Source organism: Gymnodraco acuticeps, unplaced genomic scaffold (assembly GCF_902827175.1).
Source record: "Gymnodraco acuticeps unplaced genomic scaffold, fGymAcu1.1, whole genome shotgun sequence".
NCBI classification, from domain to species: domain Eukaryota; kingdom Metazoa; phylum Chordata; class Actinopteri; order Perciformes; family Bathydraconidae; genus Gymnodraco; species Gymnodraco acuticeps.
Genome location: NW_022992191.1, coordinates 722181 through 791105, shown reverse-complemented (window position 1 = coordinate 791105; position 68925 = coordinate 722181). Strand labels below are relative to the sequence as shown.

At 40.3% G+C, this 68925-nt stretch overlaps 7 protein-coding genes across 14 annotated transcripts in view; 2 read left to right on the top strand and 5 right to left on the bottom strand.

Annotated features, from left to right (window-relative positions):
- Nucleotides 1-26242, bottom strand: part of chd3 (chromodomain helicase DNA binding protein 3) — a 45079-nt gene extending 18837 nt beyond the window's left edge. For 2 of the 6 annotated variants that reach the window (XR_004567967.1, XM_034205205.1), the window contains exons 1-35: nucleotides 25840-26241; nucleotides 22883-23010; nucleotides 22609-22797; nucleotides 22412-22536; nucleotides 20669-20913; nucleotides 17659-17792; nucleotides 17424-17553; nucleotides 16912-17114; nucleotides 15662-15931; nucleotides 15176-15379; nucleotides 14329-14543; nucleotides 13969-14100; nucleotides 13615-13711; nucleotides 13016-13207; nucleotides 12727-12927; nucleotides 12160-12297; nucleotides 11852-11973; nucleotides 11579-11752; nucleotides 10948-11089; nucleotides 10236-10367; nucleotides 9991-10108; nucleotides 8062-8186; nucleotides 7321-7552; nucleotides 6874-7061; nucleotides 6066-6243; nucleotides 5753-5839; nucleotides 5328-5413; nucleotides 4809-4942; nucleotides 4090-4234; nucleotides 3091-3253; nucleotides 2857-3008; nucleotides 2131-2317; nucleotides 1950-2054; nucleotides 1734-1865; nucleotides 351-459 (exon numbers count right to left, since the gene is read on the bottom strand). Coding sequence is in view for 5 of the 6 variants with exons in the window: in XM_034205205.1 (XP_034061096.1) it covers nucleotides 351-459; nucleotides 1734-1865; nucleotides 1950-2054; nucleotides 2131-2317; nucleotides 2857-3008; nucleotides 3091-3253; nucleotides 4090-4234; nucleotides 4809-4942; nucleotides 5328-5413; nucleotides 5753-5839; nucleotides 6066-6243; nucleotides 6874-7061; nucleotides 7321-7552; nucleotides 8062-8186; nucleotides 9991-10108; nucleotides 10236-10367; nucleotides 10948-11089; nucleotides 11579-11752; nucleotides 11852-11973; nucleotides 12160-12297; nucleotides 12727-12927; nucleotides 13016-13207; nucleotides 13615-13711; nucleotides 13969-14100; nucleotides 14329-14543; nucleotides 15176-15379; nucleotides 15662-15931; nucleotides 16912-17114; nucleotides 17424-17553; nucleotides 17659-17792; nucleotides 20669-20913; nucleotides 22412-22536; nucleotides 22609-22797; nucleotides 22883-23010; nucleotides 25840-25996 (5471 nt within the window). In the remaining variant the exon portion in view is untranslated. Of the gene's footprint in view, nucleotides 1-350; nucleotides 460-1733; nucleotides 1866-1949; nucleotides 2055-2130; nucleotides 2318-2856; nucleotides 3009-3090; nucleotides 3254-4089; nucleotides 4235-4808; nucleotides 4943-5327; nucleotides 5414-5752; nucleotides 5840-6065; nucleotides 6244-6873; nucleotides 7062-7320; nucleotides 7553-8061; nucleotides 8187-9990; nucleotides 10109-10235; nucleotides 10368-10947; nucleotides 11090-11578; nucleotides 11753-11851; nucleotides 11974-12159; nucleotides 12298-12726; nucleotides 12928-13015; nucleotides 13208-13614; nucleotides 13712-13968; nucleotides 14101-14328; nucleotides 14544-15175; nucleotides 15380-15661; nucleotides 15932-16911; nucleotides 17115-17423; nucleotides 17554-17658; nucleotides 17793-20668; nucleotides 20914-22411; nucleotides 22537-22608; nucleotides 22798-22882; nucleotides 23011-25839 lie in introns of all 6 variants that reach the window. The other 4 variants (XM_034205201.1, XM_034205202.1, XM_034205203.1 and 1 more) reach the window with 2 other exon arrangements.
- A 4214-nt stretch (nucleotides 26243-30456) lies between these two features.
- Nucleotides 30457-32231, top strand: naa38 (N-alpha-acetyltransferase 38, NatC auxiliary subunit). 3 transcript variants are annotated; one of them, XM_034205240.1, is made up of 3 exons: nucleotides 30457-30594; nucleotides 31038-31212; nucleotides 31676-32231. In XM_034205240.1, exons 1-3 carry the CDS (start codon nucleotides 30556-30558, stop codon nucleotides 31798-31800), a joined length of 339 nt encoding a protein of 112 aa, XP_034061131.1. In that variant the 5' UTR covers nucleotides 30457-30555; the 3' UTR covers nucleotides 31801-32231. The 3 variants fall into 3 exon arrangements, with proteins under 3 accessions (XP_034061131.1, XP_034061132.1, XP_034061133.1); XM_034205241.1 differs by having other exon boundaries at nucleotides 30495-30594; nucleotides 31041-31212; XM_034205242.1 differs by having other exon boundaries at nucleotides 30498-30594; nucleotides 31044-31212.
- A 294-nt stretch (nucleotides 32232-32525) lies between these two features.
- On the bottom strand, nucleotides 32526-41323 carry dnajc3b (DnaJ (Hsp40) homolog, subfamily C, member 3b). The gene is made up of 12 exons (XM_034205239.1): nucleotides 40893-41323; nucleotides 39666-39776; nucleotides 39368-39492; nucleotides 39174-39248; nucleotides 38913-39056; nucleotides 38167-38348; nucleotides 37942-38061; nucleotides 36774-36879; nucleotides 36521-36641; nucleotides 34763-34901; nucleotides 34504-34652; nucleotides 32526-33895 (listed from the first exon to the last, which is right to left on the bottom strand). The coding sequence occupies exons 1-12, from the start codon at nucleotides 40960-40962 to the stop codon at nucleotides 33750-33752; spliced, it is 1488 nt and encodes a 495-aa protein (XP_034061130.1). The 5' UTR covers nucleotides 40963-41323; the 3' UTR covers nucleotides 32526-33749.
- A 1104-nt stretch (nucleotides 41324-42427) lies between these two features.
- On the bottom strand, nucleotides 42428-44762 carry cldn15a (claudin 15a). The gene is made up of 5 exons (XM_034205282.1): nucleotides 44546-44762; nucleotides 44059-44223; nucleotides 43721-43802; nucleotides 43532-43639; nucleotides 42428-42637 (listed from the first exon to the last, which is right to left on the bottom strand). Exons 1-5 carry the CDS (start codon nucleotides 44760-44762, stop codon nucleotides 42541-42543), a joined length of 669 nt encoding a protein of 222 aa, XP_034061173.1. The 3' UTR covers nucleotides 42428-42540.
- A 4497-nt stretch (nucleotides 44763-49259) lies between these two features.
- fis1 (fission, mitochondrial 1) lies at nucleotides 49260-52388 on the bottom strand. The gene is made up of 5 exons (XM_034205197.1): nucleotides 52254-52388; nucleotides 51112-51244; nucleotides 50381-50457; nucleotides 50091-50196; nucleotides 49260-49991 (listed from the first exon to the last, which is right to left on the bottom strand). The coding sequence occupies exons 1-5, from the start codon at nucleotides 52296-52298 to the stop codon at nucleotides 49891-49893; spliced, it is 462 nt and encodes a 153-aa protein (XP_034061088.1). The 5' UTR covers nucleotides 52299-52388; the 3' UTR covers nucleotides 49260-49890.
- A 1642-nt stretch (nucleotides 52389-54030) lies between these two features.
- zgc:103586 lies at nucleotides 54031-56612 on the bottom strand. Its single transcript, XM_034205271.1, has 5 exons — nucleotides 56412-56612; nucleotides 56178-56294; nucleotides 55129-55240; nucleotides 54987-55044; nucleotides 54031-54271 (listed from the first exon to the last, which is right to left on the bottom strand). The coding sequence occupies exons 1-5, from the start codon at nucleotides 56416-56418 to the stop codon at nucleotides 54158-54160; spliced, it is 408 nt and encodes a 135-aa protein (XP_034061162.1). The 5' UTR covers nucleotides 56419-56612; the 3' UTR covers nucleotides 54031-54157.
- A 1947-nt stretch (nucleotides 56613-58559) lies between these two features.
- On the top strand, nucleotides 58560-68064 carry tm4sf5 (transmembrane 4 L six family member 5). Its single transcript, XM_034205270.1, has 5 exons — nucleotides 58560-59023; nucleotides 60367-60447; nucleotides 61113-61255; nucleotides 62717-62909; nucleotides 67667-68064. Exons 1-5 carry the CDS (start codon nucleotides 58850-58852, stop codon nucleotides 67682-67684), a joined length of 609 nt encoding a protein of 202 aa, XP_034061161.1. The 5' UTR covers nucleotides 58560-58849; the 3' UTR covers nucleotides 67685-68064.
- Nucleotides 68065-68925: the final 861 nt, after the last annotated feature.

The window sequence follows — 68925 nt, the reverse complement described above, 5'->3', positions numbered from 1 at the left end:
AACATGTTGTGCCCAAAATAATACAAATGTGCAGTTGTTTTAGCACAAAAAAGGTTTCACGCAGCTTCTGATACACACATTTCCTCTCCCCTGTTACTTCAGACTAAATGGACCTCATGATTATCTTGCAGAATGGTGCAAACACCGTTTACATTAATGCTGCATGGCCTTAATTACCATAATAGAGGGAGCAACATGAACTAAATGACCGACTGCAGTGGCTTCCAGCACACAGCTTGCTGTTTACCCAGCTCTGGCCTGCTTGTTGACTTATTACGCTGGGCTTCGGCAGGCTTATAGGAAAATAAACATAGCGGGGTCATCGCTCGGGCAACCGCCGTCAAGGATACATCACGATTCCCGCCAGCAGCCAGAAGTCGTGTCGGCGGTGCCAGATCTCGTTCATCTTCCCCGAGGAGATGGCGGCGCGCTCCTCGTTCTGCCAGAGAGTGTGCAGCTCTGCGGAGAGAAGCTAAACATGACTCAAAGTGCTAAGCCGGCTGAAACCTGGCTGCAGGTGTTTCCACGGGACACGGAGCTTTTCTGGGTTTGTGATCAAGGCCGGGAGATGGTTCTGGCTTTCGTACAGAAGCGGGAGAAAGCAACGGGAATGTTTTCTTTGCTTTAGTCGAGGCTTTATGTTGTTTAGACTGCCTAGACGCTTGTTTGGACATGTTATTAAGTTATTGTTACCTTTTCACCTTTCTGTCCTCGGCTTCAGGCGCTCTGTAGTGTGTTTACTTGAGAAAAACAAATCTTATTAATTTAACTGTATACATTACATGGGTGATTGGCACGATACATACAGGTACTTCTATGTCTATTAAACAGGGATACAGAAATTGCTTAAAATAGTGAAGTGAAAGTACAATTGCACTAGTAAGATCTTTGAAATGTGCCAATATTGTTGTGATCCGAGGTCTTCATACTTGTATTCTACAAAAACATTTTGTTTGACTCATTATGAAGTATAGCAGTGCTTTTACTGAATTGTTCTAGCCTTCACTTACAGAAAAATACAGATAGAAAAAGCCTGTCCTGAAAAACACAACTCCCTACCCCGGTGTCATCATTGCTACATTAGCAAGAAGCTATTATTGAATTCTTGTCATATCCGAGTTACATTACATTACATTGCATTTAGCTGACGCTTTTATCCAAAGCGACTTACAATAAGTGCGTTCGACCAACAAAATACAAACTTGAAGAAAACAGAATCATATAAGTACATCAGGTTTCATAGAGCAAAAACATTTCAAGTGCTACTCAACTGGCTTTAGATAAGCCAGCCCTTTATTAGTATATAAGTGCTTTGTTAATAGTTCTATCGCTCAAAGTGGAGTTGAAAGAGATGAGTTTTCAGTCTGCGCCGGAAGGTGTGTAAGCTATCTGTGTAAATTGCCGTTATCATAACTTAATAACTTGTAAACAGAGTTTTTGTCAACATCCAAGTCAAAACTGTGACTGGGAATTACATCCAACTTGGCAGTTAATTAAATAGCAGTGCCTGGGAAAATCTTTACATTTTTTGTACCTAATTTTCATTAGATTAGCCATTTCTTAAAGATTGCTTAGAAAGAGAATTGTCTTTTATGATAATATTGATAGGTAAAATACCCGGGGTAAATGTTGAAGAGGTAAACGTAGAGTGTTGAAGTTGTGGAAAGAGATGAAAGTAGTCCAGTTAAAGTAGTATTTGTGTATGTGCACACGGCAGCAGAATCAGTACTGACCAGTGAAGCCGCCGTCTGCGATGTTGAACATGAAGCGAGGTCGCTCCATGAGAAGCCTCCCGTTTCCCTGGGGTAAATCCTCCCTCGCTGCTCTCACTTCTTTCCCAGCATCCCTTTCACCTTTGACTTCCTCTGTTATCGAGAAACACAGCAAAGGTGTCATTGGGTAAAAAAACTCTTCCATGTTAGATTTCTTTCACTGACATCGGAGCGTACCTTTCTTGACGTCAGACACCTCGGGCTTCTCCTTGTTGTCCGTCGTTTCGCTCGCGGCTGGTGTTTCTTCACGCTTTTCTTTCTCCTCCTCCAGCGCCTTTTCTCCTTTTTTGATTAAAACCGTACGTGAGCAAGGACTAAAACCAACCTGGCTTATCAAGTTCTGTGTTTTCGTATTTACCTGATGTCTCCTCTTTGACCTCGTCTTGTTGCGTCTCCTCTTTACTCTCCTCTTGGTCTTTCTTCTCCTCCGGTGTGGCGTCAGTCGTCTCTTTCTTCTCCTCCTCCTTCGGCTCACTCTCCTCTTTGTCTTCGCTCTTTTCACTCGGGGACACTGTTTGTGATGCGTCTTTTGTCGAAGAAGAACACTGTGAAAAAGCAACACAACATCTTCAAATGTCAGCTTTAAATAGATTTGAACAGATCAGTGAAGCCTTTCTGCTATTGATTCCATTAACGTTCTGAAAGATCATTTTCCAGAGCATGCTGTAGTGATTTTTTTGTTCTACCTTACAGGCAGTTTCTTTGATTTTAATATGATATGAGTACCCCGCTATAATTCCATTGAAAGCAGGAGTTATTTAAAAACGTTGCCAAGCATTAACAATGTATGTTTTTCTTCAAGCTGAATGAAAGGGAACAGAAAGCACTGACAGAAAGGAATAACGGAATGCTTTGGACAATAGTTGAAAAATAATGTAAAAGGAATTGTAGTGAAATGCATGAAATAAACAGGCATCAACGGAGTAAGACTTTAAGGTAGGAATAAAGGTATTTTTACAAAACATTTCACGTCTTAAAAAAGACGCAGAATGGGAAAAATGCAAAGAAATGTCTTTCGATAAGAACATACTGCAACTCTGCTGTGAAAACCAATAGTTAATATCATTTTCTCAGAGTGTCCCACCTCTTCAGGGTCTGCAGTGCTGTTGCTCTCCACCTCTTTCCCATCATCCCCCTCTTTCTCCTTCGCTCTTTCTTTATCGGACGACGCCCCCCCTTCCTCTTTGTCCCCTTCTTTCCCGTTCTTTTCCATCTTATCTGATGGAGCAGGGGTGGCTGCACAAAGACACACTGCATGTTAGATTATCTGCTGTCCTTTACTTGGAGCGCCCCCTGCTGGATGTAGTAGAAGTGTTACCTGGCTTGGAGGTGCAAGGTGTGTTGTTGTAAGAGGCCTCGGGGGTGGTGCTGGTGGTCTTCATGGCCGGAGAGGACGCCCTGGAGGAGGATTTGTCCAAAACGACCTCCGGCCTGAGCTCTGGGAGGCTCCAGCGGCCGTTGATGTGCTCAAACTCCTGGATCTGGACATGAAATAAAAAAAAGAAAGAAGCTTGTTCAAACTCACCCCCCACATGCCCCGCTCGCCTGGCGGTAAATCACTCGCTGGCGGAGATAGCAGATCGGGATGTCGGCCCGTTTCAACAGGTTGGACGTAAAACTGGATCGCAGATGTTTGGCGAGCTGACAGTAATAGAATAATCAGAACATCTCTCAGGATGTCACGGTTGATTTCATCACTAGAAAAATACTTCTGACATTTTATTTATGACCTGAAGATTATATTGTCTTTGGAATTTGGTAAATATAATATATCTTTTGATTTGACAAGGGCCTGTAGACAAACTGCTGATATGGAGGATTTATTCTTTGAGGTTTTTACCAAGCAAACCCTGTTTTTGGTAATATGTTGGGTCTGCTTTTACAGAAATAACCATTTAATGCTTTTACATTTATTGCTATTAATTGTTAGTAATGGAGTACGACATTTCCGGAGAAGGTTTTAAATACCTGCCTATATATTTACAGAAGGGAGAAATGCTTGTCGGGTGTAAATGTTTTAATAGATGTCGATTTCCACTCTTCTTACATCATATTATAAGTTATTGTTAATTCAAACTGGGGTGGCTTTGGGAAGGAATTTAAGGACACTGAGTTTAGCACTTACAGCAATCATTAATAAAAAGCATTTTTTGCACCCTGCACAAGGAGTTTGTTGTGGAATGAAATCTGTCAAGTAGCCATAAGGGTTGTAAAATCAACCAGGACTGAAATATTAAGGATGAGACGTTTAAGTGTCCTAGTTTTCATTATTCCCCACACTTGTCCTGACTTAGGAGGTGATCAGCATTGGTCTAACCTTCTTCTTGACGAGGGACATGACGCCGATGCGGGTGAGGACCGGCTGGCGACACAAGCCCTCTCTCGGCACGCCGTCTGCGAACGTCTCGGCGCCGTCAGCCACCGGCTCGCACAGGTGACGCATGAAGAGAGACACGTACGCTCTGGTGGAGAAGAAGAGGAATATTTGGTTTAAGGTCCCCTATTATACTGTTTTTCATCAATATATTATAGGTCTCAGATATATAGAAAACATGTCTCTGAAGTGTTTGGCTCCAAACACCAAACAGATCATTGCAGCATCCCATAATCCCCTCTGTTTCAGCCCTGTTTCAAAAGTGCTGATTCTCTGTCTGTTACTTTAGATGAAAATAAGGAGCCCCTCCCCACGCCCCTCTGAGAGACATTTGGTTAAAAAGAACACAATGGAGCTCTAGGAGGAGATTCAGGTGATAAGGTGGGGGGGGGGTTACCTTGGTTGGTGATTGGCTAATGGTTACACAAGCCAACACATCGTTATGACATCATAAAGTGGCCACAATCTGATCAGCTCATTTTCAGACAGGTTTTTATAGAAATGGAGAGAATCTTTTCCCCTGAAACTTTCAGAGTCTCTTTCCACAGAGGGGACACATGTTGATGTAGAGAAGACATGAAAAAGTGGACTTTGCATAATAGGTGACCTTTGAATGTTGGGTAGAAATAGAGATTACATTGAAGTCCAGAGTGTTTCCTTACTTGAACTCTTTCTCCGTCTTGCCCCTGAGGTCTCTGACCAGCCACTGGGAGGAGAAAGCGTCCTGAGAGGGCATCCCCCAGCGCATCACTGCGTTCAGGAAAGCCTTTCTCTGGCGTGTGTTAAAGCCCAACACCTGTGGAAAATCAACGCATATTTTACAGTTTATTTTGCCTCAGGGAAGCTGGCACTGCCTGGGTATAATGTCAGTCTGTTTAAACGTATTGCTATTCATCTGGAAGAGTGTCAGGATGAGGAAATGTGTCTTCCTCACACGTCCCAAGGCCTTTATAGAACTGCTCTGACTGCACTAAAATAAACATCTTTGAATCCACTTTTGAACAATGCAAGGCGTTATATAAGCCCCCAATTACAGGGTCATGAATGAGCAGATGTTATAGCCTCGCTGCCATCTCCGATTTATGGTTGTTAGAGAAATATCTGCGTTCGATTCAAAACAAGCTTGTCAGATTCCAGTCATATCACGATAAGACAAAGTGAAGGCAGAGAGTCGGACAGACCTCGAGGTTTCCTCCCACTCTGGCCAGGAGAGGAGGCAGAGGCTTATCCTTCTCGTTCCTCAGCTGGCGGCGCGACTGCCTTCGACCTGCGGGTAAAAACACCGTTTGGTGAAGAGAGGAAAACAAGATGTAAGGGGAGGGAAGCTTTTGCACACTTTTCCCCAAAATGTACAGAGAGTATTTCGACGATACATTAAAAAAAAACGTCTGAAATGCTGCGAGCGTTTCCCTCTGAAGTTCAGGAGGAAGGAGGTCTGCATTTTTTGGCTAAAAACGCGTTGGCCTCTGCCAGGTCACGGTTAGAGCTAACTCAATTTGTAATAACTCAACCCAGACCTGCTCGGTGTGTGTGCGTGTGTGTGTGTGTTCCTACAGGCATCTGTCACTGGTTTTGATGTCTCTCTCATGCTTTGATGTCTCCTTACCTTCTGGCCGATCGTCAAAGTCTTCGTCCTCCTCCTCGGAACCCACTGAGTACTCGGACTGGTTATCTGAAATGTCAGCATGCCACTCTGAAACAGCACATGGTGGTCTGTCAATAGGCCAGGCCCATTCACTTCCCAACACACATCACCCTAAATCCCACAGTTTATTGTAAGAAATAGAAGAAATCTTAACAATAAATACATGTGGAAGCAATCGTAAGGATCCTGGGGTTTATTTTAACATCCAAAAACCACCTTTTTCAGCTTACTTGAGATCGGACTCTCAGCTCCGGGTTCGGGCCCCGGTCCCTACCTTGGTCTTCCTGCGCTGCGTCGTTGTAGTTGACGGGTTTGCGGTTCCTCTTTCCCTTTCCCAGTTTACTGGCCAGGTCCTCCTGCTGCTGCTCGTAGTGATGCCGCAGCAGTTTCTCCCAATAGTCAGGATCCACGTTCTCCTCCTGCTTGATGATCTCACGCTCCACCTCCTCGATCTGCAGAGTTGGAAGTGAGGATTTTTCATACAAAGGTGTAATGTCTCTAATTAAAATAAACATAAATCATGTTGTTAGAAGTCACATTACTATAACATACATGGATTTTCAATGCAACTACTTCACACATTTGCTTACAGAGCTGACAAAAGGCTTAGGGTCTCGATATCATGAAACGAGCTATATTATTTTAAATAAATGTGCTATTCAAATGTATATTTCCCCCATGCCCTATAACAAAATATCTAACTTTTTATCATTTATGTCTAATTAACAAAAATCTGAAAATACTATAAAAACTTGACATCATAATTCCCTAACACGAAATATTCGGTGCAGTTTCACAGACGACAAATAGAAATGCAACAAATTAAGATATATTAAAAGCTGACAATGTTTTATGCCACCAACATATATATTTAAAAAAAAAACGAATTCTTTAAGTTTTGGTCATTTGAACGGACAAGTAATCACATCAAGCCTATTCATTGATCTATGATATCTGTGTGAAGATGCTGCCTCAGTGTTGATGAGAGTTCTATGTTTATTTCTTAATTTAGTGAGTAACAATAATAAAATAATGGAAAGTTTAGATATCACTTGTAAATGTCTAAAAAAGCTCCCTCTCACCTTGTCCTCCTCCCGCACCATGTACCGGGCCACCTTGAAGGAGCTGAGGTACTCGTTCATGTTCTGCACGTCCGAGTCGTCCGAGTCGTTCTGGCTGCGGTCCAGCAGCCGCTCGATGGCGCTGCTGTCGTAGTGGATCACGCTGCCCTCGTCCTCCCCCTTATCCCCCCCCGTATTATTCCTCATTCCTGCCGCAGAGGGAGTTCAAAAAGAGGAAACATTTTGTCCTGATCTTACAGACAAATAACCCTTTTCCTGTTATACCAATTATTTTTTAAGAAATACCAGAATAAGCCAAATGTGTCAAGATGAAATCAGATAGAAGGGAGTGAAAGCAAATAATCTTATCCAGGAAAATAAGCGTGCCAATTCTTCCTTATTTGAGCTCAAAAACCCATCACCATTATATTTAACTGTACGGTCTATTTTCCTTGGAAACATGCTCACGTTCTAGTTCGTCCTTGAAGAGCTCTTCTGTCCCGAACTTGAGGATGTCGTCCAGCTCCTGTTTGGACATGGATCCGGCTTTGGACCCCAGGCCGGGCCGGACCACCAGGTGGGTCAGCATCATCTTCCTCTTGGCCACCTCTGTGATGCGCTCCTCCACGCTGGCCCGCGTCACGAAGCGGTAGATCATCACCTTGTTGGCCTGCCCGATGCGGTGGGCTCGACTGAACGCCTGCGCAGAGATTCACCATTATTCAATAAGCAAATGAAAATGAAAAAACGTACAGGGAGAGTTTGTCTGCTGTCTGTATTGTATGTATAAACTGTCTCCTAAATCATGTACAATAATTCATAGTTCACACAAATGTGACATTTGTTTATTCATGTTCTAAGAAAACTACTCAAATGGAAAACAACTCTACTTTTGTTGAAAGTGTACAAATACACAGGGGTATATTCCACATGTTACTGGGAATAGATTCGTACAGAAATACTTGCCATTTTGAACAATGATTTACAAATAGACGCATTGTATTATACTATAGGAGCAATCCTTGATGGAGCTGTGGAAAAGAGAAAGGCTTACTTGCTGCATATTGTTTCATTAGTGGCAAAAAAGACAATGAAAGTGTACTCAGTAGAAACAGCAACACCCCATGCAAAGACAGACATCGGATTCTATTATTCCTTATTTAGGTTTACCAACGTGATATGGTGCAGCTATGTGTTGTTTCACTGCACCTGTATGTCGTTGTGAGGGTTCCAGTCGGAGTCGAAGATGACCACGGTGTCGGCGGTGGCCAGGTTGATGCCCAGACCCCCGGCTCTGGTGGAGAGCAGGAAGCAGAACTGAGGAGCACCGGGAGCTGCAGACAGGAGGAGGAACACAGACAGTAATATTCATCAGTTCAGATCACAGAATCCTATTGATTATATTTTTGCAATGGCTATAACCTCTGTGCAATTATTAAGATGATTTCAGAAGAGATCAAGAGATATTGAAAGTGTTGCTGTACAGTTATCCCTTTACAGCAAGGGTGTCAAACTCAAGGCCCGCAAGAGCTCGCAAAGAATATAATATTATTATACGGTTACATGCCGCATTACAGAAGCACGTTGCCCATAAACTACATGTCCCACAATGCATCTCATTTTGTGACACGGGAGATTATTTGCCTAGACTTCTGCTTTCAGACGTAGTTAATTATGAAGCTATTACCCTATCCGATAATAATCCAATGCAGAGGCAATAATGTAATATAATACATTATATATGTATTATGTATTTATATATATAGTCTTAAAGTTACAGCCGGCCCTTTGAGTGCAACCATAATACTGATGTGGCCCGCGATGAAATTGAGTTTGAAACCCCTGCTTTACAGTATATAACTCTCTATCTTGTCGTATTGGTAATTTGCCTGATATTAAAACTTTTATAGTCCAGTAAAGTTTTACAAGATTTTCCACTGTTAAAGGTTTTTCCTTTCCGAAGTGTCATATTTTGTGAGGCACATTTGTGATATTGGGCTATATAAATAGAATAGATTGGGAGGGATGAAACCCTCTTTAATGGTCACACATGCAGAGCACACAGCACACACAGTGAAATGTCTTCTCTGCTTTTAACCCATCCTAGCACCAGGAGTCTAGTACTAGGAGCAGTGGGCAGCTATTGCACAGCGCCCGGGGAGCCATTGGAGTGGGGGGGGGGAAGGGGGGTGTCCGGTGCCTTGCTCAAGGGCACCACGGCAGGGCAGGAGGTGAACTGGGAGCTTTCCAAGTAGCAGTCCACACTCCATATTTAGGTCTGTTCGGGGACTTGAACCGACGACCCTACGGCTCACAGTCCAAGCCCCGACTGACTGAGCCACTGCCGGACAAATGGACTTGACTTGTTCCCCCTGTGTGGATCTTCCCCAGTTTTCCTTCAGCACTCATCCAAAGGCAACTATCCCTGCTGTGTGATTTAATGCCAGGTGTTGCCAACTCCTGCTGCTTAGTGATAAAGCCAAGTTCCACATGAAACAAAGTCAGCATCAACCCAGTGCTTATCAGCCTTTGTAACTGAAGTCAGGTTGGCTTTAGTTCTAGAAACTGACTCCATCTCCCTCTACTCACAACTCCATCTGCTCGTGAAATATACTATGTGATTATCACAGAGAAATCCAGCTTTGCGGTCTAAAAATAGCACACAAAGCAAACAGCAACGCAGTATTGTTCCAGCATTTGCATTATGAAACCTCTTCGGTACATCACTTACACTCAAATAACCCTTTTACATGCAGGTATACAGTATAGTGCTATCATTTATTAATGTAATGTATTATTCATTGCACTGTTGTGTTAACTAACATGTGAAAAATAAAGTGAATTAAGGCAGAAACAGAACACAGGAAGTTCTGCTGTTTCTCAAATATGTCGTTTTTCTACTACTTGTATATTTTACATCATATTAAACTGAACATCTTCGAATGTTGGGCTGAAACAAGTCATTTAAACTGTCACCCTTGAACTATGAGAAGCACGATGGACCAGATTAACCAATTACGAAAACAATTGTTAGTTGCAGCCCTGAAGTCAAATGTCTTGTTTCTTTCCATTTCAGGGAACTAAGCCAATAGCCTTGATAATGATTTCAATCCTGATGTATATCATCCAGTCTCTCACCATTGAAGCGGTCGATGGCCTCTTGTCTCATTGCTCCCGTCACGCTTCCATCAATTCTCTCATACTTGTACCCGTCATGGTCCAAGAAATCTTCCAGTAAGTCCAGCATCTTGGTCATCTACAAAGGAAGGAGAGAAAAACAGTCATATGTGTTTTCAGCTATTCTCGGTTCTCAGTTGGAATACCAGTTCTGGAGGAGTCGTGGCACGGATTGAACGTCTGTGAAGGGAGACGCTGGTGTGTACCTGAGAGAAGATTAGTACTCTGTGCCCCTGATCTTTCAGCTTCCTCAGCATCTTCTCCAACAGCGTCAGTTTCCCAGAGGCCTTAGAGAGGGCCGACCCCTCGTAAGCTCCATTAGGGGTTCTTTGGGCTTCCTACAAACACACACACAAACCAGTCCTCAAGTAAAAAAACAACTGAGGACATATCATGCTTATTTTCAGATTCATATTTGTATTTAGTTCCTTTACTGTGACTGTTTAGATGCTTTCATGTTCAAAAAGCTCTTTATTTTCATCATACTTGTGCTGCAGCACCTCTTTTCACCCTCTGTCTGAAACCAGAGCACAGTCTGCTGTGATTGGTTAGCTGGCTGGCTTTTTTGTGGGAGATCGCTTAGAGATGTCCCGCCTCTTAGCCTATCACGTACAATGTGTTGGAGACCATTTACATGCACTAAAACCAATATAACACACTACAGGAAAGGGAAAAAACCCAAAAACCTCTTTATAAGAATAAATATAGAACAAAAGCAGCGCTGAATATCAACACAAGATGTCACTGTTCAGCTATTCAGGACAAATGTAAAGCAAATGGTTGGAACACAAGTGAATAATACTAGTGAATTATGTAAATATCTATATCTATACTAAAAGCGTTTTGCTAAGGACAAGAGTGTGTGTGTGTGTGTGTGTGTGTGTGTGTGTGTGTGTGTGTGTGTGTGTGTGTGCTCACGATGGAGGCGACAGGGAAGAGGTAGGGGTGGTTGCAGCACTTCTTGAGGTCCATCATGATGTTGAGCAGGGAGACCTGGTTCCCTCCGCCTTTAGAGTTCAGAGCCTCGAAGTTCTTGGTCAGAATCAGCTTGTAGTATTTTCTGTATTTAACAACATAGAAGCAAATTAGGAAATAATAACCACGGTGGACTACATATTGAAAGAAATTCTGAAGTTATAATCATATATAAAACAAAGAGAGACATCCTATATCTCTCTCGTCTCCATTGTTTAATTTGAATACAAATATTCTGAAGTTACTGCGTCTCCTTTTCTATTTCCCTATTGCATATTACATTTAAATTAGAATAAAGATAGTTTTGAATCCATTTAAACCACATTTATCAATGGCAAATAATGACATTTCAAAAATATAATTAACTCAATAACCTCTTATTGGTAACATGTCAGGATTTTAGCTAGACCAAATGAATGGAAAGTCACTATTTTATCATGAATCAGCGCTCTATAATTAATCAGATAACGATTGCCAATTGAAAAGGTTTAGGCTAAATGGTCAAAGATGTAGCTAGAGAGGAATGTATCCGCCTGTATCCTCGTTTCCTCTTTAACCCCTCAGCGTGTCGTACTTCTGCATGGGGCTCAGCTCCACCCTGACGATCAGCTCGGTCTTGGCCGGCATGTTCTTGAAGACGTCGGCCTTCAGCCTGCGCAGCATGTGAGGCCCCAGCAGGTCGTGGAGCTTCTTGATCTGGTCCTCCTTGGAGATGTCTGCAAACTCCTCCAGGAAGCCCTCCAGGTTACTGTGCAGAGAGATGGACAGGGTGAAGGACTGGATATACCGGCAATAGTGAATATATATGTGTGTGTGTGTGTGTGTGTGTGTGTGAGAGACGTCCTACTTGAAGCGGTTGGGTGTGAGGAAATTGAGCAGGTGAAACAGCTCCTCCAGGTTGTTCTGTAGAGGAGTTCCTGTCAGCAGCAGCTTGTGGTCGATCGTGTAGTCGTTCAGACGCCTGAAAAACTGCACAAACAATAAAAATCCTTATTATACGTTTGTCCTCCAGAGGGCGCTGACACTTTCTTTTGGCAACTGGAAACCTTAAAGTCATTAGATACCAATATAAGGGCTTTTTATCAAAGATGTTGGTATTCATTTTATAGTAGGATGTATATATTTTCTTTGACACACACTCTATAGCTACCGTACCTTGGACTGGTTGTTCTTCAGGCGATGGGCCTCGTCCACCACCAGACAGGCCCAGTCCATGGACTTCAGCGCCGTCTGGTCGATGGTCACCAGCTCGTAGGAGGTCAGGAGAACGTGGAACTTGATAGTAGCGTCTCTCTGCAGGGAGTAAGAGGAAACTGAATGGCTTGGCACAAGTTCCTTTACTCTTAAACTTTTAAATGAATGCTGAGTTAAGTTACGTTTTTAGGATATTTGGTTATTGTTAGGTGTCTTATAGCTTTTAACGTTTCTGTATATTAAATGAAACCTCTCGAATTTTAGATTTGTAATTAATATATATTCTAAATACCTTTTTGATTATTGTTTAGGCCCGTATTCTAAAGACCTAGGACAGTTTATCAGGGTGTCCCATTTCACATATTTCCGAGAAGCATCACATGTGTAAAACCAACTGATTCTGTAACATTTTAACATTAAGAACGAATAAATAAGAAAATAAAACTACTAAAAACACAATCTTATAATCCCCACAGTTTCAACTGAAACATGTTTTGTTTCCCCTCGGTGTCAGGTCCATTTCCTCACCCTGAGCTTGAAGGCCCTCTTCCCTCCTTTGACAGCCGACTCGTCGAAGGAGAACTCGTTCTCTCTGATGATGGCGCGGCTGTCCTTGTCTCCCGAGTACGTCACCACGTAGAAGTCCGGCGCCCACATCTCAAACTCCCTCTCCCAGTTGATGATGGTGGAGAGCGGGGCGCTGACCAGGAACGGACCCTTAGTGTGGCCCTGAGGGACGAAGAGGATGAGGAAGAGGAAGTCAGACATGTATCTTCCGGTGAAGTGAGACACTGATCGCACCATGAGGCTCCGGTACCTCTTTGAACAGCGAGTAGAGGAAGACGATGGTCTGGATGGTTTTGCCGAGGCCCATCTCGTCGGCCAGGATGGTGTCGGTGCCCTGAGCCCAGGAGAAGCGCAGCCAGTTCAGACCCTCCAGCTGGTACAGGTGCAGCGTGCCCCCCGTCTGCGTCACGAAGTCGGGCTGCTCCTCGTACTTTATCGTCGGCTGGACGGAGAAAAGGGGAGAACATGAGTAATGATTATAAAAACCTGATTGTGACACAGCTATTAGTTTTTTAGTCCAATTAAGTCTGTTCCATCTCTGCAGAAATTCATGCCGTTTATGGTAGCGATATATGTAATAAAGCTTATAATCTAAAACTAATAAATATCGGCTCATTTTTATTCTATTTTTGAAGATTATGTTCATTTTACTGACTACTTTACAGAAACACAGAAAGAGAATATTGTCTCACATTAAATGGAACGGTTCACTAAGTAATATTCGTTATGAGTACGTACATTTTATACATTAAAAATTAAAACGTTGCCTTCGATTTCAATCGGAGTAAAACACAGAAAGGAAGCAGCTGTAAATACGACCTGATGAAACTGAAACTGCAGTAAACTCACATCAGTGACCGGCGAGGCAGAAGAGTCCTCTTCACACTCCTGGTTCCTGCTCCTCATCCTCCGGGATTTGTCTGGGTCCTCCTTCATTATCGCATCTCTGTCAGAAGAAAAAAAAAGAGAAAAAACGTGTAAATACCAGGAATAAATGTGTATGAGCTCTATGCATTGACTTGCAGCAGGTTTCCATACTTTGGGATGCTCTACGGTCCCATTATCCAATGAAAACAGCTCAAACGGCAACCTTACTACATTAAAAACTGTTTTATTCTACTGGCTTGCTGTAATAAATAACATCTCGATTGTTAGATACAAAAATTGTCCCACAATAAAGTCAGTGTGGTTGTGTTACTCTACCTGTGACTCCAGTAGTTGCTCTTGTGAATTGCGAAGTCGGGGATGTCCAGGTCGTCTCTCTCCCAGGTGCATTGATCGTAGGTCAGGTCTCTCCATTTGACCAGATAGTGGTACGTCCCCTTCTTATCCACACTGCCAGGGACACACAGTTGTAAAGCACCATTATGCACTTAAACAGACATAAAAAACCTTTACACGCCGACTAATAAGACTGTGATGACCCTGGATTGCTTTTTTAAAACCATAACAGTACATTCTAGGCATTCATTCAAGTCATTAACACTACTTTTATAGGACTCAATAAAGTAATGACAGGTTGTAACATAAAAGATCAGATACATGCCCACACACAAGCCTCACCTGTGGTTGATGATGCGTTGGATCATCATCCACTCCGGCTTGATGCCATATTTGTAGTATTTGTCATCCATTATGGCGTACTGAGGGTCTTTGGCCCTCCTCTTCTCGCTCTTCCCCACCCCGTTCTCATCCTCCTCGTAGTCCAGGCTGGGAGGCTCGTCCATGTCCGTCTTCCTCTGGTAGTTCCTGTGCATCACCGAGTGGAAGATCTCAAGCTGGAGGGAAGAGGGAGAGGGAGGTGAGCATGTGTTGGGCAGCAGTGTGAACCTGGAAATGTATGGTAGTGTACCCCAAAGTTTTATCAAATGTATAGCACGGTTAGGCGATGTTGGGCGATTTGCACAATTAGTTGAATTAATGAACATATGCAGACGACATTAGAAACAAAATGGCTCGGCCGGTTTGGTCATTTTGGAGTGCTTTTGGAGGTTATTGACTATGTTGAATCCATTTCTAAAATGTTTAGGATCAAAAATTGCACTTTTGTGTCCCCTAAAACTTTAAAATCGACACAAAATTCACCACCATCAGCCCACCCAGGAGTACAAATAAGGCCACTTTCTCGTTAAAACTGACATTTTTGATCCTGGAATTGTCCGAAATGTATTCAACATCTTCAATAACATCGAAAACCACTCCAAAACTGTCCAAATCAGCCTAGCAATTTTGTAACTATTGTCTAGCTTTCCCAACTGTATGCTAATGAATGCAACTAATTGTGCATATTGCCCAACATATGCAAGTTAGCATCCGGCTATATGCTGGGGACCCTTACTTTCTATTCTAACATAACATAAAAAACAGACTATAATTGGACCGTCACTTTTCCATCCCTCTCCTCTCGTACCTGCAGCTCGGTGATCCAGGTGCAGTGCCAGTAGGATTGAGCCGTCAACTTCACAAAGAACTCCCTCTCGGGTCTGCCATTCATGGGTGGAGGCGGGGGGGCGTCAGGTGGGGCGTCCGGAGCAGGGGGGACAGGGATGGGAGGAGGAGGTTCGCCCCATCGCCAGTGGAGGATCTTCTGGACGCGCCCTGTGATTAGCTGACACTGGAGGGGGAATAACACTCACTGGTTAATACTTGGAAGTGTGTTCTGATCATGTGGACTATTTTTCATTTCAGGTATATTTGATACCTCAGCACCTTTAAAATAATACATTGGGAGTTTCTATGTAATATTTGTATTTCTTTTTTGGGAATTACAAATCTTGTGAAATTATTCCCAATTAGGAATAGTTGGACTGACACTGATTGGTCCCTGTAAATCACATAGTACACATAATCCTAAACTAGATAAAAACAGGTTTTAATTAAATTAGGAGCTTCTCACCGTGCATCGCGGACACAGCCACTCTCCGTTGGGGATCTCGGGCAGCGGGGGGTTCAGGCAGTGGATGTGGTACGAGGAGGTGCAGGTGTCGCAGCACAGCAGCTCTCCTCCGTCTTTACACACCCGACAGAACTCCATGTGGTCGTCATCCTCCTCCTCGGCGCCGACGGGGATCCCCACCCTGCCCTCAGATACCACTCGTTCCTCGCTGTCCTCCTCGAAATCCTCAAAGTCCTCGTCCTTCGCCTCCCACTGGATCCCCTCTTTTTCCTGGGGAAAGGAAATATCGATTCATTCAGATGAGTTAAACCTTAAGAATAACTGTTTTTGTCAACGGAAATTAACAGTCAAGGTCGATCCAGGTGATAGCTAATAGTAACAATTACAGAAAACATAAGAAAAAAAGCATAGCAATCCCAAGGCCTTGCAGGATTATTTGAAGGGAAAAACAGCCGGATTTACTCAACACTTTTTAGCATGTTAGCTTATATTTAGCATGTTTGATGTCTCCTTGTTCTGTGCAGCAATGCCTATTTCTGAGTGAGGTATGTTGGTAAGGAGATATAAAGACAAATCTGTAGGAAAGTAAGTTTAAGCTGAGGGATTTTCTGCAGAAAAAGATGGGTGATTGATTTAACTTCTGGTCCCTCTTTTACAAACGTAATTAGCGACATCACATACACAAAGATGGCAAATCTTGACAGCCACATGCATCAGAAATTGAGGAGAATTCTCTCATATAGAAACAGGAAGAAAGTACTGAAAATCGGCAGCTGGTAATAAGGCTACGTCTATATAACAAAAGCTTAATTTTGCGAGGATCTTAACAATGTATTTGTTTAAACAGTGTGTCTTTACCATGAAAACTATCCAGTAAAATGCAAAATATTTCTTTGTGTTCGTATTTTTCCGCACACAACAACTCAACTAAAAACCCTGCAGTCCACTTCAAACGCAGCTAACAGAACAGTGCATGTTTATTGAGCTGTGTCATGGTAACCAAAAGTATGAGCAATGGGGTTTTTGTGACAATACTGAATAGATGTACACCTACAACACCACTTCAATTACCCGTCTTCGTCTGAAAGCAGCTACAAAACCTCTATTCATCCAGTGCTCAGACAAGTACAAACAAACCACTTTTAACTGTTTTTTCTTACGTATCTTTGACAAATAGACCCTTGAAATACATTTAAATCTGCTGAGCAAGTACATAAATACCAAGTAGGAAAAGTTTTTGTTGTACTCACGCAGTGCGGGCAGCTCCACTTGCCCTCGGGGGCTTTGTCCAGCTCGGGCTCGAGGCAGACGAGGTGGTACGCTCGGGGACAGGTGTCACACAGAATGATCTCCCCCCCCTGCTGACACACCTCGCAGTAGTCCTGGTGGTCCGTCTCGTAGCCGTCGGCCCCCTCCTCCTCCCCGGGGACTGCAGGGACGAGCCCAGGCAAGTCTGAAAATGATGATGAAAGTGTATCAACTATCAGGATATTTTGGACAGAATACTGCGATATTGCTATGACTTTTTTAGGGTTAACAGTTCAAATAAGATGTTTGATAAAAAATTATGATCAGAAATGTGGATATAAAGGCTTAGTGGATAAAGATATACAATCTAAATTAGAAAATGACATGATTTGACTTTAATACAGCCAGAAAACACCAAAAACTAAGACCATATCTAGTCTCATGTACAAATGTATCGATATAATATCAATGCCCAGCTCTAATTGTGCGTATAACTGGCAGGAAGTGCTTGTACTTTTCTTCTTCTTCTTGACAGGCCGCCCTGGCTTGTTCTTCTTGACGCGGCCCGAGCTGTCGGAGCGAACCGAGGAGCTGTGAACGCTCGAGTCCTCCTGCTCCGACTCCTCCTCGTCCAGGTCCTCGCTCTGAAGGGAACACAGGCAGAGTCAAGGAAAGAAAGGAAAGAGGTGACAGGTAACCGAAACAGGAAAAAGAATAACGTGGAAGCAAGACAGGAGTTTTGTACTCACTGAGCAACTCTTCTTCCTCTTGGCACCTATGGGCGATAGTTTGATACGAATGGGTGCCATCTTTTTAGCCTTTGCGGCAGCCTTTTTCTTGTCTGCCACTCGAGGGCTTTTACTGCGCTTTTTGAAGCCAGGGCCTAGATAGAAAAGATCATAATGCAATTAATACATTACATTGCATTTAGCTGACGCTTTTATCCAAAGCGACTTACAATAAGTGCGTTCGACCAGGAAGACACAACTTGAAGAAAACAGAATCATATAAGTACATCAGGTTTGATAGAGCTAAAACATTTCAAGTGCTACTCAACTGGCTTTAGATAAGCCAGTCCTTTATTAGTATATACAGTGGGGCCAAAAAGTATTTAGTCAGCCACCAATTGTGCAAGTTCTCCCACTTAAAAAGATGAGAGAGGCCTGTAATGTTCATCCTAGGTACACTTCAACTATGAGAGACAGAATGGGGGGAAAGAATCCAGGAAATCACATTGTAGGATTTTTAATGAATGAATTGGTAAATTACTCGGAAAAATAAGTATTTGGTCACCTACAAACAAACAAGATTTCTGGCTCTCACAGACCTGTAACTTCTTCTTTAAGAGCCTCCTCTGTCCTCCACTCGTTAACTGTATTAATGGCACCTGTTTGAACTCGTTATCAGTATAAAAGACACCTGTCCACAACCTCAAACAGTCACACTCCAAACTCCACTATGGCCAAGACCAAAGAGCTGTCAAAGGACACCAGAAACAAAATTGTAGACCTGCACCAGGCTGGGAAGACTGCATCTGCAATAGGTAAGCAGCTTGGTGTGAAGAAATCAACTGTGGGAGCAATTATTAGAAAATGGAAGACATAGAAGACCACTGATAATCTCCCTCGATCTGGGGCTCCACGCAAGATCTCACCCCGTGGGGTCAAAAGGATCACAAGAACGGTGAGCAAAAATCCCAGAACCACACGGGGGGACCTAGTCAATGACCTGCAGAGAGCCGGGACCAAAGTAACAAAGGCTACCATCAGTAACACACAACGCCGGCAGGGACTCAAATCCTGCAGTGCCAGACGTGTCCCCCTGCTTAAGCCAGTACATGTCCAGGCCCGTCTGAAGTTTGCTAGAGAGCATTTAGATGATCCAGAAGAGGATTGGGAGAATGTCATATGGTCAGATGAAACCAAAATAGAACTTTTTGGTAAAAACTCAACGAGACGTGTTTGGAGGAGAAAGAATGCTGAGTTGCATCCAAAGAACACCTACTGTGAAACATGGGGGTGGAAACATCATGCTTTGGGGCTGTTTTTCTGCAAAGGGACCAGGACGACTGATCCGTGTAAAGGAAAGAATGAATGGGGCCATGTATCGTGAGATTTTGAGTGACAACCTCCTTCCATCAGCAGGGGCATTGAAGATGAAACGTGGCTGGGTCTTTCAGCATGACAATGATCCCAAACACACCGCCCGGGCAATGAAGGAGTGGCTTCGTAAGAAGCATTTCAAGGTCCTGGAGTGGCCTAGCCAGTCTCCAGATCTCAACCCCATAGAAAATCTTTGGAGGGAGTTGAAAGACCGTGTTGCCCAGCGACAGCCCCAAAACATCACTGCTCTAGAGGAGATCTGCATGGAGGAATGGGCCAAAATACCAGCAACAGTGTGTGAAAACCTTGTGAAGACTTACAGAAAACGTTTGACCTCTGTCATTGCCAACAAAGGGTATATAACAAAGTATTGAGATGAACTTTTGTTATTGACCAAATACTTATTTTCCACCATCATTTGCAAATAAATTCTTTAAAAATCAGACAATGTGATTTTCTTGATTTTTTTTTTTCTCATTTTGTCTCTCATAGTTGAGGTTCACCTAGGATGAAAATTACAGGCCTCTCTCATCTTTTTAATTGAGAGAACTTGCACAATTGGTGGCTGACTAAATACCTTTTTTGCCCCACTGTAAGTGCTTTGTTAATAGTTCTATCGATCGAAGTGGAGTCGAAAGAGATGTGTTTTCATTTTCCCCGGAAGATGTGTAAGCTTTCTGCTGTCCTGATTTGAATGGGGAGCTCATTCCACCATCTTGGAGCCAGGATAGCAAACCCACGTGTTTTTGCCGATGGGAACTTGGATCCCCCTCGCAGTGCGGGTGCAGCGAGCCGTTTGGCTGATGCAGAGCGGAGTGCACGTGCTGGGGTGTACAGTTTAACCATGTCCTGGATGTAGGAAGGGCCAGATCCATTCGCAGCATGGTACGCAAGTACCAGTGTCTTGAAGTGGATTCTAGCAGTTACTGGAAGCCAGTGAAGGGAGCGGAGGAGCGGAGTGGTGTGGGAACATTTAGGAAGGTTGAAGACCAGACGAGCCGCTGCATTCTGGATGAGCTGCAGAGGTCGGATGGCACATGCAGGTAGACCAGCCAGGAGGGAGTTGCAGTAGTCTAGGCGTGAGATGACGAGAGCCTGGACCAGAACCTGCGTCGCTTTCTGGGTCAGGTGGGGACGTATCTTCCTGATGTTGTAAAGCGTGTATCTGCAGCAACGGGTTGTAGCAGCGATGTTTGCAGTGAAGGACAGGTTGTTATCTAGGGTCACACCCAGATTCCTTGCAGTCTGAGTCGGGGAAACAACAGAGGGGCCGATGTTGATTTTCAGGTCAAGAGTGGGACAATCTTTTCCCGGAAGGAAAAGCAGTTAATTCTTGTCAAGGTTGAGCTTGAGGTGGTGAGCAGACATCCACTGAGAGATGTCCGCTAGACAAGCAGAGATGCGTGCGACGACCTGGTTTTCAGAGTGAATCAGTTTGTTTTCTTATATTAGAATGTAAACAAACATCAGCTGTTCACATGACACCAGCATGTGCTCAAGATGATTACTGGTACATGTCATGTGCCTCTGAGGTCAGTTTTAACTGGATATCAACAATTGAATACGTTATTCATATCAATAAAGACTGTGTCCACGTCCAAACTGGCACAAAATCTGAAGGGAAACAGGGAAATGAAGCCTAAAGATGACCCCTGACCTTTGCCCTCTTTCGTCTTGGCCTTCCTGATGGGTGGGGGCGGTGGCGGTGGAGGCGGTTCAGGCGAGGCGTTGGCGGCGGAGACCTGCTCGGCGACAGCGATGGCGGCCGCTGCTGCTGCCGCGGTGACGGCAGCGGCGTTGCCCTTGAAGGGGTTGTTGGTGCTGAACTCCCTCCACTTGGCCCCCAGGATAGTCATCATCTTCGACATGGGGATCTTAGGATTCGTCTTGGCTATCATCGGCCTGGGGAGAGAGGTTAGGATTCATTCAAGTGCTTTGAAAAGAGAAGAAACATAAGCAAAACATAGACATCTGGATAACATTTCACTTTCTTATAAGACCTGTCGGTTTTCTAGTATTGTTGACCCATACTTATTTAGGCCTTTTAGCCTTTTTATCTGCACTGTCCTTTTGCTGTAACGTCAACTTCTCGAGTGTGGGATGAAAAATAGGATTACTGATCCGTCTGCAGTGTTGTGCAGATTTATAACAGTTTTTTCATGCACCTATTTTTGGTTGCAAGATTCCTCATTTCGAAAGATATATGTAATATTGGCCGTTTTACCGTTACTGACCACTGACTCCTCACTCACTCAAACGTACCTAGTAAATGCAGAGCACAAAAACTGACATCCATAGAAAGTTTGGTATCATATTAAACAGCAGCATGTGCAGATTAATTCCACACCCAATATATGTGACGATCCGCTTAAGTTGGGCACAATTACCCACCATCTTGACGGTAAGGAAGCCAGGAGGCGGGACATTGGAGTGAGATTCAATTTGTTTTGTTTGGAGGGCACAGGAAGACACTTTGAGTTTAGTTTTCCACTACAGCTCAGTCTGCCAGTGGAGCAGAGACAGCCACATAACATCCCAGCATATAGAAGTGGACATAATGGACTACTTCACATTATCAGAGTGAAAGCCGGTATGAGTCAGACAGAGAGGCCGAGGCTCAGCACAGCTAGCAGGATGATAAAGACACAGCTGTCAGAGGGAGACAGAGGCGGCCCACGCCACATGTTTCTGTGTGTATCTGCTGCTGCTGGGAGCTTCACTATGGACGGTGTGTGTTGCCAGTGTAGAAGGAGGCTTGAGCTAGTCTAAAAGATGCCAGTTCTCATTTACTACACGAGTACCTGTGTATCTCGGACCTGAGAAGTACTACAAACAAGCTCACACTCTACACTAATGAAACACATGTATCTGTCATAAAGGGTGTAGGCATTCGGCTTGGACAGCTTTTTAAAAAAAATGAAAACACTTTAAAAGGGGCCTAAACCAAAGATTGCCCAGACCCTTGAAGCCTTTGTAATCACATCTAAACTGGTACTATAATTGTAAAAACATTACATTTACAAAATTCCTTCACCCACAGCTTTGTAATCGTAAACGTAATCCAACAATTAAAATTGAGCATTTTCCAAGCTTTCCAAAACGTTGTACTAACTCGGGTTATGACTCACAATCACCGACTCAAATTCCAAAAGCAGCAAAACGTTCCTTTAATTCTTATATCCCTTCAAAATAATGACAACTATGAAAACCAAATCCTGCTCATGTAAAACGAGTACTTCAACACAAACACGCTGTTGGATGGTAACATGTGAACATAGAATGGCTTTAACTCCATCACAGTGCCAACAAACATTACTTCTATAGGAGGTCAGCGTGTTGCCAACAGCTATATCCATAAGTCTACATAAGCACCATGTGAAAACAAGAGAGCATACTGCACCTCATGAACTGGCTGAAGGCTTTGTAGTTGGTGAGCTCCCCGTAGTCCTCCTCTGTGAAGGTATGATCAACATCCTCCAGACTCCACTCCTTCGCCAGCTGTGCCGACGTCTTCTGCTCTATAGGCTGATGAGGAGAAACCAACGATCAGAATCACAACATATTTGTTAAAGATGACTTTTATGATTCATTATTTACCTTCGTAGTTTCCTCCTGACTGCTGTCTCGGTCCCCGTCGACTTTTTTCTTCTTCTTGGTTTTCTTCTCCTTCCTTTCTTTATGTTTCTTCTTTTTCTTTTTCTCCCCGGATCCATAGTCGCTGGCTACGCTGTCCGAGTTCTCGACGTAATCTCTTTCTTTTTCGGAGTCTCTCTCTACATCGCTGTCCTGAAGAAAATGAAAATATTAAGAATGAATTTTAGTGTGACGTGAAAGCCATGAAAAGAAAAAAGCCAAAGCATGACAAACTTACAATCTTCTTGCGTTTTTTTGTTTTGACCGGTTTCCCTTCTTTGTCTTTCTTCTTTGTGTCCTTCTTTTTCTTGGGTCGCCCTTTCTTCTTGCACGGGACCTCTCTGTCGGATATCTCTACCTCTTCGTCTAGAGGAGCAACGGGGATAAAGGAGGGGTGACAGAGGGACAGCCATTAGAATCAGATGAGCAATAATCTTCTCAAACGCTTCCCAACACTTAGCTAATCCCTACTGAAGATAATTACACACAACAAAAGCTCCCTGATAGCCGCTGTGTCTTCAGTGACCTCTGACCCCCTCTGAATTGTGACACATGCTTAATTAGATGCAGTTTGTCAGAGGCCTGTAAGTAGAGAGGACAGCTGGTGTGGCTGGTTTCATAGCATGGGGATAATTGCCTAATTGGCAATGCGAAAGTGTGACCAGCACCTTTGTAAACAAAGCTGAACGGCAGTCCTATAAACAATACAAAGAAATCTAGTGTTTTTATATTTTGGTTATTGATGTAAGGGAATACAAATAGAAGGAATACAAATAGGTTGAACTTCCCCTGTCTTATATAATAGAAGACTCTCAGGCTGAGTGCATCTAAAATACATGACTGTATCTCGGCTGTCACTACAAATGATGAGAAAATATCAGGCCAGATATTCCCCATGGTGCCGGTGCAATATCACAGCACCAAGAAGGGCACTTTAACCTGCAACCTGACCTGGCTTGAAGTAGAAACAGAGAAATAGCAACAGCTTCAAAAGACAAAATGCAGCAAAGCGTTAAAGCATAACCAAAATACAGGCTGCGGTTTGAACTGAGCGGACTATTCTGCACAGTTTCTATTATATTCTGTTTCTATTATATTTTTATTTTATTTACTATGTTATCTGTTTTATTGTGTTGCACTGTTGGAGGAGCCTGTGACCTAAGATTTTCATTGTCATAACTGCACTGTAGCTGTGCACACATAAGCCTTGAAACTTGAAACCTTGAACAACCAGACTTTGATTAGGATACATTTTGTCTGATTTTATTGTCTGCGTGCCTTTGTTGGTGAGCTCCAACCACCACAATAGCTGCAGCATTAACAGCCCCCCACCACCACCACCTCCTCCTCCTCCTCACTCCCACCCAGACTAACCCACACCGCGTATCCGTGCATCGCGTAGCCGCCAATGACGCTCCGGGGCCGGCTGCATTACACACGCAGAACCGGTGATTCAGAGGCCGCCGACGGGACGGTGCGGTGAACCGGAGCGACTTCTTTCCCGCTCTGCTATTCCCTCATGGGGACCACCGACCACCGCCGTGACCGCTGCTCAGGGGTCGGGACGGGGTTAAGGAAAGGAAGCACGACACTCATTTATCGGTCTGACACGGCATGGCGGCGGGGCCGGAGCTAATTAAGACTAAAGACAAAGCAGTGCAGGCTGACTGTGATATGCATACAGGAAAATGCACTTGTGCCTTCCTTATCTTGAGTTAATTTACATTTCTCCCCACAACAGCTCTACTTTGCACAATTGTAATGGATATTTAATCCAATGTCAACATGTTTTTGTATATTTCTGTGGAATTGTATATTGTAGAGTACTCCCAATTATTCAGTAGCCTATGTTCTGTGTAGCCTACTGTGTTTTATTTAGATTCTCTAGCAGTGTGTGTCTTTTCCATTGTAATTGTGTATACATTTGCTGTTAATGTTAATTTTATTGTATCTTAAATATGTTTAATTAATGTGTAATGCTTGACAACAACATTTTCCAATTTGGGATGAATAAAGTATCTTTCTATCTCATGACATCTCCACATACGTTTCTGTGTCACGTCTGCATCGCTTTTGGCCACAATATTAGTAGTTATTATATGTTTTATGAATAAACTGCAACCTTAGGGCTGCTGCACTGCTATTTTTGACTTCTACTGTTGCAGTGTGGTTAACCAGCCACTACTTTCTGCACCCTTTAGTTCCACTGTCTGCAACCCTGTGCAGCTTCACTGTACACAGAAACTTCCAGAATGATATGCATTCAACATAGTAAAGCTCCTGATATAGGGGCTAAAACACCATGTTCTGTTGGCTATACACTCATCTAATAAACACGTTGTAACGCTAATTAGTAGGCTTGCATGCTAAGCTAATAGAGGGAGCTAAACAGTCACACCTCTGTCCTGGAAGTGAGCAGCAAGCAGCAGCTTTGTTGACCCGTCAGAGGGACAATAAGGGAAGGGGGGCAAGTTTGTCTGTTTGACACCATCACCAGCTTTCATGTCTGCACAGCAAAACGCTTCTGGAGATTGGTATCACAATATATATAGCCTCCGGCCAGGGGACTCCATGTTTTTGCCTCGCCGTGAGCTTTTTAACCCTTCAGGGCGACCTTATTCTTACCTTGCCTATTTACATGCTTACATGTCTGGGAGCTGTCAAAAAAGAGGATTTGGGGGACAAACAAGCAGCAACTTTTCCATGCAGAAGTGAGCTTGTGACGAAAGGCAGCGGTGACAAGTTTAGTTTAAAACTTTGTTGGGATGTGCTGGAGGTGAAGAGGAAGTGGAGTGGGAGAAAATGAGAATAAAATAAACAACATTCAGCGTTTTGTGTCAAACTGGAGTTTCTATTTTCCTTTTTAAGCCTCGTTTTCCCCCCTGCCTCTCTAGTTGTAGCAGCAAATATGGCACCCATAACAACATACGGGTGCAATAACAAGGAGTGTAAAGCGGTTTAAGGTGTCTCACTTTTATTTTTTTTAATCTGGACTATGTTTCAATTTTGTATGCGCGCCCCCGTGTCCTCCTCGCTGGTTCTCTCACTGTACCACATATTGGACCCGGAGAAGCAGATATGGGGAACCACAAACTGCGGACTTCTTCCATTGCCCTTTTCTGCCAAATGTCACTGCTTTGTAAGTGTGTTTTGTATTTGGTTTGCGCGCTCCCGAGCCAGTTTTCTTTACTGTACCTGGCGCGGCTGGTGTTGCAGTTTCCCTTGGCGCCGCCGGCGAGTTTATGTCGCTTGCGTCTGGGTCTCCTTCGTCGTCTTCTTCATCAAAATCTCCTCCCTCGGAATTAACCACCATGCCCTCGTCTTCCTCACAGGACCGGAGAGGAGAGGACATTATATCCCTGTCATTGGTTGCGTCCTCAAAAAAAGCGTTTTCTTGCCCCCGAATGTGTGATATTTATTTAATATTCAAATCGGCAAAAAAGTAGGGGGGCGTTTTGAAATATTTTACACCAGAGCAGAGCAACAAAGATGGCCGCCTCTCTTATATTTATTTTTTAACAACCCCCCCAATAAGAAAAAAATCCCCTTACATAAAAAATGGCTGACTATATTATTTCAGAACGCACCCCCCTCCTCCTTTCTCTCTCACTCTCTCTTTCTCCCTCTGCGCGCCCCCTCCCTCCTTAAAAACGTACACATTGTTACAAGAGAAATGGGTGTGTGGCTGCATGTAAGTTACATTGTTTCTTGTTTGTGTTATTGCTGTTCCCCCCCCCCCCCTTCCCTCTTTCCTATTTTTCTCCAAGTCCGGATCAGTCACGAATCCGACACACTTGCCTGGTGTCACTGTCAAGATCACAAGCACCACTATGTCTCCCTGCATTGCAGAGCCCGACACTAATCTATCAAATATGGCCACCTTATATTCACCGGAGCCCCCACCGTTGTATAACATTTATTTTGGAGCAGGGGGTGTGTAGGGGTGTGTGTGTGTGTGTGTGTGTGTGTGTGTGTGTGTGTGTGTGTGTGTGTGTGTGTGTGTGTGTGTGTGTGTGTGTGTGCTGGGGAGGGATTGAGAGGGGGGTTGGGAAAATCTGCCGCAGCCATGCCCAGACTTACATCATATTGTATTGCTTAAAAATTAACTACTTGTGGTGGGGATGGAAACAATTCACATTATGCAAACTGCAGCCCCCCCTTTATCAAGCATTATAATAACCAGCTCATGTCCATTCTCCATGTCTGATACAGTGGTTTGAAAGCAACACGAGAGATTTAGTGAACTCTTACTGTAAAATGTGGAAGGCAGCATGCAGCTGGATGGCAATGAGGCCATGGGAATCCCTCAACCCCAGCCAGCCATCAGCGGCTGCTCGGGGCACTATTGTTTTGACAAAATACATTTTGATTCGCCTTTCACATTTAAAACCTCGCAACCGAAAATCAAGGTCATGCTGGAGAAAGTGTGCCAGATAAAATAGGGAAAATGAACTGAATAGGCCTTGATTTCATTGTGTTTGACTCATTTAATGCAATTATTCTCAGAATAAACGACTGAATGTGCTTCCTTAAAGCAGAACAGGTCCTTTATTACTTATACGAGGCCTTAAATCACATGAATCACATACATATCTCAGCACTTTAGGCAATTTTTTTGTTAATTCTTAGTTAATTCTTGACCTTGGATAACAAAAAATCCTAACAAAACATCAACTTATGAGTAGCTTCAGATTCTGTAACAGCATTAAAAGCACACCAGGAGATTAGTCTGAAAAAGCTAGTAATGGGACCTTGGTTTAATAATGTTAATGTTGAATAGCCTTTTTTAACTAAGACAATTTGACATGTCACAGTAGGGAATACAATATCAAATGAATAAATGACGGGATGATTTCATTATGCTGCTTCAGTTTCAGGGTCATGATGATGTGCACACCCCTCACTGTCACACTGTCATGGGACACTTGTTCATGATATTGTTAACACCTGTGCTGTCAAGAAGCAGCAGCCAGGGATCCATTCAGTGTCTCCATAAAACAGAAAATCTTAAATTATTGATAATAATTCACACATTTAAAGTGAAACATCTACGGTCATTCAGAGGGTAATTGTCTGTCACTGCATACAAATTATGGCTGTTATATTATGTTATTAAAAATGTAGAATCCTTTGCAACTATATTAAAGTCTTTTTTAACGTATAACTTACAATACATGTGTAGGCCTACTACATAGCATGTTCATAATGTTACTCTATAAATCAATGATCAGGTCATTAGACGCAGCTGGCCGTACTTAACGAGTGACTAAACGTGCCTTAACTTAATTAAAAATGTAACTTCTGTTCTGTGTTTAAATGTTTTACATATTTATGCACTTTTAATGCTTTTGCAAGCTGGCACTACTTTAGTGTTGAATAAAACATTAATGAAACCCTTAAATGAAACCATTCAACACCCAAATAACGCGTAAAATAACTCAACTGCTAAATTTGTACCCATAATTAAAATATGCAAATGTGTTTTAATGTCAGGAGTGAGAGTGTCATTACTTTAATTTCTACTTTTAATTAAAAAAATAAAATAGGTTTTCTGCATTTTCAGCATAATACAGAAACTAAATCCACCACAATAATGTGTAAAGCGTCGTTTTTTGTTTTTAAATCCTCCGAATTCGGTTTGTATGTAACTGTCTTGGCATTTCACACCAAAAACTGGATATCATGTAAACAAGCATTTTAATGACTCTCGTTAATGCTCTGCTGAGCACACTTCACTGTCTGCAACAGGTGGCTGAACCGCTCCTACAGATGACAAGGGAGGAATTTGTTAGAGTCTGATCCAAGTGCTACATCTGCCAAGTGAGACACGGAGCAATGCAAGACATCACATTGGGTGACTGGTGATATGTGTATATTTCTGTGGGGATGTGATGTGTACTTGTAGCCCTGACTTTGCATTAAAAAAAGAGTACAAATCCCCAAGACTCTCTCATATGCTGCAGGCCCTGACACACTGCACTACTGTGCTGTGGCCACCCCGCCACCCCACCCCTCCCCATGTCCATTTGGCAGGGAGACATGCCGAGGATGAGAGGGGAAAGCGCCTCCCCTGGGAGCGGCGCTGTAGCTAACCCAGATTTTATGCAGTGTGACACACAGAGGAAGACACAGGCTCCTGAGCTCCATTCAGAGCTGAGCTGTGAACTGAGGCGACCCGGAGAGCAGATAATGCTTTGATAACGGGTTGGCAGCGGGGGCTGGGGAGGGAAGAAGATGGCTTTACATATCCCAAGGTAGAGCTTTAAGTGAAAGTATGGTCTATTCTCTTTGGGTTTAGTCTTGAATGAGCACTTAATAAATTATAATGACGATTTATTTTGCCCAATGAGATTAGTCTGAGCGAGGGTGGCAAAAGTAGTCGGGAAAGAAGCCTATAGTGAACTTCTCTCAATTAGCATATTCATCTTTGATTAATAGCCCAACATTCGGTAATGTGAGGTTACAGTGAATTTGACCTTCGGCCCCAAATTATAATCAGTTCATTTATCAAAAACGTGAGGATGTTTTAATCTGAAGAAATGACCTCCGGCATTCCTGAGATATAATGCTAAGAAGGATGGTACGGATTGGAGGTCAATGTGTCCTTGACCCTCAACATCTAATCAGTTCATCTTCGAGTCCATGGGGCCATGTGTGCTTGATTTGAAGAAAATCCCTAAAGGCGATGGGATGGACAGATGTACGAGGAGATATGTCTCAAGATAAGGGTTGTGAAAGTAATCTCAGGAAACTAAAACATTCTGCTTCACAATAATCTTGTATCACTTTGTTTGAACGGGTCATTAAAAGCAGACCTCGGACAATTGATGACAAGTAAAGATTGCTTCGTGTCAATGGGTCATGAGCTAAAGATTTGATGTTGGATGATTACTGTGTGTCATGTAGCTTTTCACACAGTGAGTCAATGGATCCCTGTTGGTCAGAGCCTGTATAGGGAAACAATGTGTCATAAATACATGGGTGAATCAGGAGTTAAGCTAACACATATTCATTGATTGATTATTTTGTCCTATTGATAATAATTTGTGTATACGATAATGACTTGTATCTGCATACAAATGTCCTCAGGAGAAACACAGGATTTATTTGGATTTGCTCTTCATCCAGAAACAGTTATATTTGAAATCATTATGTTTAGTCACACAAACAAAAATAACAGCTCCACATTTTACAGACCATAACATATTGTTTTATTTGAATGGTTTTATCATTGAAAGGTATGTCTTTCAAATCAAACCAGATGTGTGTTCTCAATGTAATTTGACTTGCTTAATTCTAGACCATTATCATTGTACTTCACACCCATTGTGTGTGTTGTAATCCAAGCTTCAAGCTTTAAAATTAGGTTTGTAGTTACTTAATTAACTAGCTGACTTGAATAAAACAAGTAATACAAAAAGGCATTTTTAAACCAGCAGTTTAAAGTTGAATAGAAACAGACACACTTTCAGTCACAGACAAATACCTACTACATGACATATATTTGGCTCAAATGTGACCAAATAGCCAACAGTCTTGCTTCAAAATACTATGATCTCCCAGTAATTACAGCAGACTTGGCGTCACTTCCAAACATTAGTTCAAAAGGAGACAAATTGGTCTAATTATAGCTAACGATCAGGTGTGGAAATGTATCAACTTTAGCAATGAATTCTTACATTTAGAGCTCCTTTTCGTTGTTTGTTGCCTCTTCTTCCAACTTTAATAAACTACGGATGTAATGGCTCACTTAATTTTACATTTGACTGCTAAACTGGAATGTTTTATAATGTTTTACTCCATCACTTGTTTGATGGTGATGTCCCCTTTAAGAAGAAAACACCGGATATTCAGCTTCCGGTTTGGCTGGTCCGTCAGAGAAATCACTCCGTAAACAAAGAAGAAGAGATTATGGCAACAATGATTGAGGAAAACGGTCCTTCGACTCATGTATGTGTTTTTTATTTCTGTTTTTCATTTAGTATTTGACATGATTGTTCACGCTGTTTGACGTGTCGAAGAGAAAACTATTTTTTTTAAACACATTGAATGATAATCAAGACTTCAGCTGCAGCTAAAGTTAGCCGGTAGCTAACGAATAAACTAGCTGTCAGCTGTTAAAACGATGTAACATTAGCCTATAGCAGATTATATTTAGATACATAACACTACATTTAGCATATAATATCTATCTAAAATGCCAAAGCCGTTATGCAGTTCCCTGAGTGCATTTACTAGTAAACGATTAACTGTAAACACCACATTAGATTTTTACAAGTTGACATAACAATAAAACATGTTTGTTTAACAGCTAACTAATACAAGAATACGCAGATTATTCCACCATTAGATCCAGTGTTAGTTAAGTCTCTAACCTTTCCACTCTCACCCAGGAGCAGTATCAGGTGTCCCCTTCGTACCAGGCCCGGCAGAAACTAGAGGGGCTCCTGAACAAGAACATGAAGATCCGGATGACGGACGGCCGGACTCTGGTCGGGCTCTTCCTCTGCACGGACCGAGACTGCAACGTGATCCTCGGATCTGCTCAGGAGTTCCTCAAATCCTCAGGTAGGTGAACACTGATCAACACATTAACAAACCCAATCCGTTCTGCAGGAAACACTGACATCGGGGTGTCATCCTCAACCTGATTCATGTTGATCAAGCAGCATGAAGTGCCCTTTAATGAGCACAATGTAATACACTTTTTTTTATGGAGCACTTATCAAAACAAAGATCTTCGCGAAGAGAAACATGAAATAAAAAATGCCAAAATGTATAATCTAAGGGACATTTTAAAATTACTTCATTATAGATGTCCAAATAAAGAAAGTTTAATGGCAATATTTGTGTGGTACTTTTTTTCCTCCCACAATCCTTTTGAAATTGAAATCTGAAATTAAGCTCGATTCACAAAACAGATCTTTAAAATACGATATTGTGGATTTTCTAACTAAAGTTTACTCGACATGTTTCGTTTTGATGCAAACTGGTTGATGTTTACTTGATTTCCTTATTTCGTTGTCTTCAGACACGTTCTCCCAAGGTGAGCCCCGGGTCCTGGGCCTGGCCATGATCCCCGGTCACCATGTGGTCTCCATCGAGGTGGAGGCAGACAGTTTGGAAGATGTACCAGGATTTGGAGCGAGCCATTGATGAAACGCTTTCCTGTTTGGATGTGACTGTCTCTCTGAGAGCCAGAAAAAGGAGAATGGACTTCTTTTGTATGAGGATTTTATCCCTTCACCTTTACTGATGCAGAACTCCTGTGTCCATACTCTGGATTTAGCCGTTTCTGCTATGTTCGCAGCAATGGCTGTAAAAATCCTGTGTGTGTGTGAGTGAGAGTAGGTGTTGGCAAACAGCAGCTACTTGGGTGTGTGTGGAAATCTTGTGTACAGTTTTTTTGTGATGTTTTAAAATACATGGCTGTATTTGAGACTTTGTGTTCAATTGTTTTCCACATAGAAAGTATGTTGGTCGCTACATTTTTTTAAAAGGGGTTGGAGTTAGAAATACATGAAGTAATAAGAATTGTGGTTATGTAAGTGCAATAATAAAATAAGAATGCTTGGAGTAAAAAAAAACTATGAATCTGGATAACTTTTTTACCCGAAGGCGTCAGTAAATATGATGTAAAAGGAAGGCATGTTTTAACACTAAATAATAATGCTGCATTGAAATATTTCAGTGGTTATTACAAAATGCAGGGAATTAGGATTTGAAATGTAATATAAACATTATGCAGCCAACTGTAGGACTTTAGGTCAAATATCTGAGGACGAACATCCATCCTACATCCCGAACAAAACACTAGTAGCAGCAGGGGGCGCTGTTCTGTAGCTGTCATTACAATACATCATGACATCAGGACAAACTTGGATTGTTTCAATATTTTAATAGCTTGAGCATGTCAGCTGATTCAGTTTGGCAAGAGTCAAATTTATGCCACTTACCGCAAAACCCCTAAAAATAAATCCCAGAAACAAAAAACTTCCCACTTAGTCGTTTTAAATGCATTCAGTTCACACAGACGAGCAGGAGACATGAGAGCCGTTACAGTCGCTGTATCTTCAAGCTGTTATTGTCAAAATAACAATAAAAGAAAGTAACCTTAGTATATGGGTTGAAGCACTCTTGATTTTATCTGTAACTTAATGGTTAAGTTTGCAAATCGTGTCGCAGTGCATGCTGTTAGACAAATTATCTAAACGTACTGGTTATGATAACATTTACAATGTGCATTTTTCTGTATTATCTTTTTGTAAATGAGGCTCTCGGACATTGTAAGGAGTCTATTAAAGGCTTCAAAGAAAAGTCCTGCAGTGACGTATCAGGAGTGGAGGAGGAGTGGTTTTCAAACAAAAAGTGCAAAAGAGGTGCTTGGAAATGAGTGATAAAGGAACGAGCAAAATACTACAACTCTTGTCCTAGTTGCTGCATTTTTATCCAGAATATTGAGTATTTCCCCATTTGAACAAGTGAATATGCGGGTTTTAGAATTCAGTATTTCCAACCAAGTACAGAATTTACACATTCTTCCAATTAGATAGCTGGTAAGAACAAATGAACTAAAAAAACAGTCACGTTCTGGCATTAAATTAATCTCCAAAGCTTCCACATGTTTCCTTTGATAGTGTTGAAGTCCCTCCTACTCACCATTAACGTAGAAGCTGAACAAAATCCTCCTGATGTACAAAAGATCTTGCTTCTCTAGAGAATATTTGACACGGTGAGAGAATACTGCGAGCAGAAATCAACTTCCTATGAGATGTCCGAGCAGCTACTGCATTAAGAAAAAGAGGCCGTCCATAAAACAATGGCACAAAGTAAGAAATGAGTAACAAGAGCAGACAACCCAAACATCTGCTAAACCATACTTCCATTCACGAGGATCTCCTTTCCTTCACCCACCGCGACATTAAGCTAGATCCTTAGTGTTGGTGGGAAGAAGTCAGTTTATTTTTTTTCACTGTACGACTCAAGAATCCGCTGCGTTAAAAATTTCAAGAAAACTTGAAGTTCTGAGGAAGACTTCTCCGTTATTCCGCCGTGGTTCCTCCCAAAATGTGGGGGACTTCGAAGTGTCCGTGAAGTCCTCCGCTCTAGTTGTGTTGGAACTTGAAGTGGAAGCTGCCTCCAGAGTCAAAGGGGTTGAAGTGATGAGGCCAGCCGTGTCCTCCTCCCCCCCCACCCTGCTGGCTCTCTGGGTCCAGGGGGTCCTCACCCGCGTCAAACTTCTGCCTCATTTCTGGAAAAGGATGCATGAAAAAATGTAAGACAGTTGAAGATAAATGATTGCTTAACATGACAGAGTTTTTGTTGCTTGATAATGGTGTTCAGACTACTGGTTTATCCTAAACCTGCTCAATGTGAAGCTATTGCCAGTTAGCTTAGCAACAAATGGTCAGTCACATAAACCCCCAAAAATCCACAACTTGCTGTTTTTACACTCCGAAACTAATAAGATACATTTTGAGTCAGCTATAAATGCTGTTAAGTAGTTTTTGTTATTTCAGACGAAGCCATGCTAGCTGTTTCCACCTTAATGCTAAGCTAATTAGCAGCATGCCGTAGTTTTCATATTTAACAAGGACAGCAAGAGAGGTATCAATCTTCTTGTCTTAATATCAGCAAAAATGAATTGCACATATCCACAAATGTGTAACTATACTTTTAAAATGTGCAACCAGTAGTGTGTAATTGTGACATTATAGTTACAGGGCTGCCATAAACTATGCTAAATATTTTTTCTGCAGTGTCATGTTTCTTTCCGAGAGCTAGCTGTTGTTTTCCAGAGATACCAGACCCCTCTCTGAACATCTGTCTGCTAATGCCAAACATGTGACAGCTCCTGACCTGGGTCAATGAGGACTTCTTTAGCTGATGCAATGTCGATAAACCTCTTCTCCGCTTCTTTCTTATCCGTCTCGGACTGGAAGTTGTCGGGGTGCCACTGCTGCGCCAGCTTCCTGTACGCCTTGATGACCTCCTGCTTGTTTGCACTCCTGGAGAGAAAGCAGCATACATAAGAGTTATTTGGAGCAATATTGGTAAAGTCAGATATAATTGAAGGATTAAGGAAGTAAAGATGTTTGTAATAAAGCTGGCTGGTTACCTTCCCACACCGAGGATCTTGTAGTAGTCCCTCTTTTTAGAGACTTTGAGAAGTTTCTGAGCTCGCTCCAGCCCTTCTTTCAGATCAATGCGTTCGCCTTCGCTGTCAAACTCTTTGGCTTCGATGTAGTCTTCCACAGCTGAAACCAAACCGTAATAAAAAGACGTTACAATAGGAAACCTTCTGTTATCAGTCCAGATTTGTTTTCTCTTTATTAACCCTTCTCTTGCGTTTCGGGTCAAAAGTGACCGAATTACTTTTATTTTGATCATAAATATTGTGTTTTCATCCAATTGCTCAATACCTTTATGTTATCCTCCACACTAAGGCCTCTGGACCATATACATGATGATCACCACTTGCATTGGCATTTGGAGTGAATTTAATTCAACAGTGAAACACCCTTTGACGTTTTCGGTCAGATTTGACTGCCATAGAAAATGAATGGGTTTTTTTACACACACACACACACACAAAACACACACACAACAACACACACACACACACCACACACACACACACACACACACACACACACACACACACACACACACACACACACACACACACACACACACACACACACACACACACACACACACACACACACACACACACACACACACACACACACACACACACACACACACACACACACACCACACAACACACACACACACACACACACACACACAACACACACACACACACACACACACACACACACACACACACACACACACACACACACACACACACACACACACACACACACACACACACACACACACACACACACACCACACACACACACGAGCCTGAGGGAGAGGAGCCTGAGCCTGAGGGAGAGGAGCCTGAGCCTGAGGGAGAGGAGCGAGGAGCCTGAGCCTGAGGGAGAGGAGCGAGGAGCCTGAGCCTGAGGGAGAGGAGCGAGGAGCCTGAGCCTGAGGGAGAGGAGCGAGGAGCCTGAGCCTGAGGGAGAGGAGCCTGAGCCTGAGGGAGAGGAGCCTGAGCCTGAGGGAGAGGAGCCTGAGGTGACATTCCACAATTTTGCATTGCCAACTATGTGCGTAAACACACACACATGTTCTGTTATGGTATATTTCTCTTTCAATAAATGTTCATTGAGGAAAACAGTATCAGTGTCTTATTTTATATTCATCACAGTGAATGCTGAACTTGATGGGCCCACCGGTGGGTCGGACCATGACATGAAACACTGGCTTACTTGTATCAAATCAATACATCCCATACATCATTGGAACGGGAAGAATCTCAGCTACAACACTAACTAAATCATTTCCATCTCCAGTAAACACAGCCTACATGGCAAGCATTTTTATAATATACAGTAATGTAAAATAAGCACTATCTTTGAACTTACTGCCAAAAATAATATGAAATTCACCCCTGGTGTCATTCTGTCTGTCATCCCTTGATTCTACTTGCTTGGACTGTTCAAATGAGATGTCAACCATCAAGTTCCAGAGATATCACTGTGCAAAACACACCGGTCAATTTTGACAGAAAATAGCATGGGAAGGGGGGTATGACCTAACGCAAGAGAAGGGTTAAGTAAAGATGGGAGTAGCAGTTTAAATAACCTTAAAATACTATTCATCCATTAATCTCCTGAATGTGTGTTTTGCCTTTACAGTATTCTTATTATCCTAAACCATGGAGAACCGGTTAGAATAGACAAACTACAGATATTTCTTTCAACTCTGTGTATAGGCAAGACCTTTCCCCCCCCATTACCTTTCTCGTACTCCTGGTTGAGGATGTACGCCTCTGCTCGGTCTCGGAGGACGTTGGCGTTGCGAGGGTCTCTCTGGTGAGCCTCTGAACAAACGTCTATGGCATCCAGAGCTGAATTGAGCTAGAATTGGCAAAACAGAGGAAAACACAGCTGGCAGTGAGCATTGGGATTGGAAAATATAATGCCACAAAAAAGAAAATCACACGAATGTCCCTTCTTCTTTTTAATACAGATAATATCTCTCTTTCTCACCTTTACGAGGCAGAAGCAGATCCTCTCTTTGGCCAGGTTTGTGTAGAGCGGGATTTTGGGCTCCGTCTTCATCGCTGTTTCGTACTTACTAATGGCTTCCTGAAACCTAATTGAGAGTAGAGAGATCATTCAGTATAAGTGTATTTAATTAGTTAGTCATGTTGCAAGTGTTATTTACCTCAGAGGTTTTTGAAACATCCTCCCTTTAAACACACATCATAACAGCTCTTAGCATTCCTTTGTATTTAAACTCAAATCTGCCATCATACCTAGTCATGGAATTCTCCCTCCTTTAAAGTTTTTTTTTGTCGGTCTGGTTTTACCAGTTTTCTGAAACCTAATCTGGTTTTGTATCGTCATGTTTCAAATTCTTGTACCCATTGTCTGCTTAAAACTGTTTTGAATAAAATGCCGTGATTGAAATCTCCTACTTTGCATGGTGCTGCCTTAAACCTCTTCATGGGTTTTTACCCGTTTAGCTGTTCATGTTGTTTTCTCCTGGGTTATTGTATATGTTGTGTTTTATTGGAAGTGTAATGACTTATTTGAAGCAGCGAGGAGACAGAGCCTTTGCAGCTCCAAAGTTAAGGAACAAATTGCCCCTCCAGGTTAGACTTTTTAGGTGAAACCCCACTTGTGCTTTTAAATTTGGGTTTTTATCTTACTAGTGTTTTGTATTGTTTTTACGTCATGTAGGAGAGTTTCTCAGTCTGTGGCTTCTGGTCTGGTTTCATTGTCTCGTGTTTTACATTTGCTTCATGTCCTGTCTGTTTTTCATGTATTTATGCTATGTTTTTTCTATAGTTGTTGATGTACAGCACTTTGTCCAACTCTGTTGTTTTGTGCTATAGGAATAAAGTGGATTGGATTGGATTATTTGAACAGCCGTTTAAAGGGGAGAAAGTTCAAAAATGTACTTTTTGGCTAACGCTGGCTCATTTACAGTGATAAATGTGAACACCGTTCCCCTAAAATAAATTAAACAATTAGTGTAAGTGCTATGTTTTGGAGGCTGCACCTGAATCGGATAACTTTTATCCTTAGAATTTCAAGTGGATGACATTATCCGTTTCAGGCCGACACTTATTTTGCAGACATCTTGTAAATGAATCTTAGAGGATCGTGTTTCCGGAGGGAAACGGCACCTCTCTGACAGTAAAGTACTGACCTGAACTGTTCGATGAGCTCTTCTGCTGAGTCCAGCTGCTTGCTGAGCTTCTTCACCTGCTTGTAGTGGGTGAAGCACTCTTTGTCATCCTGGTCCAGCCTCAGACACTCCCGGATGAGACTGCACGGAAACAGACGAGCGAAACGATCATTCAGCGAGTGAAACTGATGCTCCTGAGATGGAAATAAGCTTCAGTTTTGCATGAGTGAATTTGTTTAAGCTCACTTGAGTGACTCGTGGTGATCCCCCAGGCTGTAGTGCAGCATGCTGAGCTTCAGGTAGGCGCCGCGGTTGTCGTTGCGTAGCTTCGTGGTCGGGGTCAGGTCCTGGATGGCTTTCTGAGGATCGCCCATCCGGATGTAGCACTCTGCACGAAGCTCCCGAGAGTCCGGGTCCCAGGGAGAGATCTGAAGGAAGATGGCATATTTAGAAGATTGAATACACACATGGGAGCTACTTGAGCTCGACAGGAAAGGAACCAATGATCACACTTTGTCCAAGATCATATGTTGGGGGAATTGTTTTTTATCCATACTGTTCCTGAAAATAAAATGAGTTAGAGTTGGGTTGTATTTTATGTAAATGATAGCTAAACTAAGCTAGGCTAATTCAATCAATCAAAGTATATTTATATAGCCAAATATCCATTTTTTTTACATTTGTCTCAGCTAACTGTCTTGCCGCTGGATGTAGCTTCATATTGACAGACATCATGATTCAGTCTATCTTCTTAAGTAACACTCAGCAACAAAGCACACAAGCGTATTTCCCAAAAACATTCAAATGACTTCTTTAAATCTGAGACCTAACGCTGTTATCCAGCATCATAGTCATCTTTTTGACAGATATTTGGTAAATAATGGTACACAGCCCAATAATACACAGGAATGTCAGATAACAACAGAAGAAAAATGCATGCAAATGCCTATTTTCTACATGTGTCTACATCAGGAGGCAGAGCTGACACGCACCTCAATGACCCTCTCCAGCACGGTGATGCTGGCACTGTAGTCCCCTTGGTGGTACGTAGCGTGGGCCTCCTCCTGTAGCTCCTCCAGCTCGTTCGCTTTCATCAGCTGGTCCCGAGCTTCTTCGTGGTCTGGGGAGCGCTGTAGCTAAAAAAAAAAAAAAACAGGGTAAATTCCTCTCCTAATCACAAAAATCTGTCTGGTAAAATGTGGTTTCAGGTTCAACAGTAAAAAGTGTAGAAGCAGTTTAGGACTTGAACTCACCACTGCTTCAAAGTCCTCCCTGGCCTCCTGTGTGTTGCCCTGCTTCAACAGGATATTCCCTCTCTGTAACCTGGCCTGGGAACACAAGAAAATAAGAGATCGAGAGACAAGATGATGAGAGGAGAAAACAAAATGAATATGATCAAATACAATACAGAATCTTGTATGTGAGTGTTTTGGGGTGGAGAACTTACAGCCAGGAAGTCAGGTTTGAGCAGGATGGCCTTGGTGAGGTCCGGCAGAGCAGATTTGGATTTTCCCATCGCTAGGAACACAGCTGCTCTCTTGTAGTAGGTCAGGTAGTTCTTAGAGTCTCCCTCTGTTCAATTTAAAGAACTGTTAATTTCTCAAAGCGACAAACAAGCCTCTCTTGTGTTTACTGAAAAGGGGAAGAGGACGGGCATTTTTGGAGCAGAGACTGGAAATGTCTCTGTGTGTGTGTGTGTGTGTGTGTGTGTGTGTGTGTGTGTGTGTGTGTGTGTGTAACCTTACCCACAGCTGAGTGGTAGTGGGATAAGGCTTCGGCCAGCTGACCAGCAGCCAAAAGTTTGCGGCCCATCTCCAAGTGGTGCTCGATCTCGACATGGGTCGCCCCTAAGACACCTGTAACACAAGATGGAGCTTGAAATATATCACTGAAAAGACACGGCGACAACATTATAACAGCAGGTCACGATTCATCTTTTTTTTAAGATACACAAACAGTCAGACATATTAAACACATGTAAATTCCCCCACTGTGGGACAAATAAAGGTATTCTGAAAGAACCCATCTGATTACACTACGATTACATTCATCAGATGTGTATTCAAAGCCTATTTTGTTTCAAGTGTCCAACCTGCCAAACCGGAATCCTCTCTCTCTCGGTAAAGGCACACTGCTTTATGTCAATATTGGATTTTTATATGATTTTGGGTTCAATGTGAGTTTGTAACTAGAATTATGATGTATTTGTAACTTGCTATACTAGCCCAAACAGACGTTCCTGTCAGTTTCTTGTTTTTGTTTTCCAAAATAAATCTTATTTGACAAGAACAATCCATACATACTCGTTCAGCTTTTGTTTCATATTGACATTTTATAATGTCTGTTCCAATGACAACCTAAGTGAGTAACAGGTATACAACTATAAACATCCATACACTTTCTTAATGAAGATAATATTAAAATAATAATAACGTATGTATTTATTTACATACCACCTTTTCAAAACTAAGATGATAAATAAAAAAGACAACAAATTCATTTAAGGGATATTTAAATTAAATTAAATTGTTTAGAGAATGCCTTTATATTTTATTAGGTTTAATGAAGGGACTTTAAAAAAGGTAAAAGGAACTCAGTTCACAATTCCTATGAAAGCAATCTTGTAAAAAATGTTTAAATAATTATAAGAGGGAGTTATGAAGGTGTGTTATAGGAAAATAGGAACCCAAACAGAGCCTGTAGTTCCTGGTAACGCCTAACATACTCTTTAACACCTTGTAAACGTGTAACTTTTGGCTTTTATAACCTAAATAATGCTCATAATTCAGAAGTGACTGTTATGTGTGCATACAGTATATTGCATACTGTAACCTACAGTAGGCTAGCGAACAGTGACAGTTTTGGACACTTTAGCGGCTACATAGAAGCTTGAAACGTACAGAAACGTGTTTATACACTCGTGTTTCCGAATAATTTTAAAGACATGTTAGGTAGTATAAAGTGAGTTTTACCGTCCAGCTGGATGTCCAGGAGGACACACAGCAGAGAGAGGGAGCACAGGGTCCGCCGACACGACTCCATCCCCGGATACAATCACAGCCTCACACCGGAACCTGCGGAACTCGCACCTCTGCTTTCACGTCGAGTGAAAACACCCCTTTGCTTCATTGAAACCTGTTAGATTATGTGTTAAATCTCCATCATGTCCCCCTCTGGAACCAGCTACGACGGTGTATTTACGGTCCCGGTGTGACAGTAGTCCGGGTAGGAAGGAAGCACGCAGCTGAAAGGTTCCCCCTTAAAAATTAAGATTCCCCATAATGTCAAGGAGTAAACTGACTTTAGTGGGACTTAAAACACCTCCAGGTAACATGAGGATGCAGAACAGCTGACAGCGGCCTGTACAGTTTATACACGATAGCTTTCTGCCTCTGAATTCGTCGTCCCCTCCCTTTCTGCCCTACATTTCTCTGATTGGTCCACGCACCGAGATCCGGGTTCGTGTGGAAACGTGGGCCGCTCTGATTGGACAGACTATTTCAACGTTGCTCCTGCATGGGTCATAAAGGCGGCTTGTGCTGTAACCATGGCTGTAACCAAGTGTCTGTTTAGGATCAATAAGTGAGGAAATCGAAAGTTAACTTCGGCTACTAGAAAGTGGATCTCATGTTATTTTTGTTATTTCTATCAATACTGTTACTTAATGTGTATTTGTATTCTTATTATCCCTTTGTATATTCTCATGTGTACTACCTGTGTTTCTCTCTTTAATTCTGTTACTACATGTAAAAAGTTCAATATTTACCATTTTCTTCAATGAAGAAGACGTTTAAGGTAGCAAAAGTACATTGGAATACTTTAGATAAGTACCTGAAAGTTGTATTCAAATATGTTACAGTACTTCAATAAATATCCTCGGTCACTACAAATCTCATTACATATTATTTTAGAATGTCGTAACATGTCTCATATATTTGTGACACAACATATTTTAATTATGAAACACAACACAGCATCATATTTTGTCCTACGTTTGTAATTACTTGTAATTTAATGGAAATATAACATTTTAGACAGCTGTAAATAACCTAAATAGTATAATGTAAACTTACATTTCCAAAAATCTGATCTGATAACCATCTTTTTAAATATCTTTATTTAATTGTGTCACATCAAAATAACTTTGCTATTCTTTTTGAAAAAAGGAAAGGAAAACAGATGCAATCAAAACTTTATTGACTACAGGAACACAAAGTGAAACAGAAATGTTTGGAATAGAACATTATTATTGTGCACTATCGTAAAAAAAACAAAATAAAGATCACTTTTCCACGACCCTCTTTCACAGGTAGGCCTACTATCTATAAAACTGTACAAAACAACACACATATCTGTATTATAACAGTTTTGACCTTCCCCTTAACACATTTCTAGAAATGTGTTTGCAGATTGTCAATTGATTAAATTGCTCTGAAAACAAGTGACTATATGTAAAAGTATATGAGTTTACATCATCAGGAAAACATAAATAGAAACAATTGTTCAGTGATAGGAAGTTTAGCCTTTTTACAACTCAAATGCAATCATTTCAACGCAGTCATTTTTACAGAATACACTCTTTAAATTGTGATTATATACAGTTCAGTGTCCATATCCTGCTCAAACGTAAGCATTTCGTCCGTAAGTACTAGCAGCCACACTCCTGGTTGGTGCTGGTCCAGAGTATACCGTTCCCTTGCTTTGATAGGGCAACGGGCTGCGAAACAAGAACAAACATGACGATGAAAAAACGTCTGTGAAACCGAAGCAGCTAAATGGTATTCAGCCATCATTAATTTGACCATTAACATGTGTACTTTGTGTGACATGTCAAAATGTCATCAGGGAAAACGATATATTCCAATATAAAATTAATAGAAGACTATGTTGAAATTCGTGCCGTCCTTGTGTCGTTTCCAGCCCATTTGTCCCCCCTTCCAATTTGTGTATTGTGCCTAGTCCACTTCCGCTTTACCCAACTATTTTGTTATTGCATATTTGTATAGCCTCATTCATCTTGCACAACAAAAATATATGGTCATTAAAATAGAGCCCATATAACACTGTCCATTTGTGAGAAACAAAGATGGGCGGGCTCTAACAACACACCAGGTGATAATGTCCAATAAGAGCTCCTTCATGACTTCCATAGGAGATGTTGTTCCTAAGGTGAATTCATAAAGTGTTGCCACAGCAAGTCGCCAGAGGGCCATGAATTTAACAAATATATATTTAAGAGGTTCTTTAGGTCCTCAAAACATGCATCACACATCATTATTTTTACATACAATATAAAACATCTGTAAAATGTCAAAATAACTTTTGTGCCAAGATACTAATAAATAAAAAAGGACTGCAATTATAATTTTTTGTCTAAACTGTAATTGTACATTTATTTATAACTATATTTAAGTTTATTTTTATTTTATTGTTGTATTGTATTTGATCAAATCTAGTCATTTTAGGTAAGAATGTTTTTTTTCTTATATTATATATTTCCAAATATGATTTTGCGTACATTGTTACAAGTAATTAATTTACAGTAAATCCACCAATAAATAATAATAAGAAAAGTATGGCAATTATAATAATATGAAGTAAATGAACTCACTATTTTTCCTCTGTGCCCATTTGGCAGGAGCAAGTGAGACAGGCTCCTCCGGCGATGGCGAGCACGGCGGAGCACCATCCCATGTAGAGTCCTTCTCCTATTTCATACCTGCGACACACAACAGAGTGTCAGTCAGCTTCATATGAGACCTTTCATCATCAACCAACATCACCCCCACCTCCACCTTACTTTGTCCCGGCGTGCAGAGGGTTAAAGAACTCCTGTGTGATGTTGAAGGCATACCAGGACACTGCGATCAACGTGCACAGACCTTTTGAAAAAAAAAAGTAAATATTCTTTAATCATTGAGAAGGAACCTGGGAAGCTTCCAGATACAGAAGTTCAAAGTCAGTCAAGAAAGGAGGAACAATCTAGGACTATTGATTTTGAAAAGCAATAAAACATGATTTATTAGCATTATGGAGAAATTCCAATTTCTACAAGGTATTAGGAAGTCAAATAACATTAACTTAATTTCACCTGCCCTAAAATAAAAAATGTTTATGCATTTTGCTTATCTTTGTTACCTTGAAATATGAAAAGGACTCCAGCGGTGCCAGCAAGCCTCCCTTTGAGAACATAGTTTTCCCCCCCAGCCTTGGAGCACTGCACTCCTATCAGGGCTAGCAACAGTCCAAAGGTGCCACACACTATGGATGTGATCATCAACGCACGGGACGCTTGGATGTAACCTGAAGAGCAGAAATAAGACAACAAAAAAACCCATTAAATTCACACCATTTTAATTGTCATCTGCCTTGAAAGGGATCATTAAGTTATGGCCAGAAAAAAGGAACGTTATATCTTCAACAGAGCAAAAGTCCAAGGTGTTCAAGAACTCGTAAAACCTTGAAATTGAACTTTAACAGTTTTTTCCCCCCTGACAAATCATCATGTCATAAAACCACTGTTAACTTCTTGTTTCTTTACTTTCAATTATCTATAATGGATGTTTTGTGCGTTAAGATCCTAAATAGTGTTTTTTTTAAAAAGTTTTGTGTTGGGTCAACATACCATTCAAAGCGAGCAGCGAGGGGAACTCCCTGCAGTTGTGGACCCCGGTTGAATCGCTGGCACATGACATCCACAGGTTCTCGTAGATGGTGGAGGTGGTGATGACGTTCCCGTCCACGGTGGAGGTCCTCCAGTACCGGTTGGGCAGCGTGATCCCAACCATCACCCAACCAATGAACCCCAAAATCAACGCCACTACTTCCACAATTGGATCCATGACCCCTCTTTGGTCCAGAAGTCACACAAAAAGTATATCCAATGTGGTGATACAAAACGATTTTGGTGTGATTGAAAGTCAATGAGTGTGTGTGAGAGTGTGTCAATGGTGCCACTGGGAGATGTGTCCAGCTCCACAGATATGTATAATGATTTATCTGACTCGTTTTCTCTCCTCCCCCCTCCCTTCACACGCTCTCTCTCTCTCTCATGTATTTTACACCCCTGAAACTGAGCAGGTGTTTATCGCCTCACTCTCAGGGTCCAATGGTCATCAGTCGCACTTGATGGCGCGGCACGGTTCATGTTTATTAGCCATTTTCCACGTTTATTTTTCGTTGATGGTCAACCTCACATCATTAGCATGTTTAAAACAACATTAATAACAGGACTTTTTAAACAAAGACAATTGCACTTGTGGAAGTAGCACTACTACAGTGTAAAAGTATACTTAAAGTAGAACTCATGTATGGAAAATCTTGCTTAAATTACAAAAATATAAGCTTCAAAATGTAGTAAAATAACCAAAAGTAGAGTAAGTATAAGATTACAATTTGTTTTAATGGTATTTTAATGTTGCATCTGGTGAAGGTAGAGCTCACTTTAATTACTCTACAGTACAGCCTAATGATGGTTAGTATAACCTATAATAAAAGATAATAATTTATAAACTGATATATGTATGTTTTCAATCATCTGAATCTGCGAGAACAAACAAATACATCTGATATGTAGTAGAGTAGACTTCGTATAAAGTAGCATAACATGGAAATACCTTAAAAGTACTTTAAATGTGTGTACCGTAATTAAGTAGGTGTACTATAACATTCCACCCAGGCGATTGCAACTTCAGTTTTATTGTTTTGGTTTTAAATCTCAAGGCCATAAGACACAAGGTCACCATGACTTAGCGCCACGCCCAAGATTTTGGAAACGTATCAACATGAAAGCGGTTAAGTTTGAGGCCCGAAGCTCGGATTACATCTCAAAGTTACCCAGTTTCTGTGATTTGTGTGTCTTCATTAATTGTCCTCCTGATAACTGCTGGGTCAGCGCTGCCAAATCCAGAGTGATAATATTAAGATATATCGTAGCCTGCATTTCAGCCCTGATGTGTCTAGAGATGGTGAGATTTGTGAACAGGAAAACGATTGTGTATAAAGGTCAAGAAATAACGCTAAGTAATTCAGTTGATGAGAAATAGACCACCAGCAGGTTTCTGGAAGGAAGTGGGAGTTGAAGCCGTGGAAAAGGAACGTTTGTGAAGTTAATGTTAAATCAAAGTCTATATTTTTACATGCTGAAACCAGGCTAGTGAAAAGGAAGCTGCTAAATGTCTTATTTTGTTATTAGCAAGAGATTTTTCATAGAGCTGACTGAATAGAAATCCTATTTTTGGCTCTTTTTTATATTGACAAACCAATTTTCGTTTAGATTTTTAATTTCCATTTTATAAATTAATCTGTGCAGGAATTAATTGACTGACATCATGGACACTGTGAAGGTCTATTCAAACCTATTTATATATTTTAATTCCTACAGGATGGATATCTCACTTCAGAGTTTTCATCTGAACGAAGGTAAGTCTAAATCTAAACTCATTGGTCTTCCTCATCTACCTCACCTCCACCTGAGCTCCTCCAAAGAAACAACTGGATCCTCGCCCACCATAAACATTTCATTTAACTGCCGAGCTGTTTGCAAAGCTCGCTTTACGGCTTTGTCTGTAATAACAAATGATTTCGTTTTTTAAAGGATACCTAGACAGAAGCCTCTCCTTTTTGTTTGTGCTATCCAGGATTAACTTGTCACACAGCATCGAGGAAGAAGGCAGAGAAATATAGAAGTAATTACAAAATGTCCGTGGGGGCTGGTTTAATAAAAAAAAAAGGAATATGAACAACAATATAAGAACATTTTCAATAAAAGTCAAGAGATAGAAGCATTTGCTAATTAATATATAACCCTATAACTCTAGTAAAAGGCTTTAAATCCTGAAATGTGCACTATGGACAGTGTGTCAGCAGTTTTTAGTGGGAAAGCATTTAAGAACATTAGTATATTATTGATAAATAAATCCACATGCATATTAGGGTATTGTTACATAAAGGTCATTTTGTTGGAAATAAAAAGTAATACAAGTTAAAATGTGCTTTAAAAACACATGTTCATAAATAGACGTATTACTATTAGCATGGTGTCCAACATGAACACATTTCTTAAGCCATTTTACATTTCTGGTTGTGTCAAACGAGAGATTTCTGGTCAGAAGTGGGTGGAGTCTATTTAAAAACAATGTAATGCATTATACTCCTTTCACCAATCATAATGCAGCAAGATTTGAATGATGACGGTTGCTGGGCAATTTATAACAGCAAGTAACTGTCAATCAAGTAAGGGATAATGTGCAGCGACGCAGTCATTATGGGGGAAAGAACATCCGACAGTCCGGTCAGGAGCTCGACGCGAAGATTTTTTGTTGTTGTTGTTGCTTTTCGGCCAAACTGTATACAGTTAAATCGACCGAACTTCTTTCTGCAGATGTAAGCGTCCTTAACAACGGTCAATAAATCATTGACAGCGGTCTGTTCTGGATTAACAACGTGTCACGTGCTCAACTAAACCATGTAATAAATCTGATTAAACCACCATCTTGTTTATACTAAAATGTGGTAACATTCCTATTGTCTATCAAACATCAAGAGCACATAATATTTGTTTCAAGTTTTATACTATCCCTATACATGGTTAGTTCTGTCGTCAATGGACTGCTCTTCAAACTATCCAAGTATACGATCAGCTCAATAAAAAGAAAGAAGGAAATAATAAAAAGCCTTGAACACATTAAACTTTAACTTCACATAAAATGATGAAAATGACTGTCGGCCTGTATGTCCGTCACTGCCTGCAGTAATATAAAGCGACAGACAATAAAGCGCTGTGTTCCTGGATTATACAGTACTGTGTGTTCTGTGTGATGACATCCAAACAGTACAGGGTGCAGTTGAAAGAAGACACCGTGTTCCAGACGTATTCCCCTTCTTTATGGTGATTACACATTATACCTCTCAGCCTTGTGATGAACATTGGCCCTCATAACTCAAACTCACTGAAGCTGATGTGAATTACACTGGCTTTAAATGAATCATTGACGTTAAACTGTGTTAAAACAGCACAAGGGATGAGACCTGGGATGATTACAGCTTTGGTTCTCTCCTGATCTATTTGGATATTAGATTCATATTTGGGGACATTTACCCACCCTTTCCTCGTTTTGTTTACCCACCTCTTTCACACCAAAGAAGATTATTGTTTTCACTGATCTGTCCCTGGTGAGTTTCGGTCCTGTGGGGTGGGTTAATGAGTAACATCCCACGAGGCTGATAACACCCCACACAACTGATAACCTCCGTACGCCTTCCCGTCGTAAAACGGCGCCAGATACTCAAATCTACACGGGGGTCAAAATGTGAAGATGATCAGCAGCGAGTGAACAAGGCCGGCACGTTTTCTTGAACATGTACGTCCTATTTTAGCCGTAAAGACTCAAACACTTAGATAAGGATCGTTGTGCTTTTTCTTACAGTGTCCACCAAAACCTCATTGTGAATTGAGTAGACAATAAATAACAGTAATAAAAAAGGATTGGACTTGTGTTTCTTCATTAATACATTCTTCTGAAAATGACTAATACATCGATCCCATAAATGGAAAAAAAAAGTTTCCTAGTGTTTCGTAACAGTTAAAGGGGCCCCTTTACGCTCATACCTGTATGTAGTGTCTCTACATGTCTCCATGCTTTAATGTTCAAAAAGCTCTTTACTTTTCTCATACTGCCTGTGCTGCAGCACCTCTTTTCACCCTCTGTCTGAAACCAGAGCCCAGCTGCTCTGATTGGTTAACTGGTCAGCTCTGTTGTGATTGGTCAACCACTTAGAGATGTCCCGCTCCTTAGCCTATCATGCACAATGTGTTGGAGGGCTAGCCAATAGAAGCGTAAGTGTTACATAGTGATGTCATAGGGGGGGGGGGGGGGGGCTTGCTCATCGTATGTTTATGCAGATGATACAATGTTGTAATGTCATTGCATCTTGTATAATGTCATGTTCAGCTCCTGAAATGGTAAATAATCATATCACCGACATACAAGATAAATGATAGTAATACAAAGACTAAAAGAGTTGTAAAAAGAGAAGCATCTTATCAAGCTACCACATGTCCCTTGTACTCTTTACTGCATTACACATTCAAAAGACATTGTGACATATTTGACAGATATTTGACTTTGTATAGTATGATGCTTTGTTATTGAGCCAACGCTCCCACATTATTTTGTTCTGAAACACTTAGACATTTAAGTGGCATCTATTTTGACCAAATTGTTCATGAATTGATGCTAGACAGCAAAGTCATGTATGTCACTTTGATTGTTTCTGACGCGATTAGCATTTGTTTTTGCGCTCTGAAAGCCTCGACAATAATTTCCAGAGGACCCAAATCTCAGTTCAAAAGCATTTTATTAAACAAGATGGAAAAACAATTATTCATATGCAGACCAGGTACATGGCAAAGGGTATCCATCTTCAATGAGTGTGTTGCGTCCCTTAATTCAAAGTAGCATTCAGAACAACTGAAAATCAACCCCTCTCTCCTCGCCTCCTCAGCAGCAGCTGGGCTTATCTGCTACCAGCATTATGGCACTGTCACTGCTTGGTATAACAATCTACACCTCCCACTTCACCAAAAACACTTTCTTTACAATTCTTGGAGTCAAATACAGACAGTTACAAAGCCACAACTGCACTTTTAGGAAGATATTATTTACTTAATGTAAATGTGAACTTGGTGCAAACTAAATTAGAATTTACAGAAAATGTAGCTGCACCTTTACTATAATCATTCATCAATATATTTACACAATATTAAGAAAGTGCCATGCTATGGTGTGATTAGACAGACAAGTAATGGCATATGTATGGTGAATCTCAACCCTGTTACAATATGGTTATTCACTGGCATTATTCAAACCAAAATGTTACATCCGTCAAGCTCCAGTACTAAACTTTTTATGCAGGTAATGGTCAATTTGTCAGTCCAGCACAAAGATGAAACGTCGTCCCATGTCCATGTTAGGATTTGGCACCTTTGGCCACGGCCAAACCGATGAGGCCCGCCAGACCAGCAACACCCAGACTGATCCCCCCGACGATCGCCATGCCAACCAAGCCGTCTAGATGACAACATGTGAATGTCAGCATTGTGGCTTGAGACTCAAATAACCGGGTGAAATCAATGTTGGTAATATGATAGGAATGAGATTGGTTTGTACCTTTCTTTAAAGCTTTCTCGATGAGTTTCTCCAGATCCTGAGCCTGCTTGTTCCCCGGTTCGTTCTTTAGGAGAGTTCGGATGTACTTCAGAGCTTTCTCATATTCCTGGAAGAAAAGCGTGAACATTTTAAATGATGTGATCAAATGGGAGGGCTGCGATAAATATTGTAAGCATGCTACAATCTTAATTTTTTTTAAATAAAATGGAATGGAAAGAAATGCTATCGATAACATAAACCTCCAAATGTAATAATGTTACCATTGTTGTGACTCTAGTATTGACACTTACTTTGAGTCTGTATTTGGCCACTGCAAGGTAGAACAGGAAGTCCCGAGAATCGTCCTTTGATGCTTTCTGAACAAGTTCTAAGACAAAAACATTCAGATGAAATTAGGAAAACATGGACGCCAATATGTTACCACAAATCCTCATTATGCGAATAAACCGGTCATTTTCTCTGTATGATATGTTCTCAGTAATCAAATCAAATCAGGTTTTATTTATATAGCACATATTGCACATGCAAATAATAAATAACACATTACTACAATCGCAAACAGAAGACAATAAATTACAACAGCAAATATAAAAATCAAACGCAGGGAAATGTCAGGAGTCGTGCTCCGCTCTGACTTGAAGGCCAGGGAGAAGAGGTGAGTTTTTAGTGTTGATTTAAAAACCCCTAGGGTCTGGGCCGACCTCACGTGGAGGGGCAGAGTGTTCCAGAGCCTAGGGCCAGCTGCTGCGAAGGCTCGGTGCCCTCGGGTTTTTAGCTTGGTCTTGGGCACTACCAGCAGCAGCTGGTCAGCAAGCTCTGGCTGGGGTGTAGCGATGGAGGAGTTCTGCTATATAAGCCGGTAACACTCAGAAGTGAATAAACAATATATGTATAGTATTAATAACTTGACATAATGACCAGACATTCAAAGGATCCATGTCCAATAAATTCAGTTTATTTAAATTCACATGTCAACATCAGCATTACACATCCACTATTAGTCTCTGTATATTTTACGCACCTTCCAAGAGCACAATTCCCTTCTTGATGTCGTCTGTGTATTTGCTCCGGATCAGACACCAAGCATACTCAAACTTAGTTTCTCTGGAGACGGCTCCCTTCACCAGCTCACTGTTATACTTCTTCTCGAACTTCTATCATTAAACAAAGCAGAAATGAAGCGACGCCAGATTAGAATTTGTTGCATATTTAATCAGTAGTGGAAGAAGCACTCAGATTACTAACTCAAGTAAAAGTAGCAATACTACAATGGAAACACACTCTGTTACAAGTAAAAGTCCTGCATTCAAAATTGCTCTTAAGTAAAAGTACACAAGTATTGGCACCAAAATATACTTGAAGTACCAAAAGTAAAAGCTCGATTTAAGGCACATTTAAGCACCATATATTTTTTAATGATTGAATTATATATTTTGTAATGCAATAATCCCATCATCACTTCAATGTTACACTTGGTATAAATGGGGTTTATTTTAATTACTACTGGGTAGCTTTTGACTATAACAGTATATAATAATGTATTATTTGATTTAAATTGTGTATTTATAATCTAAAAAGGCAAAGTAGGTAGTAAATAAATATTTTTAAATGAATGTATTATAGTAAAAAGATTACTACAAAATGTAGTAATGTAAAAGTATAAAGCAGGATAATGTGAACAAACTCAAGTAAAGTACATCCAAGTATAGTACTTGAGTAAATGTACTTAGTTACATCACAACTGTATTTAATTGAATCATCTGTGCAGAAAGGCAGTGAACATAAACACATTGCTTAGCTAACATCACGTGTCATGTATTGTGTTTGTTTTGACAAAGGATGTTCTCATTATTTAATATTTCACAAGAAGAATAGCTGTGCGCTTTACGTTTAAAAATAAAGCACATGTCATTATCTTACCGTTACCAGAATGAGTCATAAAGTATATGAGCGGAAATAACGATGTCACTGTGACTTGTTTTAAATGTCAAACATAACTGTTAGCATTAGCTAGCTGGTGACGCGACAACGTATCTCTCGAAACGTGGATTTACAAGCCAAGTTTCAGCTTTAAACGAGTGACCATGTATTGTGAGGACATCATGAATTTCCTTCATGCTTTCATAATTATATGTAATGATGTTTAAAGAGTTTACAACTTACTAAAAGATCTTCGGGAGCCACCACATCGCTCACTACAGCCTCCATGTTTCCGGAAACAGTTTAGACTCCTCCCACTTTACCACGTCACACAGCTGTTAGAGCTCACTTTCTAGAGACATCTTCTTAAAGTAATAAAACCATAATAATCCAGAAGTGGGAGAAGTACTAATTTTGTTGTTAAGTAAAAGTAGAAGAACCAGAGAGTAGGAATACACTATTACAAATAAATGTCCTGCATTCGAAATGTTACTAAGTAAAAGTACAAAAGTATTAGCATCAATTTAAAGTACCAAAAGTAAAACTACTTATTATTCAGATTTGATGTAACAACATTCATAATTAAGTAAATGTAACACCCTTTTCCCCCCGGTTACACTTTTAATTTGCCCTGTACGATGGGCGCTGTAAGTGATGAAAGTGGGGGGTGTTGGCTTATCAGGCGTCCGCAGCTCATAGCCAAAGTGGGCATGGGAGCGAGCAAGAGAGATAAATGCAATTTCTGTAAACAAATATTTCCAAGGCACTCCTTTATAATTATTAGGATAGACAGGTTTGAAATCATTTCAATGTATACTACAGGACAGTAAACCAAAAATATCGTTTAAAACTTGAGAGTTAAAAAAATATGCATAAATAAATGTTAACTATAGGTAAAATAAGATATAAATGAACAACACAAATAAAATAAGTTACATTTATTTGTTTTTGGTTATGGTAGGTTATTGGTTATGTTCACATATTTGGTTATTAAAATGTAAACCGATCTTTTTCATATGGTTGTTTAGAGTTGTACCCCCTAGATCTAGTCTAGTAATGTGTGCATAAAGTGCACCAGATTGAAGCATTTTACTTTACATTTTCAAACATTTCTTCCCGGGGGGGCATACCCCCGGACCCCCTTCGAGGATGTGACATCCACGCCCCAATTAAAACATGTTCATACAATACTGAATACATTTGAAGCCTTTTTGATGTATATTACCTATGCCAATAGGTTTCTGTTTTTGTAGTGTATTGGTCTTTTGTAGAGATTTTTCATTTATTTTTTAAATATTCTATTGTGTATTCCTTGGATACTTTTATCTTTTCTACTGAACGATTTTCTGCCAGCTAAAATCTCGCCTAGGGCAGCAAATTGGTTAGAACCGGCCCTGATGGTGTAGGAAACGGGCTCCGTGTTACAAGACGGGTCGGGGGTTTGGCGGTACCGCTGCACTCTCTGCACGCACGCATGCACACACACACACACACACACACACACACACACACACACACACACACACACACACACACACACACACACACACACACACACACACACACACTCCTGATCGGAGCAGAGACACACGTTCACTAAGCGGAAAAACGATATCCTGTCACAGAGATCTGCTATTTTAAAATAAAGTCAACACATATCGACCCTAAATAAAGTCTATATTAAGAACGAGAGATGTTTTAACATATGGCTTAAGCAAATGACAAATGAACGAGGGTGATGACGTCAGAGCATCGTCCTATGTGCTGGGGCCGAGCCCCGGACAGCCCCGGCCCAATTTAACCCCTGGGTGTAACTAAAGTCTTATTTAAGTGCCGATTATATTTGACATTATTCATTCAGATCTGCAAAGTAACTTAAGTGAATTAAATACATGTAGTAGAGTAAAGTGCACGATATACCTCTGACCTTTAGTGAAGTACAAACTATACTGTACAGTACTTGAGTAAATCTACTTACTTGCACCTCTGCATATTAATAATCATCATCATCACACACATGTTTAGGAGTTAAAATGTTTTATTTGTTCCTAAATTGCAGTGTTTCCATAACATAATTCAAGAGACATAGCTGCTAAATAAGTACGGATAAGGCACTACAAATGTAGTTCTTTGCTGCCGAGGCTTCATCAGTTCTTTGCGAGGTGGGCCGGGGAAAAGGCCAGAGGCAACAGTTCAAGGAGGCTGGTTTCTTTGTAGGATCCATCTGGTTTGGTCAAGTATACAATCCAGTCCGATCCAAACTGAAAGAGAGAAAAGACGCAAAGTAGGGAAGGAGAAAGAAACAACATTAAAGGTCATAGCCCGGATTTATATAACACTGAGGCCCAACTCATATACTAGGCCACAGACACCCAAAATGTACCTACATTTCTTATTTTTTATTCATTCTGTTAACTCTCCTTAAGCTTAAAACCTGAATGCCACACACATAATTCATGTATTTTAATATATTTCATGCACAGAAAACGTTGTTGTTGAATGACTACATCCGACACCTTTAAACTACTTTAAGTTGTATGATGATTGATGGAAAAACACAGTACCCCGCCTTAACTTTATTTACTGAACATATCTGGCCTATAAGAGAAAGCTATTACTTTTGACTGTGCTGTTATTAGTATCAATGTTTAACATGCCTGTGAAATGCAGATGTGACATCCCCTTTTTATCAAGTCATCTTTATCTGTAATTCAATCCTTAAAGATGATTTGGAAATATTTTGACATTTGACAAATGCAAACAAATATTTCTCCGAATTAAGTTTTCTTGTTTATAGCACACTGATATTTAGATAGATATAGATATAGACATTTTTTCTAGAATGTATTTAAATGGGAGATATATTTTCCCAACAGATGTTTTTTAATGTATATTTTAGAGAATATCATATGTAAAATTATATTGTAAATAACTTGAAAAAGTGTAATGTTTTTAGAGTAGATATGTGTGTCTCACCTCCATAAGAACCTGTCGACAGGCCCCACACGGCCCAACAAAGCGGTCTTTGATATCACTGCATAGAAGAGAGGAATGCCATCATAACATGTGCTGTATTAAACTCTTAATGTATCATCAAGTTAATTAAAATGTCTCTCACCATGTGACAGCGATGGCAGTGAACTTTCTGTATCCTTCCACTACGGCCCGCTGGATGGCCGTCCGCTCAGCACACACTGTCAGACCGTAGGAGGCGTTCTCCACATTACAGCCTGAGAACAGATAGAAATACTCATCATGCCTTTGTGTAGTTTGGTTGAGCTGGAGCTATTTTTAACTATTTTACATTCCTTTAGGTAATCTCGTGTACGGCATGACAATACATTGTAAATCCCATCAGAATTTTGCTGTAAAAGATAAAATAAGATAAGATAAGATTAAATAAGGGAAGGAGTAAGAGAACAGATGCATAGTATCGATATGTTAATATAAGAAAACCATACATACTACTGCATAAACAATGAGGAAGAAAAACACACATTAAGTACTAAATAATGAATACACCAACATTACTTGAAACTTTAAAGAGCTTTGAGATTAATGCTGAGAAAGTTTAATTTAAAAAGAGAGTCAAAAGTATGCTTCTCAGGAAAAACACAGTTTGTGGCAACCTTATTAGTCTATTATTGTTATTGTGTTAAGTACTTTCCACCATTGTACCTCCAGTCCTCAGTTAGTTCTGATGTGTGCACTTATGTGTTATTATTATCTTTATATATACAGTCTATGGTTATCACCTTATATATACAGTCTATGGTTATCACCTTTATACACTCTATGGCACATGTGTCAAACTCAAGGCCCGGGGGTCAAATCAGGCCCTTGGTGGATTTAATTTCGGCCCGCAGGATAATTTCTAATTACTATTAGATCTGGCCCGCCGGTATATTGTATGTAATAATAAGAAATGACTCCGGAAAAGCTGCAGATAGAGCCATAAAAAATTAATGCAACTGATTATTTAATGTTTAATGTTGTTTTTATAGGCAATAATGTAAGCTTTGTTAGTTCCAGGTTTAATATGCAATAAGTTCATTTCAATACGTTTTGCAATAAACATTGAACCAGTCCGGCCCTCGACTAGTACCGAATTTTTAATTTTGGCCCACTGTGTATTTGAGTGTGACACCCCTGCTCTATGGTTATTACCTGTGATTATAGCGCCATCTGCTGTCAAAACTGCGGCAGCGACAGGGAAGCGGCTGTACGGACAGTAAGCCATGTCCCGGGCCTGCAGGCACTTTGAAATGAGCTCTTTCACTTTGTCTGCGCACAGAAATAATAATTTTAAAAATGATTAAAAAACACAAGGTTAGCTAGCATTTATCATTTAGCTGGATCAAAAGTCAAGTGTTACTGAGAAGGTTTGATAAATAAACTTACCTGACATTGCAGAAGAAGACTGTGTGCAGTTTGTAGGAGGTCAGAATTGGACTGTGTCACCTTTCACAGCTGAAAAAAGTGCTATTAATGTTTTATGAATTCATTAAATTCACTGTAACACGGTTGCCGAAAGAAGCGAGAAGAGCAGAGTTCATGAGAGCTGCACGCACACTGTTTACATTCACCTTATTGGCTGGCTGAACGAAACGTCATCAATCAGGTTGGAACCAGGTTGGAACCCAAGTTTTGTCAAGTTATCGCGAGAAAAAAGGGGTCGTTGAACTCACGGGAACAACAAACCACTCCAAAGCCCACATTACTGGACTTCAAGCTAAATCAAATAACCTTTATTTAAACTGGCTGCTTATTTATTTTGCCCCATCCAACACCTGTAGCAACAATGGTGTCACAAAAAACTGAGCAATATATACTGTATACTAGTATTTACTACTGTCATTCTGCAGCTACTTCATTACTTTCTACTTGTTTCACTTATTTAAAAAAAAAAATTATAATTCTGCTACTTACCTTTTTTATTCTCGAAAGGTGTATTTATTTGTATTCTAATGTTTTAATATATATATCACTTTACTAAATAATGTTCACTCTACTTAATACTGTTTTGATACTTTGTCTCTATCAGTACTAAATGAATTATGATTCTGAAAATAACACACTATTTAGCAAAAAAACAACATTACATAAACAAATAAGCAGTAGTGGAAAAGTACTCACATCCTTTACTTAAGTATAAAAACAATTTGTCCCATTTCAGAATAATATGAATGCTAAGTGTACTTTAAGTATCAAAATACTCATTATGCAGAATGGATGTTTTCACAGTAGGCTATTGTATTATTATGCTATATTATCCTCTTTTTATACATGTGAGAGCATTAAAGTATTGTAGTTTTTTCGATAGATGTGGACCATATTTAGATTCTTGAAATGTACTGTTAGTAGCCTACTACATTACTGCGTTGTACCATAGTATATAATGTGTTTCTATATGTACAACTATCAGTGTTTAAGAAATGTAGCGGAGTAGAAGTATAAAGTAAATAGAAATACTCAAGTATGACACACAGACTTTGTGGTGCTCCTGCGGCTAAGCTGCTAAAGCTTAATGGGTCAGAAACACATACATAGGTCACTAATGGATACATCAGCCACTTATTGTTAATGTGTGGTCTATAGATGGGGCTAATGTGCAAATGCTTTTAATATTTCAACATCCTCCACATGATGAAGCAATACTTTCAGAATAGCCACTATCTTATCTAATTGATGTCTTGTTTGTCCGATTGATCAGATGAGCAGATACCAACCAACCACCACTGTCATAAATACAGGAACAACGAAGTGTTTCAATCTATGGTCAGAAGTGAACAGGATGTCCGTGTTAGGATGTCATGTGACTCATGGCATGACGGTAAAAATAGTCCTCTATTGGGGCTTTGTACTTACTGAATTTACTGATTACCTGCAATAAAGATATTTCAGATTAACTACAAGATAATATGTGAGGAAGAAAAAGTTAAGAAGCCAAATGCGACTAAGTCAACTCTATTTTCTTGATAAGAAAAATAAAAAGCCTCATTGTATTTTATATAAGCAGTTCTTTGCTTGATTAATATCTGACATGTTTCTTTGTGGACATTACATTCTAGTTTGGTTACAAGTTCGTTTTTCTTACTTCAAGCTAAGTTGTGTTGACCTTTCCTAAGACCCAATGTTATGTATTACACCCCCTGTGTTTGGCTGCTGCATCCCTATCATAAAAAGCAAAAAAACAAAACAATCTATGACTAAAATTATTAATAACGACGTCCAACACATACTATTAATTCCTTTGAGAGCTGAAATTCCCCAAAGTTCAACACCTTAATTACATTAATTTAGCGGCAGATGGTTTCTGTGTTTCTATAAATCCACTTCATACACTTTTTTAGCACCTACCGTACCAGCTAGTTAGATGTCGTATCTTTGGTTATAAAAGGCTTTTATTAAGGCCGATCCCTCTCTTGTGTTTGCTATAGGCCAAAAATAGAACATCATCATTAGAAGGTCTCAAAGGGCATCCAAACTTCACGATTGAGCCCCCTGAACACACAGAAACCCCCTTTCTTTTTATGTGTGTTCAGGTATAATATTTGTCCTGCAATTTCACTTTGAGTACATTTTTATTTTCTCTGGCTAAGGGTTTTCTTTTTCATCTCAAAAGATATTCAGGTCTGAAATCAGATTGCAGGGAGCCACACCAATACTTGGCCTTTGTTCCCTCTCTCCTTCCTGTTAAAACTGTCACTGGCTGTGTTTGACTTTCAGTGTGTCAGAGCAGCGGCGAGGTCCTCATCCGCCTCGAACACTTCTCTCTGACTTTGAGAAGAACAGACACTTTCAGCAGCAAAGAAAGACTCAAAGAAAAAGGTAGAAGCATGTGTTGTACGGGGAAATGTGCCCGCCTGGTGGGCCTCATCCTGCTGCCCTCAGCGTTCATCTGCATGATCGCCAACCTGCTGCTATTCTTCCCCGATGGGAAGAGTCTGGACAACAATCACATCTCCCTGCAGGTCTGGCTCATGGGGGGGCTCATCGGAGGAGGCCTCTTTGTGAGTAGACCACTGTGTATTTTTACGAAGGGTGATTTGATGTTTTACTGTGTGTTTTATTGGGCTTTTCAGTCATTAACTCTGCTCTGTGTAAACCTATACAATCCATGTTAACCTTTAAAATCTCATTTATTGAGTTTCCTTACTTCTGAGGGAGATAACAGTTCCTTTAAAAGTTCGTTTTTTAAGTGTAATATACCTTAGTCAGTTAATTGTATTTTATTTATTTTGTTTTGGATTAGTTCACAATCTTTTAGGTCAGATTAGTAATTTGTTTTACTCTGTGTGGAGTATATTTAATTGATACAGCAGATCCCGCCTTAAATCTGACTAAAGGCACCTTTAAATGTACCGAACATAAGCAAGATTCTGCCTTAAGCATCCTTGAAACCGATAAAGAACAAAGCACAATAACTCGGGTACAATTTTGAGGTATTCACACGTAAGTATTTTCAATTGGTCCCACTTTATACTTCCAATTCTTCACATTTAAGAGGGAGATACCTACTTTTGACTACACTATATTAGTCAAATATAGTAACTTGAGACACAAAACAGACGATGCATTCTTACAGACGAGAATACTGAACATATAGAAATGAGCTCAACCTTGACCATGTACAAAACTCTACACTTTAAAATAACATATAAGTATATTTTACTGTGGTGTACTTGTTATATTATAAGGAAAATTACAATGAATAAAATGGTCTTATCTCCTCTACTTCCTCATTACAGATATACACACACGCACGCACGCACGCATGCACGCACGCACGCACGCACGCACCCACACACACACACACACACACACACACACACACACACACACACACACAAACACACACACACACACACACACACACACACACACACACAAACACACACACACACACACACACACACACACACACACACACACACACACACACACACAGATCTGATAATGCAAGTTTCCACCTGCATTATCTTGACGTTTTAAGGGTTGATCAGGCCAATAATTATCCATCAACATGATATCTCATAAATGGATTAGAGAGACCTTTGAGTCCTGTGGGAAGGGCACGACTTGATGATTTTACAGTTAGGAACATGGACCAGGAAGTTGGATGTCTTTCCTTTAAAAGAAAGTCCACTGAGGATTCACAAATATTTGCTTTGAGAGATAAGAGAGCATGGACAGAGACACACACATGTAAAAATGCAAATGTGCAGGCCTATGTGTGCAGGTCACAAATACACACAGCATAAAAACATATTAAAGGCTTTTGAAATTATAATTAACATAGGACATCTCTTGTATATTGTTTATTGATAAATGTGTTTTTATTTGAACTTTTTAGATTCTGTGTCCGAGCTGCTCAGCTATCAGGGCCGGGGGCAAGGGTTGCTGCGGAAATGGTTGCTGTGGTAACCGTTGCCGGGTAAGTACAGTCATTTGAAATTTACATTTACATGTCATTGTGGGGACTTCACTGATAATGAAATGACTACTATGGATCAGTGTATTATATTTCCCCATATGGACACTAAAATCATAAAAATGACAAGAGAGATTCAACATAACCATAAATTAATGAATGAAAGGACTACAAAGAGACACAAAGAGACGCAAAACAGACGCAAATTGACACGTCATAATGTCTAGAAAAAGACTCGAAATGAACACAAAGAGTCATACATCAACTACACGTGTTAATGGTGGGGCCTTATCTCATAATCGGCCAATGATTGTTATTGTTATTTAGAGTCCTTATGTTTGTTAAATATATTTTACAGAAGTAGGGTTATGAACTGTTCTCACTTCTCTTCAATTAATGGGAACTAAACCGTTAATTTGTAAGTAGTGGAGACAGTTCCAGTGAAAAAAATGCTCTGTCGTCTGCCTTTCATTTGCGTATTGTATTATGTACCTCTGTGCTATTTCATTGAATTGGTGTTTGAACATTTGTTTTTGTTGAGTGTGATCCCAATCTTGTTACAAAATCCTAACTCAGGGTCCAAGTAGGTTTTCCCCTTTTCCATTTTCATGGCCAGTCATTGAGAAATGTCTCATAGCCTAAACAATATGTTCCTATTTCTCTTCCAGATGCTGAACTCTGTGTTCTCCTCTGCGTTCGGCCTGGTTGGAGCGATCTACTGCACCAGTGTGTCCTCTGCAGGTCTGGCTATCGGACCCAAGTGTCAGGTGGCCAACGGCTTTTGGGAATACCCCTTCGAAGACCTCGGCACGTGAGTGACTCCCCCATCATCACTCATACAAATGTACTGTTCTGGGCTTGTAGGTGATGCTGTTGAATCTTTTTTAATTTGATCAGTTATATTTTACTCTCAAGAGTTTCATTTCTTGAAATGCAATATGCTTAATATCCAGTAGATAGCAGCACTTTCTTTTATGTGTTTTTGCAGCCACATTTAAAGATCGTCTGTAGTAATGAGGCTGGGAATTCAGAATACACAACCCTTTTTTGCTGGTCATTTCATAGTCTTTTTGTCAAAATAATGTCAAATCTCACTAAGGCATGCCGAGAAATACTTTTTATGTTGATTCTAGGTCTGCAGATTATGATTATTTCCTTTTTAGTTGTCTGTCAATAGAGACATAGATTTAATGGCATTGAATCTCATTGCTAGACCCAATACCATGGGAATAAAACACAGCATAGCAAAAGCAAAGACGCTTCAAGGATAGCAAGATGTTACGAGCTTCGGCAGGTAAAGCTCATGATGCTCATCAGGTGATAGGGAAAGTAGTTAATCAATAAAAAAACGAGCAAGCTGTTAATATGTAGGCTGAGGTTACAGTGAGGGGAACAAAGTTTGCATGCTGCGATATTTATTCTCAACCTTAGATTGCCCTTCCTCTAGCAAACCTCAATTTCCTCTTTTTACTTGACTGTATAGGTTCTGCGATGTTGAAGTCATGATACCTGTATTTTATTCATTAAATTAATATTATTATATTTACAAAATTATTCAAAATGATTGGCAGCCCTATGCTTGTACACATTAAGAAATAATCAATTTGTTTTATATCTAATTGTATATGTTTGTAGATCTTACTAGAATACAACAATATACTTTAATATAACATCAATATATTAATGAGCTTTAAAGGAGCTGGTAGTCAGATTTTGACTGAGCTAAGATTTCTATATTTTTGCTCCATGAAACCTGATGTACTTATATGATTCTGTTTTCTTCAAGTTTGTATTTTGTTGGTCGAACGCACTTATTGTAAGTCGCTTTGGATAAAAGCGTCAGCTAAATGCAATGTAATGTAATAAGCTAAGCTAACCGACTGCTGACAGTCAATGAGCTTACCTTACTGTCAGCTATTAATGTCATGGTCAATGAGTTATATCAATCATTTCAGCAAGAAAGTGATTATATTTCCCAAAATGTAAAACCATAGCATTACTTATCATTGAGTAACAGGTGAATTTCACTTTTCTCTAGCAAATAATCATATTTTTACTAGAACTCTTTCTATACTTTCTATTTTCCACATGTGCTTTATTTTCTCCACTTCTCGCTTGTTCCAATTACCTGCTTACTGCCACATTTTTCCTCAATTCAGTCATCATACTTTTCCTTTCTGCCCTCCAAACTTGGCCTGCTGTGCACATATTTTCAGTAATGCTGTGTGTGTCTTGGACGGTGCTTACGGTCTGCTGCTCTTCTCCCTCACAGTGGTAACACCAGCTACCTTGTAAACCAGACTATGTGGAGCATCTGCAAATACCCTAAAAACGCAGTGATGTGGCACGTGGTTCTGTTCTCCATACTGTTGGCCATGGGGGTGGTGCAGCTGGTGCTCTGCGGCATCCAGGTGGTCAACGGCTGCATCGGATGCATCTGCGGCGACTGTCGCAAAAGCAAAGATGTAAGTGAACAAATCCTGAAACTCCAAACCAAAACAAGATCAACTGAGTTAGGAGAGTGTGCATGCAAATCTTTCAAAATACACAATGAGGTAATGAAAGCTAGAGAGGGGAAGCCATAAAATATGAAACAATTTTATCAAACTAGACCAAGCCAGAGGAAAGCATCCTATTGTGTAGCAACCCAGTCTCATGGCATTTCGTGTTCACCAACACAAATTTTAATCTATTGATTCGTGTTCACCAACACGATTTCCCCCTTTTTTTCGTGTTGCACAGCACGATTTTAAAAGCAATGTATTTCTACTGGTAATGTGTTTCGTACCTGCAGCACGTCTTTTTCTCCGGTCGGGTCGTGGGAGACCGGAAGCTGTGTGGTTCATAAAAACATGTTCTTACTCAATATCAAGCCACAATTATTGCTTTTATTTTAAATCGTATAATTTCGGACTTTTGTTGCCGTCTGTGAGGAAAATAAATGGGGCTCAGAGCCTCAGAATACTGAAATCTGTATTTTTTAAATCTTTTTTTCCTTCTAATTTGTTATTCTTTTCAAAATAACACACTGTTATTTACTCACCAATAACACACAATTATCCTTGCTTTTATTTATTGGTTTAATTCCATAATCTCGGGCTTTTTTGGCGTCCGTCAGGAACTGAATTTCAAAATAAAAATAACCGGAAACAGACGTAGGCATTTCGAGCGATTACCCAAGATCCTCAACTATGGTTTAAGCTCGCTGATTGGATGTTTTAGCCGCAATGCATGCTGGGATTTGGTGTTTATATTATATGAAATCCGGAAAACATTTTAAAAGAATAAAATAATACTTAATTCCGAGCGCTCTTGCTTTTCTCTTTGAAAGTCATCACATAACGGCATTGTAATACACGGTTCGGCTGCATTACATATTACAGATCTGCCGTAGTTCTCTATTTATATTATAGAGCCCTGATGAGAAGACCTTTGGAAAAACTGAAGAAATGCCGCCGAAACGGAATACTTGACGTGGATCATAAATATATCACCAATTAAACAACATCTTCAATTTCTCTTCACACAATACGTCTCCTTGCAGTATCAACACTAATTCGGCTGACTTTTACATTCGATCTAATTCATAGATAGGTTATATTTACACCATAACGGTGCACAGCTGATATAAAAGGGACTTGTAGTTTTTAAAGATATTACTGATTTTCTTTGAATGTAAGAATGTAAATACTGAGTCTGAAATAGTATAGCAATATGCTGTAAAATTATGTGAAAGCATGAATAAAACTACACATCTTCAGATGTTGTACATACATAAGTGTCCTACACTAATAATACAAAGTTATTATGGCTGTGTGTACCTTGTGTGCACCGCCTAGTGGTTAAAGCACGTTATTGAATTATTGTTTTTATGTGTTATATTTGATTAAAAAAATATTAAGAGTACATACTTTCATAGGGGGAAAGTAGTAGGTCTGTGATAGAAATATAGAATATAAAAAATCAAGAAGATATCTCTAAACAGTTTAGTGCAGGATGTACAAAGATATTAATAGGAGGAGGTGCAAAACAGAAAAACGAATTAACCTTTATTTAAACATTAAATAACAGATTAAGGTCTTCTTTTAAATAAGAAAAAAACTTTGGGGGTATCTATCTACAGATAAACATTAAGCCTGACAAAGTACTTAACGTCTAATATATTGCTTTCCTGCAATGTTAACTATGTTGATGCACTTATTTTAACTGATATTATACATATGAATTATACTCTTATGTATGTAGATAGAATAAGAAATGTGCAGAATTTGACAGTTTAATGGTGGAGGTACATACATATTGATAGATGTCTTGTAATGCACTGTTGAGGAACCTGTGACCCAAGTTTTTCATTCATTGCATAACTACAGCGTATTGTGTTATGATATGTCAATAAACCTTTGAAAATCTTGAAATCTTGAAAGGGATGTGCAAAATAGCCATAATATACAGTATTTAATTAACTATTAGTAGAGAATAACGAGTAATGAATATACTTTATTACTCGTTTCCATTCATGTCAATTGCAGATACATGTTTAGTCTTCTCAAGCACCAACTATCAAATATCTCCTGATTGTTGGCACTTGACAATCACCATCCCTGAATTTTACTCAGGTGTAACTAAAGTCTGCTTTAAGGGTTGTTTATATTTCACATCATTAATCAGAATCTGCAAAGTAACTCAAATAAGTGTAGTGGAGTAAAAATACCAGGTTATCCTCTGAATTGTAGTGGAGTAGAATTACAAAGTAACAATGAGCTGTCATGTGGGTAGGCCTATATATTAATGCTGTGCATTATGGACACAAGCGATTTTCACCCATTTATTAATTATATGTTTTACATTTGATAACACCAATGTGTTTAATACTGGCAACTTCTAATTGTGGGAAAAACGAAAACGTTCAGTAGAGACGTCCCATAGAACATTTTGCGAAACACAACAGCCAGCATGTGTAGTTCTGGGGGGAGCGTTCGATTCCAGTTTTGGATAGTCTGGCGTGGTTTCGTTCCATTTCAAACAGCTGTTTGACGCTCGTTGTAACCTTGGCGCACTGCCACTCCAACATCCAATCCCAGAGTTTGAAGATTAATCACGGGGACTGTAGTCCTAAACGATAGCTGGGGATTATGGGTAGTGTAGTGTCTTCGGCCATCCTAAACTCAGAAATTTTGACAATCGCAATGATGCTCGAAATGTCCCTTATAGGCCTACGTCTGTTTCCAGTTATTTTTATTTTGAAATTCAGTTCCTGACGGACGCCAAAAAAGCCCGAAATTATGGAATTAAACCAATAAATAAAAGCAAGTATAATTGTGTGTTATTGGTGAGTAAATAACAGTGTGTTATTTTGAAAAGAATAACAAATTAGAAGGAAAAAAAGATTTAAAAATACAGATTTCAGTATTCTGAGGCTCTGAGCCCCATTTATTCTCCTCACAGACGGCAACAAAAGTCCGAAATTATACGATTTAAAATAAAAGCAATAATTGTGGCTTGATATTGAGTAAGAACATGTTTTTATGAACCACACAGCTTCCGGTCTTCCACGACCCGACCGGAGATTAAGACGTGCTGCAGGCACGAAACACATTACCAGTAGAAATACATTGCTTTTAAAATCGTGCTGTGCAACACGAAAAAAAGGGGAAAATCGTGTTGGTGAACACGAATCAAAAGATTAAAAATCGTGTTGGTGAACACGAAATGCCATGAGACTGGGTTGTGTGTAGTTTGGTCGTTGAAAGTCAGACAGCACCTCTTAGTAGCTTGTTGAATGATTTATAGCCGCTTAACACAGTTTTGCTTAAGTGCTTTATTAATGCCCATTGTGTATTTTTTACACTTTTGAATGGAATAAACATAGATAACAAAGATAAAATGTTAGATGGTGAGACGTAAAGGTTCTTTGGAGGGAGACATGCTGTTTACTGTATGTGTGCTAAATTAAGCTAACTCACTACTGTCTGTATCTTAAAGCTTATCATCCATAATATGTGGATGATAACAACTCTTATCATCCAAACATATGAGTTGTTACACTCTTAGTGATGGTGAGAGAGAAAAAGCCTTTAGTCGGTAAATGTTTAACAGTTCTATAAAAATATTGCATCTTTAAAGATTTGATTTAATAAAGCAAGCATACCTGTTCCCAGAGTCCATTGCTCTAAGCCGTGTCAAACTCAATTTCATCACTGGCCACATTCGCATTATGGTTGCACTCAAAGGGCAGGTTGTAACTTTAAGACTATATAAAAATACATATATAAATATTTAATATATATAAAATAATGTATTATATTACATGATTGCCTCTGCATTGGATTATTATCGGATAGGGTAATACCTTCATAATTAACTACGTCTGAAAGCAGAAGTCTACGGCAAATAATTGCAAGTCTCTTCAGTGAGAATGTCACAAAATGATTTAAAAAGAAAAAGTTAAATAAAAAAAGGTGACATTTTGAAAAAAAAGTCAATTCTGAGAAAAAGTCAAATTTGAGATGCATTGTGCTCCATGGGCAACAAGCTTATGTAAATCGCCATGTAACCGTATAACAAACATATTATATTCTTTGCAAGCTCTTGTGGGGCCACAGAAAATGAAGTTGCGGGCCGGATTTGGCCCCCGGGCCTTGAGTTTGACACCCCTGAACTGAGCTAACTCTCGGCTAGTGTAGCTTAAATCATGCTAAAATAAACTTTTATTTTTAATAACTTTTTTCAGTGCAATCAGTGACTCTAAACACACAACAAAATCCAACGCAGATGCCATGAAGATTCTTAAGTTGAAAGGTTTTACTAAAAATTAACTCGACTCAATATGGGGACTGGTTTGAACTGGTAAAAGGAGCAAAAAGTTAACTGGTAGCTGGAAAGAACAAAGTCAAAGATAAGTTACATTTTGTACATGACATGCACTTTTGAACCGAAATATATACACAGGTTGAAGATTAAGCTCAGATTTAGCACATGAATGAACAAATATTAAGGGCGGCTTACAAATGTTTTTGCTGACTTGCATATGGATTCAGTTAACATGCACACTCAAGAGACACAAATACATTTAAAGACATACATTTGACCATAAAAGCTGTGTATCAACACATAGCTACACATTAACATGATGCTCACCTTTATTACCAGCTCTGTCAGTCATCTAAGAGCTTGCTTCCTCTCCCAAATATGAACTTAACATGTGACTTCTGTCCTGTTTCAGGATGAGAGTGGATTGTGAAAGTGAAGATCCCCAAGTTGTGAACCAACCGTCTCAAGAACCAGGAGCCATTTCATATTCCGTTATAACTCTCTTTAAAACATTTTTTATTATTGATATCCAATTTCTCACACCAAGTCCGTCTAAAACACATCTATGAATCCTTACTCCATTATTTTGTGAATCTTTTTCTAGCTGATGGTATGTGTGTATTGCCTGACTTATATTGATTATAAGAGTAAGGCTGCACATGGAACATGTACTAATCAAAGCATATTGTTTGTTTTATGTGCTACTATGTGTTGAGGTGAATGTGACACAATAATAGCTGATGAATTCTCTAAGGGGAAGTTATATCAGTTCTCTGTGATTATCAACATTAAAACAAATTATTTTCCTGACCAGTTTCTATGTAGCTGCTGTTTTTCTCCAGAAACACATTGATATTTACCGGAATACTCACCATCTGTGTCCCTCTGTAACTCTGATTATCCAGTTGGAAGAACTTCCGCAGAATCACTGTTAGGATCTCTGTCAATTAGTGACCTCATGCTGTGCCCATGCAGCCAGACAGCCAGATCTAACAGGATTATTGTGTGCGTAGAGACAAGGTCAAAGGTCAGAAATGCCCCCTGTGGATATTGTGAACACTGCAGCTGACTAAACAGTACACAGGTGCGGGCTAAGCTCATAATCTTTTGCTGCCAAGGAGCCGTTTCGTGGTAATTGTTACCTAACTTTTCAGTTAAAAGCCTGTTACAGAGCTGCTCTCAGGTATATATAGATACCAAACACAACAAAGCTAACGCCATGCTTACATGCACTACAGGTCAAATATATGATGAGATGAGGCATTAGTGTGCTTCAAGGTGAAAAACAATCATGCCTTTCAGCTTTTTTGTTCTTTGTTTTCTAAACCATACAACTCCCTGCAGAGTTCAGGTTCCTGTGTGAATGCAATAACAGGACAAGGAGTGGAAACTATATGGCAGTGGAAAAAGAAAAGGCCATTGCCCAACAGCGTGACCACCTTAGCTAACTGAGTGGCCGGTGTTTATGCAGCTCTCTTATATAATGCACAGTACAAAGCAAGGAAGGAGCATAAGTAAGTCGAATTTAGTATAAAAGAATGGTGGGACAAAGGGAGGAAAACGGGAAGGGGCCCGTTCTCAGCCACTTCTCATGCAAATTGTAGCCAGTCTGAAAGAATACAGAGTTCGGTTTAATGGTGCTTTGGACAAAAACTGAAACATGCACATGAA

Bases quoted from the DNA above. Each gene is read 5' to 3' on its own strand.
- naa38 (XM_034205240.1), top strand. From the start codon at position 30,556: ATGGCAACAATGATTGAGGAAAACGGTCCTTCGACTCAT. The intron at 30,595-31,037 runs GTATGTGTTTTT...ACTCTCACCCAG, and splicing joins AAAACGGTCCTTCGACTCAT to GAGCAGTATCAGGTGTCCCC. The intron at 31,213-31,675 runs GTAGGTGAACAC...CGTTGTCTTCAG, and splicing joins GGAGTTCCTCAAATCCTCAG to ACACGTTCTCCCAAGGTGAG.
- dnajc3b (XM_034205239.1), bottom strand. From the start codon at position 40,962: ATGGAGTCGTGTCGGCGGACCCTGTGCTCCCTCTCTCTGCTGTGTGTC. The intron at 34,902-36,520 runs GTAATGGGGGGG...GTTTGGTTTCAG, and splicing joins CAACCAGGAGTACGAGAAAG to CTGTGGAAGACTACATCGAA. The intron at 33,896-34,503 runs GTCAGGAGCTGT...ATCCTTTTCCAG, and splicing joins AGAAGTCCTCATTGACCCAG to AAATGAGGCAGAAGTTTGAC.
- cldn15a (XM_034205282.1), bottom strand. From the start codon at position 44,762: ATGGATCCAATTGTGGAAGTAGTGGCGTTGATTTTGGGGTTCATTGGT. The intron at 43,640-43,720 runs GTAAGGTGGAGG...TGTGTGTCGCAG, and splicing joins CCTCTGCACGCCGGGACAAA to GTATGAAATAGGAGAAGGAC. The intron at 42,638-43,531 runs GTGAGTTCATTT...CTTGTTTCGCAG, and splicing joins ATGGGCACAGAGGAAAAATA to CCCGTTGCCCTATCAAAGCA.
- fis1 (XM_034205197.1), bottom strand. From the start codon at position 52,298: ATGGAGGCTGTAGTGAGCGATGTGGTGGCTCCCGAAGATCTTTTA. The intron at 51,245-52,253 runs GTAAGTTGTAAA...GTTTAATGATAG, and splicing joins TGGCTCCCGAAGATCTTTTA to AAGTTCGAGAAGAAGTATAA. The intron at 50,458-51,111 runs GTGCGTAAAATA...TTTTTGTCTTAG, and splicing joins GGGAATTGTGCTCTTGGAAG to AACTTGTTCAGAAAGCATCA.
- zgc:103586 (XM_034205271.1), bottom strand. The intron at 55,045-55,128 runs GTGAGAGACATT...TCTTCTATGCAG, and splicing joins ACTGCCATCGCTGTCACATG to TGATATCAAAGACCGCTTTG. The intron at 54,272-54,986 runs GTGAGACACACA...TCTCTCTTTCAG, and splicing joins GTCGACAGGTTCTTATGGAG to TTTGGATCGGACTGGATTGT.
- tm4sf5 (XM_034205270.1), top strand. From the start codon at position 58,850: ATGTGTTGTACGGGGAAATGTGCCCGCCTGGTGGGCCTCATCCTGCTG. The intron at 60,448-61,112 runs GTAAGTACAGTC...TTTCTCTTCCAG, and splicing joins GCTGTGGTAACCGTTGCCGG to ATGCTGAACTCTGTGTTCTC. The intron at 61,256-62,716 runs GTGAGTGACTCC...TCTCCCTCACAG, and splicing joins CCCTTCGAAGACCTCGGCAC to TGGTAACACCAGCTACCTTG.